We start from the raw sequence: 71,002 nt of genomic DNA, 5'->3' as shown, positions 1-71,002 counted from the left end.
AACAATCTCCAGGGAAGGCATTGTTGTGGACTGGAAAGAATGCTACTTCACATGTGTTTAATTATTGGGGGAAAAAAATGAATCTTGCCTTGCATCACAAAAATCAATCTGCAATAACAGGAAATCCTGAGCCATTTATGTAGAGGTTCTTCTTTCATTGTAACTGGCAATTGGTTCCAGCTTCTAAAACCTGTCTAATTCTTGACAGCTACAATAATACTGCCTCAGCTGGACTGTACACAGAAATGCTGTGATCGTGAGTCTGATTTTATGTCGTAAATCAAAAAAACCCAACCAACAATGGAAATGACTTGTCGGTATGCAGTGATGCACTGTTACTTTTTGGTTATGAACACAGGGGTCAGTAAAAATAGGAAAATGTCCAAAAATAAAAAATCAGCAAGGGGCTGATTATTATCCTTCCTTCCTCAACCTGTGCATGCCTGTGCTTACACAAGCTAAGGAAATAAAAAGGGAGGTCTGGATTGCTATTATTTGGGCTGCCCCAGAGCCCTGCATTCCCAGCCCCAGTGGAGGACAGCATTACATTAGTTACTGCACAAACACAGAGCCGGAGGAACAGCCTCTGTGCCAAAATGTTTGTGTTTTGGGGTCCAGATCAAAAGGCAGCAAAATGCGGACGCAGGACATTGGGGTAGTGCAGGGAAGCCACGCGGTGGTGTTGGTGGCACATCAGCAGCGAACCCCTCCAAAGCCTTTGGTGCACACAACAGCAAAGGAAGCAACCAAGGGGCTACGCAGCAGCGGCTGCTTCCCAAAGGTCAGACACAGGGGCTTAAACCAAGACTGTGCAAGGTCTCCCTGCTAGTGAGTGGCATCACCTCTCTCATCTGTGAGAGTCACTGGGGTCTATATGACACCTTGTTTGATACTAATATATGCAGTGTCTATATGACACCTTTTTTATCATCTCCATAGGTCATTTAACTAGGGAGTAATTTCATAGCTCTCTTGTAGTGTTCAATGTCTCTCCCACATACAATGGAACTGGTCTAACATTGTTGCATGTATCTTGATGTGGATGCTTTCAGTCTTGTCAGTGGATATACTGTGTATTTTTTTGCATTCTGCTTTCTCTTTATGTTCCTTGTTTTTCACTTTCTGATAGTTCTCTATAACATGGTTTTTTTATCCTCCTCTAATGCATTTTTCCACCTGTCACACACACAGTTAGATAGAGTGCTTGCTTAAAAAAATCCCACAAAACTAAGTTATTGCGATCTTGGCATAGGGTAAAACTTGCCCAGGGAATCAAACCTGTCAAACAGGACAGGTAGTTGCTGCCCAGATGGTGACAGGAGGCACCATTGCAGGGGTCCTTGCAGTGGCCTTTCAGTGGGATGAGGCGAGACTCCCCAAACTGCTGTGCTGATCAGTTTGTGCAGTCCTGCTGGCCATGCTCCAGTGCATGTGTGATCCATTGCTACTGATTATCTTAAAACTACATACAAAACATCTCCTACCTGCCTTAAAAATACACAAAAGACTCTCCTTCATGGCCATTTCTGCACCTGCAAGAGCAATTTCTACTGGCCATTTGCAAGTGTCTTTCCTACATTCAGCTTTGGCTGCAGTGGGGAGCCTCTGGGACAACCAGATTCTCCACCCTGATGTTAATCAGCACATTGAAGCACACAAGCAGGGTCTATCAGCTGGCCTGTGCACAGCGGGGACAGCCTAGGGGAATGTCTGGGCTGTCTGAAATCCCCACCTGGAACCCCTCTGCAGCAGAGTCAAATGCTGTGCTGTGAAGCCAGCTAGGAGGTGGGTCAATCCCCAGGTCTCCCTCTGGGCTCTTGCCGCACCATGCAGAGACGTGCTGGGGAAATCCTGGACCACCCAGGAAATTAATGGCTGAGCGCAGTGGGTGTGCACACAGGCACAGCCCCGATCCTCAGCTGCACCACAGCTGCAACTATAAGACAAGCTTGAATTTTATCCTTATATCACAATTATAACTTAAATTCCATAGATCTTACCATGTGCTTTGCAGCCTCTGGATTGAAAGACAAGCTCTGGCTGCTGTCTTCCAGATCCAAGGCAGATGTCCACTTTATCACTGCTTGTTTGCTAGTTGATAATTAGAAGAGAAAGTAAGGTAAGCAGCAGGCTCCTTGTGTCACACCCATTGGTACCTAGAGTGGCTCCAGAAGAGGATGATCTCTTGACTACTTTATTTTCAGATTCATTATGAAAGACTTGCAAACAGCAAGCCATGTCTGCCCTGTTGCGTGCTTTTCCACAGCCTGTAAAGTTCATGCTCTGCATCAGCTGCCATTTAGCTGATCTTGAAGGGTCATTTTCCAGGCTGCGACGTGACTCACATACGATTTCTCTTTCCTTTGCCTGACCCGATTCCTCAAGCTCAGTGTTTGCTATTCATTTCCTCTGATAACGTTGTACTGTGTATTTAGAGAAGAATATGATTGTCTCTTCTCTTCCTGCATGTGGAGGCATTCTCCTCCTGCAGGGGTTTTGTGAGGAGCAATCTTTCGCTTACAGGGGACATCTTCTCTTCCTACACTTTGCCAAGGAGTTTATAGACTGGTGTCCAAACACTGTCCTGCAGCCCCAGCATCAGAAAACACCATGTCTGCAGGCAGGCAAGACTAAGATAACCCTCAGCCTGGATTTCTGCCATGGCTGGGCTGCTCACAGGGACAACAGCACTGATCAGAAGTATGGAGCAGTTTCCATAAGGGGAGGGATTGAACAGCTAAGGATTTATTTGGGTAAAGAAGCAACAGAGGAGGAGTAACAGAGGTCTCTGAAGTCAGGAGTGAATCGTGTGCTGCTTTTCATAATGGAAAATCTAGATGCATTTTATTAGATGTCTAATCAAATAATCGGGTGGTAGGTTCACAGATGATAAAGTATACGTGGCTTCAGAAGAAAATTTAATTCAGGGAAGAAAAGTCCATCCTGAGCTCCTGGGCATCTTGAACATAGAGACACCAGCTCTGCCTTGCCTGCTCTGTTACTTTTATGAATGATAACTGAGGAAAAGATCTAGCTTTTTGGACCCAGATGCTCCTTTTGCAAATAGTGGGTAAAACCTCTGCCATGCAGACTGGAGGCTGTGGTTTATTAATAATAGAAGAAAACAATATAGCGACCCTGGCTGTAGGACACCAAGCTCTGTCTCTCCTAGGGGCGGGCTGGGGACTTGTTACAGGATTTGGGGCACTTGGGACTCCTGTTGTTTCAGAGGGGGCAGGAAGACAACCCCCCTCCCAACATCAGCTGGGTATTTTGGTATTGTCTTATTCAGAAAAGAGATTGTCCACCATCTGATCAAGCCACTGACTGGCGTGGCTTGGAGAGTTAAACTGCAGCTATAACAAGGTCATGGCAGGGCTTGTCAGATGTCTTTATTCAGAGCCCCCTTTCTAATATTTGGATTCTGTGCTTGTTTACCCAGGGATTTATTGGTTTATTTGCGCCGTGAGTCACTGCCCTCTGTTTGGAGAGTGAATGTGCACTGCTCTGCGGTGCGCTCGGAGCTGGACGTGGTTAGATGCTCAGTGATGATGGAGCGGCTCACCACTGAACTGCACCAGCAGCTGGTGGCACTGAGCTGCTTAATGCTTTTTTAATGCAAAAATGTTCACAGAACTACTTAATTTCAGGTCTCAGATTGAACACATGGTGTCTGTCCGTATTACATATTATGTCCGAAAGCATGGGGTGGCCCGAACTATTGCCATATGAGCTTACCAAAATTAAATTGTCCTTTCATAAGCAAGATTGAAAGCTGGAGACATGTTTTCAGTGCTGTCAATTTATCTAGTAGATGTCCGTAATGAGTAGCATTTTTGGTGATTCACTGTTGCTCTTCTGCCACGTTTGAAAAGCAAACCAGAAGTAGGAGCATGGAGAAAAATGGGTGATTGTGGTGTGTAAATGAAGCATCGCTAGGTCAAAAATAACCCATGGAAACAGGACACTTATTTACAGTGTATGCAAAAGTAAATCATAGCAAACTGGCAAAATCGGTGCTGGAGAATGCACGGATGGTTTCTCTGCTGAAATCAGTAGGCGAGCTCACAGCTACATTACAGGCACTGCAAGTAGCAGGAAAAGAGAGTTAAATGGATTGTTTGTAGAAAACAAATGCTTGCTTTATTCAGGTTCTTCTTGCAAGTAGAATGAAAGATACCCATTTTTAAATGGAAAGATTTGACATTCAAGCATAAATTAATCTCTTAACCATTGCCACTGAAGTTACCTGAGATATTTGGGAGCACCACAAGCCTGGCTGCGCTTGGTAGCAGTTCCACATTCTCAGTGCTTTGGAGAGCAAGACTTGTCATTCATCCTGTTGGGAGCAAACCCAAGGGATTTGGGGTTGGTTGTGCACCAAAAGTTAGGAGCAGAGACTAATTATATCAAAGAGTTCATGAACAAATGTGTCAGAAAACAGGAAATAACAATACTTGGGGCATACTGTCTCCTGATTTAAGGTATAAAACAAGTATTTCAAAATATTTTGTTGCCTTAAACATTTCTGTGTAAGAAAACTTGAAATGCTCTTCAAATTACCTGGGATTTTTTCTGTTGAAAATGTCATCAAAATTGACACAGTCAGAGAAAACACTTGAATTATGATTAATCAGCATTTTCCAGTGTCAGATGGGTCTGCCTGGAGTTTTTGACCTGGCCTGTTCAAGTCAGAGAAAAGTCACTTAGCAGGGAGCTCCTGAGAGGTAGTTAAAAAAGTGGAATTTCATTTTCAAATCCCGTAGTTTACATGTGGTGATGCAAAGGCAAAATTCATCTGATGAGTTGTTCATAGTTAATCTTTTAACCATTTCAATGGACGTACGCATACATAGTTATATTTATATGACACTAGGATCAGATTACTTTGAAAATTAATAGACCTGAGTTAATTTGTTTCACAATATAGCACAGCATAAACTCTCTACTTCTTTGTGGAGCACAATTACAGCAAATACTTCAAGCAACCCCATCCTCTCAGTTATTGCCTGTGAGCCCTCCCATGACATGAATAAGTACGCACCAGTCATATTGTGGGGAATAACCGTGTTGGGATCAAGTAAGAGATGGACATGATGGTGAGAGAGGCTTTGCAAGATGGTAGGAGAGACTAGTTTGGAATAAAGCAAGTTGCACAGCATCACTGTAAAGCCGTCGGGGCAGGAGCCTGTGAACGTACCCTGCCTGCCCCACGCAGCATATTCCACGATCTCGGCATCAACAAAGTGCTATTAATAATTTTCCTGGGAGCCTGGAACACACCATTGTTCTACATAATGAAAGGAAAAGTAAATAAAATAACTCCTATTGTAGCTATTTTAAAATACTCAATCTGTGGAATGCTGCTTTTTAAAAATACTCTGATTTGGGTTTTCCCCTCCGTGTGGACTGACTCCAGCACTTTTCTAGTCAGTGCTGTTCAATCAAAAATCTGGTATTGATAATATAGAGGCATTAGGGGTAACCCCTTCCCTGCTGTAATTCCACTGGTAATAATTTAATTACATCAAGGATAGCTGTGGAATTTAACTTTTTGTTTTAATTGTTGCATAGCAAATGAGGCATTAATCAGTCCTTGAACATCCTGCTGGGTTGTGAACTTCCAGAGTGTGTGTAGGGTTTTTTCCCCCTCTTCTAGTGATCATACATGTTTGGAAGCAGTTGTGGTTTTGACACCCGTGTCACGAGTTCTTCAGATGAGATAGGGAGAGGTATTAAAAATGCACCCTACCATCTTTGAAACCAAAGATCGTACACGGCATCATTGGCCTGTATCACACTTCTTAGTCTTTGAGGTGTATATGAAACTTTGGATGGCTGGCAGCTACAGCAGGATGAGAAAGTAGCATTTTGGGCAGTCTCCGACATGATTGAAATAGTCTGTGTGTTCACCAGAAGTCCAGTCCTTTTTTATTTACTATTTTTCCTCTGTTATTTATAAAACATTGCAGCAACATAAATATCCTACATGAAAAGCTTATTGCATCCTGTTTAAAATAGTTGTTTTGTTGTGTACAAGCCATATTTCCTGGATACTTAAAACAGAATTTGCCAGCCAACTTTCCCCAGCGCTTATCGGAATATTTATACTGACGAACGCAGATTAATGTGCATGCACATCTCTTAAGTGCCTGTAGAGCTTGAGCCTGGATAGTAAAGTACCTTTGCTGGGGATTTCTGCAGGGATGCTGCTATATGGGACTTCTGATTGACTTTGCTGGATTTTACAAAAGTAGCTCCATCGTGAACGGTGCAAGAAAGCTGCCACGGAGCACGTGATATTAAATGGATTACCAAAGAGCCTTCCTGCTGGCTGTGGTGCTTGCCTGCCTACCTCCTGGAAAGAAGCACAAGAACATTTTTTTTGCGAGGGGAAAAGAACAGCATGTTTTCAGAGAAGTATCATAATTTGTCCCCTAAGGGTTCATTGAAGAATATTCTTTAGAGTAATTATTTTTCATTGGGATAAAAAAGCCTGTAGGATTTTAGATGTTGTGCCGGTTCTGGAAAAATCCCAGCTAGTGAACAAACTTTCTTTTCTCTTTGTGGTAAATGCTTATTGTTCACAGCAAAGAATTCAGCCTGACAAGAAGCTCAGATCTGGCTTCCATTTTAATAGCCCTCCTCCTCCTCCTCCCCTCTGCTCTCCTCCAGCAGACTTTTGTGTTTCTTGCAAAGTTTTTCATTTTACCACAAGCGTAATTCCAAGATGCAATAACATTGTTCCCTTTATTGGGTTGGTTTTAGTTGTTGCTTAGTTGGTAATGCAGGCTGGTGCTCCCGGTCCATGCTGTGACTCACCTCGGAAGAATGCCCTGAGTGTAGCTTTACCGGCTATGGGCAGTGGCTTTCCAGCCTCGCCAGGGCATTGCAAGGTGTATTTTTATCCCTTGCATCCCCTCTGCTGCCAACACTCTGCAGCTTCTCTGGGGCTTGGGGTTCACTGGGTATATTGATATTTTGGCTTTGATTGATAAAGGACAACAGGAGAAAAATACCTCCAGTGCTAGAGGGACACCTAACCCTTTGGATCAGAAAGTAAGGTAGAAATGAAGACGAAAGGAGATGGCTTTCATCTCGCATTTCCATGGTAGTGATGTAAACCAAGCCAAAGCGGGCAGCCCGGCAGTGCCGGGAACGCCGAGCATCCAAAGGGCGGGTGATTGCCGCTGCCCTCCTGCCAGCCCAGGGCTCCCCTTTGCTCTTCTTCCACGAAGTGGCTGTTGGCTGCCTCCTTCCTTACACAAACACACAATCTCGCTGGCATGTCGTCCTCAATTACAGCCATGCAGCTGATGGTTTGCATTCATTAATCATGACTTGGGAGGAATGCCGGGGAGGGAGTTGTGCAGTTCCCTCTCTCGTGTCCTTGCTGATACAAGGTCTTCTTACGTTCTGGTATTAAAAACATGACTCCCTCTTTATCACTGTCTGCAGACAGGGTACAGCTGCAGTCAGCAGCGCCAGCCGTCCGGAGGTGCAAACAGCCTCAGCCTTTCGCTACCCCCGTTTCTCATTTGTGGGTGCAGAGGACAACCCCATGAGTGGTTCCACAGGTAGAGCCATGTGTCCTACACCAGAGCAGCCATGGGTATCCCAGCCAGTAGGACGGGCGAGGGGAAAGCCGAGGTAAAAGCTTGAAAGAGAAGAGGTGTTAACACTCAGTGTGTCTCTGTAGTGTTGGAGGAGGGAGTTTGCAATGAAGACGCAGGTTTCTGTGACTTAATAAAAACAAGCAGAGGGTGAGCTCTGCGCGGGTCCCCGAAGATGGCTGAGCACCAGCACGTCCCCTCCACCCCACCGGGGCTTGAGACACTCAGCTCCCTGCAAGATCAGGCCCTGCAGTTAGTAAACACAGACAATAAGACTTGGGTTTTTTCCCCCCTCTAGTGTTTTCACTGCCAAAACCAAGCTTTATGTGTAACAGATGGAGCCAGTCTGCAAACTCAAGAGTGCCTGCTCATCTCCCAGGCCTGACCTTCGCATGTAGAAAATAGCAGGGAATTCATACTAGCTATTTTAGCAATCTCTGGCAGTTTGATTGATTTTTAAGTGCTACAAAACATGTTTTGCATTTAAAACAGAGTTCATTAGAATTGTTAGATTTGCTTAGCATTGCGGCGATGTGTTTGAAAACTAAAGAGAAACCTAATAGTATAGCTGGCTTTCTGGCTCCGCCGAAGATTTAAGAAGTATGAAATTAAATAATATTCTAGCACAGAGTCAACTGCTAGGCTTCAAAGCAGGACCTTATTTAAATTCACTTTGGGGGAGTGGCTATTTTATTGAGCTTTTAAAGCAAAAAGAAAAACATAGTCAGCTGTTGCCTTGCAAAACACTCCACTGACATGAGAAGTTACTGTCCCGTGGCTTATGGTTCCCCTATGTCCAACAGCATGAAAAGAACGGAGACGGGGAGCAATGCCTGACAGTCCTCTATATGCAAGTGTGTGAGGAAGAGAGGGAGGAAAAGGCATCCCCGTATCCTCTGCGGTGCACCAGGAGGTACCCGGTGCTGCTGTCCTCACACATGATGGTTGCACAGGAAAGCCCTTTGTGGAAGTGGTGGGCGGATGAGGCCGTGCCGGGGCGTCTCTGCCCCCAGCCAGCATCCCAAGGAGGGGTGTCTGCCCTGGGGAGAAGGTGGAGTGGAAGATGAAATCCTCTTTTATCTGCACCCCCAGCATCCCCCTTCCTCCTTGGCCCCCTCCTTTCCCTTCCCTCCTCTCGAGGACAAGATCGAGAGGTTTTTATCTGTACGACCCTTTGCTTCTGGGAACACTGGAGGAAGACATGTGAAAATGAAGCAAGGGCTGCAGAAAGGGAAGGCTGGGGAGAGCTGGACCTCACCTTCCAGCTCCTTCTGGTGCAGCAAAAATGTTTCGAGCCCTTTTCTCAGGTGATGCCTGGATGGGGACCTTGCTTCACGTTTGCAGCAGTAGTGAGCGCTCACAGCTGCACCCAGAGTCAGTGGGAACCAGGCTTTGAAGAAACACAGAATGGTGCAAAACCCTGAAAACTCAGCCTCTTGTGATCACAAATTGCTCCACAGTAACTGGAAATTTTTTTAATCTTAATCTCCCTGTGTTTCAGCTCCCTACCTGGCAAAAAAAGGAGGAAACTGACCACTAACTTCACAGAAACTGCTTATTTTTCTGTGTATTTAGAAGAGTGAGTACCTAGCTCACTACATAAAATTAGCTATATAAAAATAAATAGCTAGTCGTTAGAAAACAGCTCTTGGACAACTCATGCATCTTTATTTTCCCACTGGTAAAATCCTGATTATGACTGAGTAGTGATGTTTTGTCTTTAGCGCTCAATACAGTGTTTTTAATCCTGTAATCTTTCCTCTTGGCTTCAGTTGCTGATCTCCAATGTGAATCCTGTAAAATGCTTTTTGGAAATATAGGCATGTTGCTGGAAATGTATGCATGCTAGTAAATTTTCTTTATCTCTCATAGCAGTAATACTTTCAAAAAACTCTGTAGCACAGATAAGGACGTGCTGCACATGAATCTGTCCTTAGCTGACATGTTTTGAAGTGTTTTCTTAGCCCATCGGTAAGATCACTTCCAGTGTTTCTTTTGCATCTCTTTGTGCTTGTATTGGTCAAGAATTTATTGCAAAAGGTGAAATGTCTTTTCAAAAAATGCAAAACCACAGATCTCCAGTCAAATGCTACAGAGAAGCCTATAAATACCATGCAGCTCATATAACTGAAAAAGTGAATGAATCATTTGAGCTCAGTGAACACATCGTCTGGTCACTTCTGGGGTCCTTCTCAGCCGTCCACTGTCCTGGACAGGGTTATTTTTTGCAGGCTCTTCCCATCTCCTTTGTGAAGCTGGTTTTGTCACGTAGGTCCAGCAGTGAAGCAGCTGCCTGACCGAGCACCCAGCAGTGACCGGCAGCACTCCTGCCTCCCTCTTTCCTCCTGCAAATCAATCCTGTCTTGTTTGTCCTGCCCCTGTCTGAATTTTGCTTTCATATTGCAGGGCCAATAGCACAATCTTGCAAAATATTTTCAATTTTGATAAAAAAACCAGCAATGCTCCTCTCCCTGTCCCGTGCAGCACTTTCAGCATACATCGTGTTGTGGTGCAGATGTCACTGTGTCTCCTGCAAGCTGCTAGAATTATCTAAAGATGCTCTAAGCCCTTGAAAGAAGAGAAATAATGAACACCACCTGGAATTAGAAATGTGCTAGTCATGGCACGGCTGCTACCTGCAGGGTTAACATTTTTTATCTCTGTTTTTTCATCTGCACGAAGGACAGCCCCAGCCTGTTTTCTTTGGCTGCTGTGCTATCACAGGGCTGTGCTTCTTGCCAGTGTTCTCCCGCGATCCAGCCCTGTTCGTCTTTTGGGTCTAATGCTTTTGTTAAATGGGTCTCCACTGCCCATATTTATGTGGGACAGAGTGTGCTCAGGAGAGGCCCGCAAAGATTTATATCCTGTCATGTAAAGCATGTTTTTGGAAATAATGGCATAATTGACTAAGAAAACAACTCCCTTTTGCAGCAAGCCAGCCTGTCGTGATGGTTAGCACAGTGACCAGCGGCCACTGGTGAAATTTCAGCTCTTGAAAAATGACTGCTGTATTTATGATGTAGGGAAAGCTTGCCACATGCCTCTGTTAAATTAGCAGAAGTATATTGGGGCGTAACCAGCGCTCAGCTAGAAAAGGGTGACAGTACAGCCATTCGTTCCTCTAATGTTTGAATGATTTGCTTTTAGGTGATGCTTTAAATATCGTTCCTTGATTTTGGTTTCTGAGTGTGATGCTGCTAAAAATATCAGCAGTTTTCTTGGAATTTGCAGCGTGTTGCATTCTCAAGCGAAAGCTGAAAGTTGCAAATTATTTGGGAAAAACAGCAGTAGCTTGGGGATCTGAGCTGACTGGGATTTGGGGTTGGGCAAGCACTGATTGCAGTGGTTTTTCAGGCACTTTAATGGGAGCATTTGCCACACAACGTGCTGGTCAGAGAGAGTGCTGTGAATTGCAGGCACTGCTGCCTCTGTCTCCATTGCAGTGCTCAGCAGTGTGTGGTTACTGACTTGCTGTGCTGTTTTGTTTCCCTGGGTACCGAGACTGGTGACCGTGGGTGTCAGGAGGGGATGGCTGTGTTTGAGGGCAAAGACTTCATGCAAGCCCCTGCTTTTTTTGTGTGCGGTGATCTGGAGTACAGGAGGTCCCTGCCGATGTGATTGCTTTGCAGTGAGCCTTTTCATCATGCTCACCTTGTGAAAACCCGTGAGAATTGTGTTGCAGGGCTGTGCAATAGGATGCTTAACCATGTGGGTACAAGAGTCTCCGTCTCCTGAGTTTTCTCAAGGAGAACAAGGACTTGCCTGTTTTCTTATACATTTATCTATGCCGCTGACTTAATGGCCTGTGTTAGTATACACTGCTGCCTGCTTTTGAGAGCTGCTGAGAAAGACCTTCTAACTGGGACTTTGTTTTTGGTCTTGGACCTTTGATGCTGTCTCTTATTCCCTGTTGACATTATGCAGTGCTAGCAAAGCCAATACCCCATATTTTTTGCCAGTTGCATTGCCACCGCTGGCTGGTTTTTAGACTTTCTGCCAGCCCTACGTTTCCACAGGTGCCATGCCAGAGGTAGATGGGGTTTTGGAGGAGGTCAGACCTGCAGTTGGTTCACATTGCAGCAGCCAGAATGGAGGTTCAGAAGCCTCTGGGTGAAATCTCCCTGCTGCAGCTCTAAGGCATTAAAAGCCCTAGTATAAAGGCTTGTTGCTTGTAGAAGTGCCGGTTCATGTATCTATCTGTCCATATGCACATACGTAGGCATATACTGGCCCACTGTGAGCCCCATCTTGCACAGTCATTCAGAGCAAACCCAAACCTAGCCCATTGTTCAGCTGTGATGAAGTACAACCTGTGGTCCAGTCTTTGCATGGAACATCTGCTGGCAAAATAAACACTGCAACAGCCTCCTACATCCACATTTACTTTGCACCTATAGGTTGAATTATGAAATACAGTAAATCCCATCGCATACTTCACACGTTTCCTGTTGACAATGAAGCAGTAGAAGCAGGCTGGTATCCATCCCTGCTGGAAACATTCACGTCAAGGTTTCATTCCAGGAAAATCATTTGGGTTGTTCTGTAAACTAACTGAGCTGATCCATAACCTTTTGTCTGGCTGTGCCAGGGACATGTAACGCAGTAAGGGGGGAGGCCTTTTCCCCTCCCCGTGCTTCAGAGCGCTCGCCAGGTCAGGATCCAGGAATGCAGTTGTAATCCTCGTTTGGTTAGAGGAGACCATTTAGCTTGCCGGGTGACATTAGAATTACTACTCTTTTCACGGGACAGAGATTATGGCCATGTGGTTTTCCTTTCAGATTTGGGTCTTGGTTTCCATTTACAAGCAGTTCTTGTAAACAGAGTCTCTCTGCTTCATTTTTGTTAAAAGGCTTCTTGTCATAACAGTCAGGGGGCTGCTTTATCTTGCCTTCAAATGAGCCCAGGTAGCTGGGCAGGCTGAGAGCAAGCTGCTCTTGCTCGACGTTCCCATTTACAGCAAGAGCTTCGAAGCAAATCAAAGCAGACAGTGCAGCCTTGGGCCACCAGCGTTCAGCTGACAGCAGTTTCTAAGAGGCTAAGATAGTGTGGTGGTGGGTAACTTAGTATGAGCTTAGATAAAATGCTGGCAGATGGCAGCACAAAGCAGTGCTGGGGAGGACTTCTGCTGTGCCTACCTCCCATCTGCAGCCGGCAGCGTCTCTACGCCTGCCTGTGCCGATGGGGACAGGCAGGCTTTTGCCTGTGGTGCCCACCCAGAGCCAGTCCTTGTGAATTTGTCTGAGTCCTGTGTGAACCTCCTTAATCCTCTAGCCTCCACCTCACCCCAAATATTGCAATTTAGTGTTGCAAGAAAAAGTACTTGTTATCTGGTTTATTTAATCTGCTGCCTCATCATTTCCTTGGGTCCTCCCTGGATTTGACAAAGTGAGATACAGCACAGCACTGCTCCTTATCTGCCTGCTCCCCGCTGTTCTTGAGTTTCAGCCCTCTGTTCCAGCTCCTTTTCACTGTCCCTTTTTTTTTTTTCTCTGAAAAGACCTTGCCTTATTTACAAGTTTCCCTTCCAGTACTGTTCCATGCTTTTGAACATCCCTGTCCCTTTTCTCCGGACCTTTTACATCTGAAGATCCCCCCCAGAGTGTGCCTGTACAGGTGTCCTCTTGCAAGCTCCTTGGGAGCTGGGGATGCAATTCGTTTTAGATCTAGAGTTGCCTTCAGAGATTTTGTCCCAAAGCTGTAGATCCTGGGAGCCCCTTTCACCTGCTCGCAAGTTGGTGGGTTACAGACTGGTCAACCCCATAACGTGTTTGGGGGCCGCAGCAGAGGGAGGGCTGCTGGAGCCTGGGGTTCCCAGGTGATGCTGGGTGCTAGGCATGCAGCGTTCAGCTGAGGAATGAGGAAGGGGTACCCAGGCTCTGCCCAGCTCTTTGGGCATCCCTGTACAATGGCCCCCTGTGCTGGCTGGGAGCAGGACTGCTGGCTCCAAACACCTCGGTGGCAGGTGAAGCGGGTCATTGCGACAAGGGAGCAGGTCCGCAGTGTCACCCCAGCCGCAGAGCTGCCTCATTGCTGTCCTGCTTTCGCAAGACAGTGCCATGCATTTCTAGGTCCTTTGGGAATGCTAGAGCAAAGAAAGTAGGTTAGTGCCCTCCAGGACCCTTGTGCGGTCATGCAGCAGGGAGATGCTGAATTTCTGTGGAGATCAAGACCTGCCTTTTCAGCTCATCCTGTGTGTGCTCCCCTGCTTTCAATTAAATAGGAAACTTAAATGTTGCTTTTTTTTAATTATTATTTCCCCCTTCTGTGGGGATGCCATGCCAGACCTTATTTCCTCGCTTTCCTTTCTGCCTGCTGGCCCACAGGGACAAATCCAGGCAGGCTGAGGTGGGGAAGGCAGACAGAACCGTCCAGCACATACTCTGCTTGGTGCAGTTGCCAAGCTCTCCCTCCACGTCCAACACATGTTGGCTAACCCAGGCTCTGCGGATGCGGGGGAAATCTGGATGCGATTCCTCATCTATTTAAAAAGCCCAACTATTTGAACACCCTGCTGAACCCAGGACAGGCAGGTCTCTAGGGCAACGTATATACAGTGCAGTCCAGCACCACAGTGATGGTTTTATTTTTAACCGCATTGATGATCCCGTTGTGTTATATAAGGATTTTGGCCATCTCTCTTGTGTTTTCATGTGAAATGGTGCCATTCTCTTGGCTTCCTACTCTGAACTAGACGTGTCTACATCAAAATCTGTTTGCTGAGTGAGAAGCCATTAGTGTTTCCAGAGATGATCCTCAGTGCATTGCTGGCTGATGCATTTGTACTCTCCTCCTGTGTTTCTAAGTAGCAAAGAATGTATAAGTAAATAATGATTTAGGGGGAGAAATTGGTAATGGAAAAAATAACTTGAACAAGATTTGATAAAAGTGCAGTGTTTTGATTCAGACTTATGGGTTACAAGCATTTCCTGCAGGCCAGTGGGAATTGGAAGACTGTCTTTGTGGGACTTTGAAATCTTAGGCATTGCAAAAGTGAGACAATCTCTGTGCCTATTACAAAACATCAGAAGGCAATCAAGTTGTATCTTAGCAAACAGCTATTTTAGGTAGTACAACCAGCAGAACAAAACTCAACCTCTAGCTTACAGATAGGCCACAGCATGAGTAGCATTTATTTTAACCTGCCATCACTTTGAGTATGTTAATACATTTTTAACTTGTGGATTTTGAACCCATAGAGGGATTACTGTGATCTTTTAATAAGCTATGTTGATGAGAGGAGATTAACCCTTATTATTAGGAGTTGAGCTAAATCTAGGATGAAAGCATTAAGCTGAACCAAAAATCTGTGCCGCTGGCGAAGTCTGTGAGTAACTCCCTGACTGGCAAAATGCTTCATCTTGCTTGGATTTAAAACAGACCTGCTCTGACGAGGGTTGCTTATCAGACCTGTTTTCCCCTCACTGGTTGAATGATGGACTGCAGCCGCTGGGTCCGGGACCCCGTGGTGTGCTGGGAGGAGAAGGACGAGCCAGGCGATGGTGTGTGCAAGTCCCTGGCAGCTGAGCCTAAGCCAAGCTGCAGTGTTGCTCCGGAGCTCTCGGTCTGTGCAGCTGGGGAAGCTGTGAGCATCGCCGGGTGCTCCTGGCTGAGCGGTGCCAGTGACCAGCTCTGAGCTTGCTGAGCCCAGCTGGCCCTGCCGTCATCACGGGGGTGAGGTGGAAGCAGGGATGAACTGAGGTTCAAAGACTGAACTGGAAAAAAATCAAGGAATGCAAGGCCTCTTCCAAAACACCCATGCTTGGGGGTTTGGAGTCTCCTTTTTGCATTCGAGAAGCAGTTGGTCACTTCTGATCTCCAAACACTGCTTCTCAGTGAGGAACTGAAACACTTCGGTGTTCACTTTGGTTCTTCTTATTTTTTCCTTAAAATCAGTCATTTCCTGAAATGGCACTGTTCTTAGGTTTTCTCCCCCCTCCAGTGAACTGTTTTTCACCCCAAAAAAAGAAGAAATTCCCCAGCTCAAAGCCCGAGTGTCCTCGAGGCCGGAGGAAGAGTCACAAGGTTTGCTGTGGGTCTTCAGCCTGGAATATGCACTCACAGATCAGCTGGGTCCAGCCTGGTGCTTCCAGGCTGCCTTGATCAGTCATGCTTAATTGCTAATTAGCTACGTCCAGCCCTTTCTCTGGGAATTATGATAATGAACATAAAGAACTGTTTATTCTAAGTGAGACTTCCCAAGGGTAACAGCCTCCTCAGTGGCTGCAGAAATGGAAAGCAAGCCTGAGGAAACACCAGGGTGCTGTGGGTTTTGGCAACAGATGATAAACATTTCTTTGTGGATGGAGCGGAGCATACAATTTACTGCCCAGCTCTAACAAGAGCAGTCTTGACCATTTTGCTATTCTTTGCCTTCGCTGTCAAAACGCAGCAGCTAAATCCCAGTCAGAAACTGTGCAGTTGACGTTTTTGTAGGTAGCAGCATAAAACTTACTGGACTTTATCTGTGGAAAATGAATTCATCATTTTTATAAGATCTCAGATGTTCTCTTGACTGCGTCATTGCTTGTGGAAGGGCAGACGGGTCCTGCCCATCCTTCTGTAGAGGACAATGGTGGTGGGATCAGGTAGCACCTAGACAGTTGTGCAGATGCGTTCAAGGGTAGGAGGCTTCTGTTGGACTCCTTGCTAGTTTTGCATTGCACAGGTAAAAGGTCATGGTCTAAAGCCACTGAGCTTGCTCCTCATGCACAATCATCAGTCATTTTTATCAGTCCCCAACAGCATTTACTTCAAAGGTCATCCCCTGACAAGAACTGATCACAGTGGCTACTTTACTGCAATTTTGGTGACATCCCAGTGGGCAATAAAAGTCCAGTTGTCCCTGTTTTATCCCCAAAGCCAGGGGAATATATCAACACAGAGTAATGCCTGGGCAGAGCGATGGATACAGGCAGCCATCCCACTGCCAGGCCTACACTAGCACATTCAAAACTGGCTTGGGCATCTTTGAACATTACTGCACGATACCACGTGTGAACAGTGAATTGAATTAATTAAAATTCAGAGATTTGAGTTGTGTGCCAGCGAGGGCACCTGGTAACGAACGTGGGCAGTGCTCGCAGCTTCCTGGCACAAGCTGTCGGAGAAGCATTGGGCAAGTTGGGACCTGTGCTCAGTGGTGGGGCACCCTCAGCTGGTTCCTCAAGGGGGTTAAGTCATGGACCTTGATACAGGTGTATGAACTGCACACTGGGCTAGAAAGGATCCAGACCTAGAGACTGGAGTGCCCATTCTCATGATTTTTCACCCCAGCCTGTGTTTTACAGTTATCCCACCTTAGACACCCACCAGTGCCCCTGGATGGTGCACGGTCCCTGGGCTGGCACTGAGCTGCTGCAGCAACCCGCGGTGTCGCACTGTGATGCTCTGACTGCATCTTCTGCAGGACCGCATTGTTAAAACATTCTGGCAGATATGTTGGACATTAGAAGTAGAAGTTGGACATTAACTGGAAAAGTACAAGGGGACAAACATGGTCTCTGATGGCTTCAAGGAGCGCTGAAAGGGAATTTGGTGTGCTGGAAACAGTGATCAAATCATGTCACCGTTGCACACAACAGTGACCTTGTGAACATGCAAAGGGTTTAGCGCTCACAAATTAAGAAAAGCCAGTGTTAACCACATGCCAGCATAATTTTCACTGGACTTTTGTGGTTCTCTGTTATGATTCAGCATTTAATTACATGATTGTAGTCTGGGTTTTTTTTCTCGTTCCGTTTCTGGAAGGGTTTCCTGAGAGGTCCAAACGCAACGAAGTTTTAGTATTGCAACATCTCCCTGGTTTACAAAACAGCCTAATCCACAGGGAGGGTCAGCAGAGCTGTGCAGCTGAGGGGGCGGCTGCCCTTGTCTGCAGCTCTGCAAACAGAGTTCCCCGAAGAGCTCCCTCAAGGCTGACCTCTCTCTCTAGGAGCTCTCAGTTCACAACACTTGGCTGTCAAACCACAGGCGCACGCCCAGCCTCCCTGCGGGGTGATGCATTTGTGCATGGGGGTGCTCGGGTTGCCTCCTTCGAGGAGGTACCTCCGCAGGGTCTCCCCACCCCATTGCAGGAGGGGCACTGCAGGCTGTGGCTGGAGACCCTCAGCAGAGTGAGCAAGAAGGCAACCTCCTCCTCTCGGTTTTGGTGCAAATTTCCCCATTTCATGTCTTTTGACCACCTCCCATAGCAGTGAAGCTCTGAAAGAGTTTAAAAAAAAACGGATAACCCTGCTGAAAATTGGGACATTAAAGCCCAGGTTTTCTCTACTTACATTTCTCACTTAACCAAGGCACTGGAGTTAGGAGATTTGCCATGCCATTGCCAGGATGAGCCGCTCTCCAGAAGTGTCTGTCCCTCTCTGTTGAATACAGAGGGACCGGTGCTTATCCAGGCCCTTCTCTGTGCACACTGACGTGGTGAATTTGAGATGAAATTCGGCTACGTCACAGAAAATCTCATATAGTTATAACAAGGGATGCGATGGCATTGATTATCCTGCATTCACAATGCGCTAATGTGGGGAACTCTGTCGTGGTCCATGCCTATCTGCCTTCTGCACCCTGTCATAGCTGTGGCTTGAAAATATATTGGGTCAGGGATCACTGTTTTGATCAGGGTTTGCATAAGGACTTGGGATTCTGGTCCATGCCAGGGACACTGTCGTGTCAGTCTAGTATAAATACCGATACTTTTCTTCTGTGAAAGCTAGAGTGGTGTTCATTTGGTAGTAAATCTAAGGAATTATCCAAGTGAGAAGTCTAAGAAATCTAAGTAAGGAACTATCAGTTTTCTTGGAGATCTCTTTATGTTGAACATAGTTTCTATTTGCAGCACTCATACTGTAGTGGTTAACATCATGGAAGTAAAAACATATTATTACTACTACCAGTACTAATTAAGAGTGTGGAAAGGTCCAGAAATCCAAGTCAGAGGAAAACATATAATACGACGCATTTCTAAATGAAGGTGTACTTTATATTTCAAGGAAAAGTGGGAGGCTCTGTGCCAGCAAACACCACATGAGTTCCCAGTAGAAGCTGCAACCTCTACATGCAAGCAGGAGAGCATGGTGGTGTTTTCAGGTTATGGACCCCCCTGCACATGATGACGTTCATTACTGCTGAGCACCAGTGCTGTGGATTTTGCTGGATCCTTCGAAGAATTAACAGACATATGGGCTTGGGGCGACCTACTGCCCTGGCACCGAATTGTTTCTCAGTGTCAGTATATCATGGATTGCTTCAGTATCTCCATCTTACTAAGGGCTGCACATTTCTTCCGCTTGTAGTGCAATCTGCAAACTTAATCTGTAATGAAGTACTCTGCTTAACATCCTGCCTTACCTTTCATTTGATTTTTATTGTTGCACTTTAGGAGACTCATCCACAGAAGTGTCTGTGTGGGCAACAATAAAAAGCCCAAGATAAATTAATTCTGAGTTATTATCTGCAGTTGTGATAGATAATAGATACTGGATTTCTGTTAGTATTGTGATTCATTTAAATAAAAACCATATGCCCAAAGTCAGTGCCTTGGAGATAAGTCAGACATCTGGCTGAGATTCCACATTTGCGAATGTAAATGATGCAGATGGTGAGATTGTAATACACACTGCCCATCGGGTTGTAACAGTGATGAACAAACACTTCATTAGGTAGAAAAGGTGGGAAAAAAATCCAAACTAAGAGGTGAAATTTCTCGAGGAATGCACATGATGTTAATTTCAGTGAGGAGCTTGCACGCATGCGTTTGGGGGTCTGCTTTACACTGCATGCCAAACCTTTATTCCAAATATATTAGAGCGCACCAGATACAATATAGCACTTTCAAACAACTTTGCAGAATCAGGTTGATATCTTGGGCTGTAAAAATGTTGAGTTTTCTTCCTGAGTGTTTTGGGAATAAAAACCAACTTGTAAACAGAGTAGGAAAGAAAACAACTAGTTTCTTTTATTCTGCGTAAAGTATTACCTCCACAAAAGTGTACTGGTGTGAACTGTGGAGTGGCTCAAAGACAACGCACAAGTATTACATGTAGATAAATTGGTGGGAATGTAGAAGCATTCCAAATTGACACAAAATGTATGTTCTGAGAGGAAAAGAGGTATGAATCCTGCAATGCTAATCTTGTCTTTGCTGATACTGATTTAGCCTCAGATCTAACTTTAGCATTGTCTCTACAGGCTAGCACAGACCGATGCCTTGGGTGTACAATGTGTTTACCTGTGATACCACTTTTTGGAGACAACATGCACTTTCCAGGGAGACCTAAAATTAACTTGGGGAGAGCCAAAGCGACTGTCACCCACGGTCACACCAGTCATGATAAGCCAGTTAGAAAAAATACACTACTCCCTTATTTTCTAGACTTCCTTAGCAGTCACTTTATTATACTTATTTAAATACAACATTAACTTGAAAATTTCTGGAAGTTTAGTAATAATGGTCATAGCATGAAACACATTAGAGGGCCATAAGTTAATAGGAAGAAATTACCCAAACTTTCCCTAGTTCTTTGCTTTAGATGAAGGTGACGACTCTTGCCTATGACCAGGGTCGTGGTTTGTCCTGGGCAGTTGATCAGTGTGGCATCTGCCATTGCTTGCCAACACTTCCCAGAGGTGATGAGGCCCCGTCCCGCTGTTGGCCAAGGCCACAGCCGTAACTTCCCTGCTGCAAAAAGCTCTTAGTGCTGTCACTGATTTTATTTGGAAAATAGAAGTTAAGAGCCCAAGGTACATCACATTCAGTTGACACTTCTCCCGTAATTAATCTCAGAGAAAGAGGTTTTTAAAACAGTGGGTGACCAGAGGATGTTGCTGATGCAGTTGCTGTGGCCGAGGCAGATGAGACCATCCGGCAGCCCCTTGCAGTGCACCTTCAATATTCATCTCCTGCCTACCTGCATCAGCCTGTCTTCTCTTCACCTTGCACTGAAGGCAAGAGATCTTTCCTTTTCAAATGATCCAGCCTGCTGCCCCTGGAATGAGAATATGCTCCTTGTACCTGTGAGGACGTCCTGGAGGAAAATGGTCTTCTTTCAGCCACAAGTGCTGGGACATGAAAGTGCTATTTAAATACTGTATAGAGAATAAAGCACTAGCAGAGATGAACGTGCATGTTGTAGCAGTGGTTTAACCTTCATGTTAACAATGCCAAGTTTGTCAGGTTTATGGTACGATTCCAGTGAGGGCTGCGCTGGCAGGCTCAGGTCCCTCCACAAGGATCCAGCCTTCCCCGTATTTCCTAGGTATCAGCAGGCATTACCGTAGTGAGGCATTTATACTGTAATACCTTAAATGTGCTAATGGTAAAGGAAGAACAAGGTAAGTAGCGCTGAGCGTTGTCAAGAAACAGCAGCCTGAGCTGTTCAGAAAAGGGTTTTTGCCTGGACGCACCAAAATTAGCCTACAAAAAAGTGACACTGTGAGAGAAATGCAAAGAGCCCATGGCAGAGCGATGGGGAAAGATGGGTTCCCACAAGCGAACAAGCACATGGCCAGCAGCGAGCGCGTCTTAAAACTGACACCCAGCAGGATGCTTGCCTTCATCACAACTCACGGAAATAAGGCAGACAAAGCAAAATCACCAGAAGAAAACAAACGTTTGCAAGTGAGTTGAAAAGACCCTGTGGCAGCAGATGAAACCACTGAATGCCACAACTGGGCTGGTACACAGGACAGTTGTCCCGGATGATCTGCAGGGAGGGGAAACCTGATGAAATGAGGCAAACTGAGGGACGTTCGTAAAGAAAACCAGTGTCTGATGCAAGGAAAAGCTCTGATCCTGTACAAATGAGCTCTTACAGAGTGCCTTGCAAAGGCAGGCCAGAAAGGTCTGAAGCCAGTAATCCTCCATGCATGCCTTCAAGGAGTGATGTTAGCCCTAGACAACAGCACTACCTGTATATATCCTACCCCGTCTTCTGGGTGAATTGGTCAGTAACCCTGATTCTGATCTCACTCTGGTCTCACTTTTATTTGGCTTCTGAGCCCAAACTTTGAGCCCGTTTGGATGCTTCAAATGCCAGAGTCGCTCCAGTGATTGCAGCTCTGAATTGCTGCCTGTAACTAGAACTGCTCCACCAGCTCCAGCAGAGTCATCCCTGGTTTTCATTGGTTTTAGGAAGGGGTGTAGTAATATAAATTCAATATGTGCCTGCAGGCACTAGTATCTGAAAACACAACCCTGTTTCAGTTGTGATGCATAATTAATACAAGAGTAATTGCACAATACTGCAAACCAACAGGGAAGAAAGAAAAAAAAAAAAGATCTTTGGTTTTGTACCAATAATACCAAAACGGCAGCTAGAAGCATCACTTGCTATTTTGCAAAGGTCTCAATAGAACAGTAAAATTAGACGAATTTTAGGACAAAAACGAGCACCACAGAGGAATGGAACTTCTCTTTTTAGATGAAGTGAAATAGCCCAGAACAAAGCAATTACCCGAGACAAAGCGCACTATAATGCAAAAGGTTTAAATGTGCTTTTGTATGGGCCACCCAACTGTCCGTAAACCCGCCAGTTACATGTTGGTAATAACTTCTGGATGTAAAACACCTTCATCCGAAAGTGCTTTACAAATGGAGATGATGGGTATTTTCTCAGATATTTACTCACTGAGGACATACACCCACTTGTGAGGGTTAGCATGGTGGCGGGTTGGGAGCACACCTCAGCACACCCCGCAGTTCAAACCACAACAAGAATACTGGATCCGTTTTGAACTTTGTGGATAATTTCTTTGCAACTATAAATATTTCCCTCCTATTAAAAAAAAAGTAAAATAGCATTATGCAGTGGGCCAAAAGTCTAAAATCAATATGCTCCATTTCTTTACATTGAAATATTTATTTCTTGATAGGTAAAGTGAGAATAAAGCTTATCAAGCAATAAAAAAATACACTTTTCTGGGTGAAGCACATACCTTCACTACCAGCTGTGCTCCAAGTCAAAGTGATATGGCTTAGTTTCTCTGATTAAGGGGCTAAACCAGCTAAAGCTGGGGTTTTTTTTCCCAGGCAGCATAATCTTGGCAAGGTCGCAGATCCTGATGGTGCAATTTTCCTTTCTCAAGGAGGTTCTGTTTTAGATGAGCAACTTTTTTTAAGGATGGGTAGGATTAGGGCGTTGGTTGTTTTCCAGCATCAAGCAGCGGTGTGAGAAGTTGTGCAAGTTTCCTCCCAGAAGTCATCATGCTTGAGGCTCCCCATATATTCGTCACAAGTAATCCCCACCAGCTCAGGACCTCATCGTCACAGGCCACCTGGGGATGGGAGGGTCCAGGTTTGGGTTTGTGACCTTCCCCCTCAGCTCCCTTGTGCATCCCTGTCGTGATTTAACCCCAGCCAGCAACTAAGTACCACGCAGCTGCTTCCCCCTCCCCCCTCCCAGTGGGATGGGGAGGAGGAAAAAAAGAGTAAAACTCGTGGGTTGAGATAAGAACAGTTTAATAACTAAAGTAAAATAAAATACACTACTAACTAATAATAATCATAATAATATTATAATAATAATTGTAATGAAAAGGAATATAACCAAAAAAAAAGAAGTAACACCCAAGAACGGACAAATGATGCACAATTGCTCACCACCCGCTGACTGATGCCAGAGCAGCGATCCGCCGCCCGTCCCGGCCAACTCCCCCCAGTTTATATACTGGGCATGACGTTCCATGGTATGGAATATCCCTTTGGCTAGTGTGGGTCAGCTGTCCTGGCCATGCTCCCTCCCAGTTTCTTGAACACCTGCTTGCTGGCAGAGCATGGCAAACTGAAAAATCCTTAACTTACTTAAGACAGGTGCCACTTAGCAACAACTAAAACATCAGTGTGTTATCAACATTATTCTCACACTAAATCCAAAACACAGCACTGTACCAGCTACTAAGAAGGAAATTAACTCTTTCCCAGCCAAAACCAGGACAATCCCAAAGGTTTTTGCCTTCAGTTCTCCATCCCAGCAGCAAGGACTGCCCCACAGCGGGTCCACTCTTCCTTTGGCTCATTTCCACCCCTTTGCTCTCAGTGTTTCATAGCTGGCCAAAGCAGAGTGCGTCTTGGTCCTATCTCAGGCTGTCCAGGCATCATGCCTGGTAGCACAGCCTATCCCTAGTGTTGGGGCAGTGGGTTAGAGGGGGGTGGGGGTGGAGGAGAAGCTTTCTTTCAGCTGGAGCGTGGTTGCCAATTGCAAGCACGCAGAGTGAAATGGAAGGTGAGTTGACTTGATGGCATTTCAGCATCTCATAAAAGTCTTGTGTTCAACCTCAGTAGGTTATTCAGAGCTAAAACCATCTTCTAGCAGCAGAGTGGGGAGAGAGGAGCGGCAGCCAGTGCCAGCTCCATTAAATTAGGCAATAGGAAATGGGCTCTCCGCGGGGCTGGGGCTGCGGTTTGCTCGGTTAGGGCACGGCGCAATTGCTCCTGCAATTAGTACTTGGCTAACAGGCAATTGACACCAAGTTCGGGCTCTGTCTGGCTTGAAAGCTGAGCCCTGTGTGGGACACGGCGTGGTGGGGAAATGGAAGGAAGTTTCTGAAAACAGCTTTGCTTCTTATTTTTAAAACTGGCCTCGTGCCGCCCATTTGCTCACAAATTAAAGAGCAGGATGCACTGACTTTGAGAGGGCACCGCTGGTCTGGCACACTCCATGCTAAAATCACCGCAGCCCATTCGTTGGCCGGATGGCGTTCCTGCTCCTGCCATTTTTAACAGAGGAGCTAACTGCCACATCAAAAAGCTGCTTCATGAACTTTCCGTCATCTGCTGACTGCGGTCCAAGCGGAGTAGCATCAGCTACACAGGCAGCGCAGATACCACTGCCGCGTCCCAGATACCAAGCCTTCTAGTGACACCATATAAATAACAGCTCGTTCCAGTAATGCTTGTCTGCTTAACGAATTGTTTCAGGATTTACTCCATCCATGCTACCCTGCAACAAATAACCTGCAGATGTGTGGCTCTAAAAATAATCCTTGACATTGGGGCCATGGTACAGCATCACTACATAATTCAACAAACTTTTGTACTGCATTGTTTTAAAAATGAATCTTTTCTGTATGCTGGAAGCGGTTCATGGAGACAGATTCTGCCCTAACAGGGACTGCTCTGTATATAGAGAGTATTTTGCTCTCATCTCTGTGGAGAATAAACATGGATCTGACTTGTGAACATGTTATGTTAAGAATTATTTTTTTCCTTGTCCAATTCATTAAGTCTGTATACTTAATAAGCAGTTTCAACTTTTACAAGGTCTTCTCTGGGAACAATAAAGCAGAGGGAAAACGGAGAGAAACATCTGGATCAGTGAAACGCTCTTGAAAGAATATCTTTTTTAGTGTCTTTATAGAGATTTCCAAGGGCTTACATTAAGAAGTTAATTCCTTTGCTGCTATTGATGTTGAAAATATATTAGAAGCACAATTTTAACTTGGTCTTGTTGCTTAGATAGCAATCAGAGCTGGCCAACTCTTTTGTTTGAAAATACTGTCATGACAAATAGCATTGTTTGTATTTCATTCAAGATTTACTACTTCTTTTCAGTTTTTCTCCTTTTAAAATTTTACTGTGAAAATGGAGAGAAGAGGGGAGAGAAAACAGTGGGAGGGGACCAAAGCTGCAATTCCATTGTAATTTAGCAAATCACTTTTTTCCCCTGGTTTTTTTTTGTTGTTTGGGGTTTTTTTGTTTGTTTGTTTGTTTCCCATTTCTTTAACATTTTTAAAGAATATCTGCTAGTGATACTTTTTGATTTAGTTACCTACAGTTTTGTACACTTACCAACAAACAGGAGCTAAGATGCTCAGGGGCTGGAGCACATTATATTCAAGAAGAGCCCAAGGGAGCTGTGTTTGCTCCGTCTGGAGAAGAGGGAGCTAAGGGGCAAATTTAATTGGTGTCTCCAGCTACCTAATGAGGACTTAAAGAGAAGACAAAGACATACCTTCATCAGAAGTACACTGCAAAAGGACATGAGACAAGAGCTACTAGTTGCAGCAGGGACATTTTAAGTAGATACAAAGGGGGAAAATGCACAGTGAAGTGGTTAAGCAGTGGAAGAGGGTCCCAGAGAAGTGAGGCAATCTCCATCCCTGAAGACATTCAAAAGTCATCTGGGTGAGTCTCTGAGCAGTTAACCCTGCTGTCAGGTGCTCTTGGATCAGATGATTTCCAAAGGTCCCTTGCAACCAAAATTATGCTGTGAATCTGTTTTTCTAAAATGATGAGGTTTTTTCCCTAGGATTTATTTCTGCTGCTTGTAGGATGGCTGAAATCTTGACTTGAAAAATTCCCTTGGCTGCACTGAAGCAGGGTCGTGCCCCGGTGACTCTAAGCCAGTACTGGAAGGATAAAAATCCTTAGGCGTAAGTGGCTGTTAAGCACCCTTATGTGATTCATAATGTATAAAATTAGATCACTATGCTTTTTGCACTCTTATAAAGCATGTGCTCTGAAGATAGGAGCCATTTCATACCCCTTGTCTGTAAATGGTATACAGAGAGTGCCCAGTTTCCCATTAATCTGGGACAATTCACATAAACCTCCATACCCTGTGTGGTGTCTTGTCCTTCCATATGAGTTTTCCACACCGGAGAGGCAGAGTATCCAAATGCAGACATCTTCCTCACGCTGTCTGTTAGTTTCCAGCTTAGTGCTGGAAACCAAGGTGTCATCTGCACATTGTGGGTGGCCAGCGTAGAGAAAGAGGTGCTTAGAGCTGCATCTTTCTTAAATTATTTTTCCGTGCTCTTTGACTTTCCTAAAAGCTGAGGGCTTTCCGTCCGGCTCTCCCCACTTCTAGACTATTGAAATCGGAAGCGTTAGCCTGGCTGGACTTAGTTGCTTGCTTTCTTCCTGGACTTGAATTTCAAGAACCATCACAAATTAAAATATCTGTCAAGGATCTGGATTAAATATCTGTGTCTGTGCCTAGGATGTAGATGGATGGTCTAGGGTATAGATAGATGGCGTGCCCGTGGCGGGAGTACAGGAGCAGGGGTACGTGTCAAATCCCAAATCCATCAAAACCCAGAAGAGGTTTGCAACAGTTTCCAATGACAAATGTCAGCCAGACTTGATTAAGTTTATGCCATGAGTGATTGTCTGAAACTGTTCTTCCAAGAAGTCCCAATTGTAGCACATCCTCAGAGCTGAGCACGTGCTCGCCCATCATCCTGAGTCTCGGACCGAGCCTGTTCCCAACTTGACACACGTTCATGGCAAAGCTGCCAGGGATTTCTGCAGAATCAGAATCAGGCCCTTACATGGCAGCTCACCCCTAAGTGAACGTAGACTGAGTTACTAGCTTGTCTCTGAAGGTTAATTGGTATTTATGTCCTGTTTGGAGAACTAGCTTTAGAAATCTGACTTCCTTGCATAGTTTCTATGATGTGTTTTTCTGTGCATGCGTGTGTAAAAGGCGCTTGCCTTTTATTGTTTATCGAAAGGAGCGTATTAGACATTGCTTATGCAGCATTTTTGTGATCTTGTTGATGAAAGATGCTATATAAATGGAGTTGGATTGGACTGGATTCAGTAAGTCTAAGAGCTTGCCAGCAATTTATTGCTGTTTGACTCCAGTGACCGAGCACCAGCACAGCAGCCAGCGAGCGAGTGCAGCTCCTTGCAGCACTGCTCTGGCTCTGCCTTCTGTACAGAAATGGAATTTATTACTCTCTATCTCGCATGGATATTTGGTAGGAAATTGGAGCTACAAAATGAAGAGTCATGGAAGTTTAAAAAAATCCAAGAGACAGGACAGATGTGCTGTGATTAGTCCTGTACTCTGGCTCACCTTGGGTTAGATAAATAATTGAATGTGTGCCATCAGCAAGACATACTATTTGCAGACTTGGAAGGAAATTTGGCTTGCAGTCCTCTAATTGGAAGTCAGAGGTGGTGGAAAAAAAGAGCTTTGCTCGCTTTTCGTACTTTAAATCTCAAAGCAGTGAGTTATTTTAAAACACAGGCTCAATCTTGGATCATTTCAGTTGAGATTTAGAAGGCTACTTGTTCTTAGAAATGACAATATATTTATGAGGATGTGTTATACTTTGTCAGTTCATTGGACTATGTGGTAAATGCAAACAGTGCTATCTTTGTATAAAATTAATTTTTTTCTTCCCCTCAAATTTCACACCTGTCCAACATTAATTTGATTCTGCAAAATCCATACCAATTTCACCTGTGAAACTACACAAAATAATTTTCTTGGTACAATGCCAGAAAATAAAAGAAATCTGTAAGAAAAGAGAGCAAGACAAAGCTGACAGCATGTATATAAAGCTGAGTCTAAGCAGATGAGAACAGTCAAAAGTCTTTAATTTAATCGTTCTGCTATTTTTGACATGCTGTCTAGTGATAAACCACATGAGCGTTCCCTTGCATTAAGAAAAAAAACCTCAGTGAAATAACAATCCAAGAAAGAGGGGAAGAAAGTATAGTCCAGCACCGAAGGAATCACATATGTGATTTTGAGGATGATGTTCACATGCATGTAAAATATCCAACAAATGGCTTTTCCAGTGGCAGCAGGGGTAATTACCTTTTTAAAGTTGTGTAATATTTTCCTTCTGAGAGTTTCCTTCTTTGCTTAGAGAATATTCAAAGGCAGATTTTTACTTAGTCATTTTTGGACATTTGTATGCTAAGTGAGATACAAGCACTGATGGTTACCAGTGCTACCAGTTGGTCTGTGCTACAGAAAAAAATGCAGATTAGTCTGTGGTTAGTCGATGTGTTTGCAGTACCAAGGCTCTGGTTGGGCTAGGGACTGACAAGGGCCAGCGTTAGTTCTGGCCCTGTAGCACAGTGTTATGGCTTCCCCGAAAATGTGAAGCCCTAGTCTGTATGGTTCATGTGGAAATCCCAATATGACCTTTTTCTTTCATTACACATCAGAAGGAAAGATCACAGCAAACATTTCTAAAAGGCTGTATTCTGCCCAGAAGAGACCCAAAAAGCTGAGTTTTAGTTGCCACTTCTTCCTGTGGTAAGCAGAATCTCATGAGCTCGTTTTTTCTTGTGGGGCTGCCTGCAGGGCTTTCATACCAACTCCTTTCTCTGCATCCCAAAAGTCCTAAAATAGTCCAAGAGCGATGGTCTCCTGGGACTGCTGATCTGCTGACACAGGGGGATGTGTTGGGGAAGCGGTCTGGCTGCCCAGAGTTTGTTTGAACACCTCCGCTGAGCACCTCATCACATCTCATTTACTTAAATGAAACCACAAACCCCATCATGGCGAGATCTCTTGCACTGTGTCCGTGGAGAACAGAGGCCCAAGGACTGCTACAAAAAGGACAGATGTTTTGGGTGGCTCAATTCCCCAGACCTATGAAGTTTTTCTTTTTGTGTTCTCCAGTTTCGTGCAGGTCAGCGCCTAACTCCAAGCCCCACCAATACCCACGCAGGGTGGAGGGTTTCTTGCACACCTTGAAGTCTTTTTTTGCTCTTTACAGAGGAATGAGCTTCACGCATTCACAAATACCGTGCTCTGCAGGGGCTGCAAACCATCATATCAGTTTGGAAGGTCCCATCTGAGACGAAGGAACCACGGTTTATACTCCAGCGCCATAAAACTCCCTTTGACCATAAAAAGATGACATGAAACAGCACTTCGAGGAGGGGAGGAGTCAGTTAACAATACATTACAGTAAGGAGCAGCCAAGGAGCGTGTCTGAGAGCTTTCAAGAGCATCAGCCAGTGCCTCCCTAAGTAAGCGCTGGCACGGTTCCTCAGAGTCAACAGAGGTATGTGGCTTTTGCCAGGGGAGGATCTCGTCCCTGGCTTGTGTTCACAGAAGGGGAGCCCAGGAACTGTGAATCTTATCAAAACCTTCCCATTAGCAATAACTGGAACGGGATTTCATTTCTGGTATCAGTCTTAATAGCCAGAGCTGAGCAAAAGAGCAGATAGCAGGGCTTTTTTTTCTAAGAAAACCGTTATATGTGGGTAAATTTATTTGACTTAACTAGCTGACAAGAAACATGGCTTACACTCAGGCAACGCATTAATCACTGAAAATCTGACTTTCAGGAAAATCAAGTAATAGGTTGCAGTGATTTGCTGTCAGAGGTCTGAGTTCCAGCTTTGCTCGTGAAGGGTTGTCTCTGTGGTTGCTCAGGCAAATCATGCTTTATTCAGTCAATTAAGAGAAATAAAAAAGCACACATATACATAAAGCGGTCATAAGTGCCGCAGCATTTCCTAGGCAGTGGAAGACATCACCATACTTGTGTTATTCACTCTAAGCTGGGACGGTGACTGGAAGGGCTCAGGCTGGCCTTGGACCTTGTGTTACACCCAATGTGAACATAAATTCTCTCTTTACAAAACTGTGAAAAAGGACTAAGTCTGGAAATTATGGCAAAGTGTATGCTGAGCAAGTGTCTGCAGGGAGGCCATCCTCTCTTACTCAAGATTTCGGTATGTATCCCGTGGAAAGGCAAACAAAAATAAAGTGCATTGCTTCAGTTTTACACCATGTTGCCATAAATCTTCTCTCCATGTGAATTAAGGCAAAACTGTGCACAGCTACTGAGCTGCTTCCTTAATACACTTGCACTGCAGATGGGCTTTGCCTGTGCATGCTTTGGCAGACAGACCTGTCCCTCATTTGGATTTTATATAGAATATGAGAAAAACAAGGGTTGGTTTTTTTTTTTTTTAATGTACCTTGTTGGCTTGCTTTTATAGCTGTCTAATTATTTTTTGTAAGTTAATTGCTGTATTTTGTATTTACATTTTTGCTGCACTGTGTATTTCTCAAAGTCGGGGTGATCAAAAAGAAACACTGGGCAGGCACAATAAGGAGCCAGTCTAACAAAGACCCCTTTGTGCAATTAAACACAGCCGTGCCACGGCCTTTGCTGACTCAGGTCTTCAAGATACAGCACAAGTTCTCATGAGTTTGTGTTTTGTTCAAGTTTGAGTTCATGTTCAGACGTTGTCTGAAGAAATCTGGTTAAAAAAATTCTTTTCTATCTTTTCCCAATAGGAAATTGGGTTTTTGATTAAATACATTTGCTCAATTGTATTATCATTACTTTCTACCAGCACTGACTGGGAGAACAGTGTTGATATATCTAAACCTACATAAGATGTTAAGCAGCTCTTATGCCCCCTAAACTGCGACTCTTCTGACATTCATGGGTCAGAAATAGCGTGTCAGAGAGGAGGGATTTGACCTGCCTGACCACCTGCAGAGCTGCCGCATCTTCCAGTGAAGCGACGTCAGGCATCAGCTGAGGTATAGAAACTGTCCGTGCCTGTGCTCCTAGCCCCGCTGAATGGGAGGTAAAGTGCCTCTGCCTGAATTACCTCTGTCTGGGTGAGCCATCCTGGAGGCTGACTGTCTGTCTGAACCCCAGCGTTGTAGGGATAAAGTAAGGGTAATATTTTATCCTAAGAACTCACTTTCTGACTCAGCATAGGGATTTCTGTGTCTGCTTTGCTCCTAGGAGGCAAATATTTCCTAGAGTAGACTCTTTTGTTTCTACTTTTGACATCTTTAGCAAGAGTTTCCTTAACATATTATGTTCGTCTGAAACCAGTATAAAACTTTTCTTTTTCCGTTCCCTTCGCATTTCCCCTTTGCTTTCCCTTTTTTCAATCACTAAATGGCCATCATGTACCTTTTTCAACATAATTGTCACGATAGAGTTTTAGAGTTGCATTTGCTGAAGTTAACCAGAACCTCAGTAATGCATCAAGCAGCTCTGAGCCAGCCGTTGTCACAGCCCAAGTCACTGCCATGTTCCTGCAGGCGGGTACAGGTTAATTATCACTTTAAATGTTTATCCTGTTATTGTTTGCATTTCCAAAGCATTTCAGCTGCTGTAGGACCCTGAATCACTCCCTTCCCTCTCACACAGAAGTGTTTTCTCCGTTCAGCACAGCCCGGTCTCTCCGGCACCGCCACCGGCTGCGGTGTCCCGGTGCAGAGAAGGAGGTAGGCTGGGGGCGATGGCAGCTCTGCACCAGGTGGAAACAATTATGGGAAAAAAATGTGGTCAGCACTGGATGAGTTACTGCTGATAGCTGCCAGATAAGCTAACTTAATAAAGTGGTGGCTTAATGAAGCCACATTCCATGCATCTTGCCTTTCGTCCTGCCTGTCTGGGGCGATGCTATCAAGCAGCTACCGCTTTGCAAGATAGGGCACGGGGTGCTGTGCTGGTGCACCGCTGTGCGTCAGGCACTGGGGGGACCTGCGGGCGATGGGACATGGGGTTGCTCCTGGAAAGCTCAGCTCCCCTCTCAGTCTGCAAGGTGTTGGGCCACAAAAGGCTGCAACAAAGGCAGATACGCTGCTTGCCTAGTCACAGATGTGTTTATTGGTATCAAAGGTTTGACCCTAAATCCCATCTTCTGACATTCAGTGATCCAGGAGCACCTTGACCTCCAGAGCAGAGGGGAGTAATTCAACATCTCCCTGCTTCTCCTGCAGCTACCGTTCAGAAAAAAAGGGTGACTTTGCTTTGAGAGAGTCCCTATCGCTATGGATTTTCTTACAGGCAACACAAAAGCTAGACGTTCCAGTGATTGAATTCATGGTGCTCAAAACGCTCTGCGAATTTGGGCTTGTGCATGTTCCTGAGTGAAGACTGCATGAGAATCAGAAGTTGCTATATTTTTAATAGCTGAAGCACCCCATTAAAAGCTGTAACAGATAAGTCTGCCAGAAGTTTCTCCTTTTGGAAACCAGATTTCAAGTTAACGAATCAACTGGATTCCCCTGTAGATCCAAATTTTAGTGGTTGAGCTTCTTACACAGCTCTGTATTAGTTTGTGTTTGATGCATGCTCACATGTACAGCTGCGTAGCAACCGCCTCACTGAAAGTTATTCAGCAGCTAAAATTATCAGTGGGGACCCCCTCTTACCTCTCATTATGTATAACAAGATCGCTGCTGTGCAATGTTGATTAGACATGTCAACCTGGAGCTGGATGTCTGAAAATGAGTATTGCTATTAAAATGCCTTTGCTAATGATCAACTCATGTGTCCATCATTTTGACAGATTTCTCTTTAAGAATGTAAAAAGCTAAAGCATGCAGGAATCCCAGGATTGCAATGTAATGTTCAGAGAAATGGGTATTGTCGTATTGTATTTCCTGTGCATTAACCCTAAAGTAGCAGTTTCCCTGGCAAAATCATGCTGATGGCTGAAGCTTGCTGTTGAGTACGGGCTGCGCTAATGCAGACATCTGTAATCTTGAACTGGGAACTGATTATCATGGGGAATTGGTTTCTGAAGTGTGATCCTGAAAGCAGGGTATCCCTCCTCTAAACAACTTCTTTAGGTGTAATTTAAAGCTTTCATGATGTGGAAAAATCTTCAGGTATTTAGAGAAAATATTTCCAAAACTCCTTACTGGTAAAACCTGGGAAGATTCAACAAAAATTGAAAGTGAGACTGAAAACAAGGAAATGATTTCTCAAAAACATCTCATCCCCCTGTGGAAGTCGTTGAAGAGATGGATTTCAGCAGGGGCTTGGATATCTATCAGGGCAGCACGATTTTCTGGTTGCTTTAACTGGAGCAACCCCTGGTGAGGCTATGCAAGGCTGTGCTTGCTTCAGGGTGCCGGGGCAGTATTTAATGGCTGTAACTCAGTGTGTGGTGGGTTCTCAGTGTGTGGCTGTGGGAGAGGAGCTTGATCAGGGCAAGCGGTTTGGCTATCAGGAGAATCCAGGAAGGCAGATAAAACCACAGTTTAGCCACAAGAAAGCCAACAAGTCCAGCCAAAAGCCACTGCCAGCCAAGTTGAGAGGAGAGAGGCTGCTCCTGCAAGGTTCCCAGCAGGCGAGCCCTTACCCAGGAGCAGGCTGTGCCAGCTGAGGTTTGCATCTGTTGCCACAAGCCACTCCAAGGGTGGGAGTCCTATGGGTCCTAAGCCTGAAAATCAAGTGGGAATTCCAAGGGAGAAGGGTAGAAATGATGAAAGCTGCTGCTCCCTCTTTCTGGTTAGTTCTAGCTGGCACAACCCTGCAGGTCAGCATCTCATGGCAGGGATGCCCTCCTCTCCTTTCCCATCTCCCAGCCCTCTCTCAAGCCAGGCTGTATCTTCCTCTGAAGAGCAGCTACAAGCAAGCCTTTATCAGCCTCCCTTCTTCCGCAGACAGGAGGAGATGAGTGTGCACTTGGAAAGCCATCGGCATGGCTTGCAGCATAGGAACAGCCTCCCCAATGCACCTTTGAACTCATTCCTCCTGCATTTGTTTGTCTTGCAGATAACACTTCACAGCAGTGTTTGGAGAAAAGTCTAATGAGGGACCACTGTTTGCATAACAAAGCAAGGCTTCCTCTTCAGATGTTCAACCTTCATTAAGCATAATTTATATTCCAGCTATTCTTTGGAAGAGGGTAAAATATGGAGCCAAAGTTTGTTTTTACATAGTTTGGAGTAATGCATTGTTTGTTTTAAGTGGTCAGTTGCAAATGAGAGTTGATTTAAATTCAACGTAATGATGATTTGTGATGGCTGTGTGTTGTCTAGGGGAGTGTTGTGTCATTGACTGCCATGGCTTTAGCACTCTTCTGCGTCAGTTATTGAATTAAAAGATAAGACCAAATGGATGGTTTCCCAGTTTTGCAGATATTTCAGCATGTCCACAAGGCATGAAAAACTGTGAATTTGTAAAATACAGAGTTTTTCCCCCCTCAGACTCACATAGACTTGATAAAATAGCGCACTGAACAGCAGTTTGCTTCTCCTGCGGCAGTCCTGGTAGCCACCAACATGGGACCCTTTGAAGGTTACCAGGTTCCTGCAGCGAGTAGCTCTCAGGGTGATGAGGGACACAGCCATTTGTAAAGGCTCCTCAGCACTGCTGGGAGTCCTGGTGACTTCTTGTGATTTGCTGCCTAGAGAGCAAACAGGCAGGTATAGCTGAATGCCTAAATGTCGTTACAGGCCAGTGTGTAAGAAACATTAATTTCTCAGCACTCAGACTTTGTTCATGTCATAGGCACATAAAAAGTATCGGATCCTATTGACTCTTCACTACAGTTTTGTCCCCCTGCCTATGTAAGATACTCTCCCTTGCTCCAGTTGAAATACCCAATATATTTCACTTATCACATTGCAGGTTTATTAAAAGATGAGAAATGACTGATAACATTTGTCTTGTGTGTACTCCTCGCTGCGACTTACCCCTTTCTGCATGTTTACATTGTAATGGCAGATGTTTGAAAACACCCTTCACTATATCATGAAAATTATGACCTGAGTTGTGCATATGGACAGCACCGAGGTGTGCTGCATCCTTTCAACACAAGGGAGCAGGGTTCTCAGAAACTACTTGGGATGTTGAGTGGGTCAGTGTTGGGGTACCCAGCTCCAGGCTCCTGAGGCGGCTGGCCATGCTGTCATTTAGAATGCCTCAGGGACTGAGCGCTGGGTTTCCATGTTGCGTTCTGTAATGCTGAGATACCTCCAACTGCAAAGCTCAGGATCCTCATCTTGTTTGGTTCATCACATCCATGATCTACCCATGACTGTTTTTAAAGGCAGCACCAACCTTTAGAGAATATATTTATTTATTCATTTATTTATTTTATTGTTTTTCAGGAAAAAATGCTGTAAGGGTTATAAGTTTGTTCTTGGACAGTGCATCCCTGAAGGTATGTGATTTCACTGTTCTTACCCCTTGTGTCCCCGTGGATTTGTCTTTCCCCATTTGCCCTGTTCTCCACACTGCTGGTTTGGAAGAGCATCCTGGTATAAGCACAGGCTCAGCCATATCTCGTGTGTCAGTGAGGGAACTGTTTCCAAGAAATTGTTGGGAAAATAAAAAGATCAGCGTCTTCCAAAAGTTTCGCTTAGCGTGCCAAGCTTTGATCCTCCCCTAAGTATACATGGCTGCACAGATCTTGTACCACAACCTGCTGCAAACAGAGGGACACGTTCTGCTCTTGGCTAGGTACACGGGAGCGCTCTGTGCACTCAGGAGCACACCTTTCCTGGCTGATGGCTTTCCCCATGTACCCCTTGGATCTGGCACAGCCGATTTGGCTTGTAAGTGCACGGGGAGTGGGTGACTAGGTGAGCTAGTCCTGCCTTTAGTTACCTATTTCCCAAAGACGTCAGCGAGGGGAGAGCATCACCAAACAGCATCTCTCTTCCACTGCCTCTCCTGGTCATGGGCACGGCATCCTTGTCACCAGGGACAGAAGGAGACGGAGAATTACTCGGGGTAGTTCATGCAGTAGTGAAAAGGGAACAATCCCCTCCTGGCAGAGAGGAGCTGCCCGTATGCTTTGCAAAGGCAGTACCAGGGTCCCAATGCTCAGAGGTTGCTGCAATGGGATCTCATTTAGGAAAAGGCTGAGCTCTGCCTGCCTTAACCCTGGGGGATGCCTCTGTTGGGTGTACCCAGCCGACGGCGTCACGTGAGCAGTAGCAAGGTGACTTCTTCAATCACTCCCACCGCTTTGCCCAATTTGGATGAAATTGGCTCTGAAGTTACAGGAGCAGAACTGTCAGGCAGAAGCAAACAGCCGGAGACAACAAGCCAATAATCCTTGTTTTCTCCAGAAAGCAGGTTAAAAAGTTGGTTTATGGTAACACATCCTTCTATTTGATGACATATGGAAAGCCTCGAGTTGACCTGAGAGTTTTCCCAGTTTGGGATGGTAATGTTTTGAAAAGAAAAGTGACAAATTAACATACTGGAGAGAGTCAGCTGGTTTTTGAGTTACAATCTCCAGCCAACAGGGATTATAACCCAAACTCTGATCCTGCTGCTTTTTTTTTTTAATTTGTATCTTCTTTGCTGCTGGCTGGAAACACTAGAACACTGGTTGCAAAAAAAGAAAAAACGAAAAAAAAAAAACCCCACATCTTCTCAAAACAGGAATTGTGCATTTGCTGCTTCCTTGCAAAGAAACAGCTCACGGTGCCACCCTGAGCCCCGGGGAGCTCGGTAGGGTTTGGGTGAAACTGATGCTCACAAGGAGTTCCTCGTCCTGCAGTTTTGTAGTGAGTCTTGTCTCAGTGTGTGTGACATGAGATGACAGCTCCAGTGCAAGACGGACACTTGGAGGAGGCAATTGTGCTGTGTTGTGCAAGGCGGTTGTGTGCAGGGTGGAAAGAAGCCAGGACTTTACAGTCTGGCCTCCAGTTTTCCTATGGATTGTAACAATTTTATATGCTGGTTATTCACTAAATATAATGGATACAGCAGGAGAAGTAATAGGAGCAAAAACAAAATGAGAGCCATGGCAATATATTATTTTAGGTTTCTAATTTTCATCTCTTGAGGTTTTAGGTGATTATGAAAGCAGCTTTTATTATGTACCCACTGACTTCGCTTAATCCTGTCTATTAACTGCATCTCAGTAACCTGACAGTTTCTGCCACTAATTGAATTTCTCTGCTGGCTGTGGCTTCTCTCCTTTTGTGTCTCCATTCCCCCTTTTTCTGCTCAATCTGTATTTTGCCTTGAACTTCAAAGGCCACAGCAATTGCTATAACATCTGAGACGACCTTAGGCTGTTGGTATAGGGACGAGAAACATGATTCAGTGAAGCACTAGTTTCACTTACTCTGTTACAAGACGTCACTTGGCTCTTCACACATTGTTTTGGCATAATCTTGACAGAGTAGCTGTATGAAATGTATCTCGACACAGGCACATAAATACATTACAGATGTGAGTTTATTAGAGCACATCTGCACCTTTTAATCCAGTACTGGCAAGTCAAAGCCTTGAGAAGTAGTTCCAGCCCTGTCTTCTCCGTGATTTCGCAGTGGCTGCAGGGAGGAGGGTTGGGAGAGGGATCGACACTCCCTTGTCCACCCTCTTACGGCTGCCTTGGGAAGACACCAATCTCTTTCTTGACAACTGTTATTTAAACAGACTCTTTTCCAAAGGGTTGTGTCTTTGTCCATGTCCATCTTTGGTTTCTGTCCTGTTATTTCTCGTCTGCCCTTGAAAAGCAACAGAAATCAGTGCAGTCCAGTATGAGTCCATGCCCCCAGGTTCTGCACTTCATTTGCTTTGGACTCACCTTCTTGCTCTGGGTTTCAGCTGCAGGAGCAGGGAGCAATGATCCTCAGATCACATCAAGAGGAGTTTGCTTTGTGTGCCTGATTTCCCCTGTAGCATCTCTTCCTGCTCCACCTGACCAGCGAAGCAGGTCAAAAAAGAGCTCCTCACCCTTTTCTCCTGAATGATCTCCTCCTTCTTTGCTTTGGAGACTCACAGCTCCAACCAAGCCCTGTCTCATGGCATCACCAAGAGTAAAGCAGGGACAGATGTGGTCTGAAACAGCTTCTTTTGGAGAGCACCCTCCCTGCCACTGGTTTGTTACTTGAGTTTCTTGGCTGTGGATTAATTCAGAGCAAAATACTCTATGACAGGCAAACACTAATCAGATCTGCTCTTTCCTCACTAATGCTATTTCAGAAGTTTCCGTGGTGCAACCTTCCATGCTGCGTTGTCATTCCTGAGTTCACTGAAATATACGTAGGGACATTTGTTATTCTGCTTCGGGTTTTTGTATTTTCCTAAAGTTTGGAACAACCTGATCCTCACCGTGTGGCTTTGATTCATCCTGAAACGACATTTCTTAGGCTGGACTGGCAGACAAGGGGCTTGAACGTGGGAGGGCGTGTGCATCCTCGGTTCTGCAGAGCACACAGAGATGGTGCAGCAGCTTTTGCTCGATTTCATCCCAGTTGTGAGGACTGTTCCTGAGGGAGTCGTGCTACCTGGCACAAAGCCCTGGGGACGCACAGCTCTGTGACATGGGACCTGCCCACAGCCATTGTGTGATTTGGGTTGACTGGGTGGCAACCACCAGCAGGGAGATTTCCTCCTCCTGGACCCTTCCCTAGCTTTCTGTGAAAGTAAATGGAGCAATGGTCTTGATGGAGCTCTGCTAAGGTGGATGTGAAAACCATATTTAAAGACTAGTTACATGAAATATGGCAAAAGAGAGACGATTAAAAAGAACTGGCATTGTTTAGTCTAGAGAAAAGGAGGCTGAGGGGAGACGTGATAACAGTTTTTAGGTATGTGAAAACTTGCAGCAAGGGGGAAGGTAAACTGTTCTTCACGGCCAAGAGGCAGAGGACACAAATAATGGGCTTAAATGGCTATAAGGAGAGTTTGGATTAGATATGAGTAAAAAGCTTTCTATCTGCAAGGATATTTAATCTTGGGAATAGACTGCATGGTGGGGCATCTCCATCCCTCAGGGATTTCTAGGTACAGGTTAGATGAATGTCTATTAGGAAAGGTTTACGCATAGCTAATCCTGGTTGTGGTGGGAGATGGTCCCTTCCCACGCCAGTTTTTATGATATTATTAGGGCACATCTATTCATGGAAGAGCAGGGAGCACAGAGCTCGTTTTGCCTCCACTCTGAATAGACTGAACATGGCACAGGCCAAATCCAGCATCTGTGTGGGCACGCTGGCTAAGGAGCAGGCATGTTCACCTCAGTACTGGGCATACTAGCCTGTTCTCCATCTGATTTTATTCCAGTGGAAAATGAAAATTGCAGCCGTGCCCAGGAAAAACACCACTAATGCTTTATATTTGGGACTATTTAGTAGTGCCAAATGTAACAGGAGTTTACAGCCCCAGCATCACCTAAAACGCCCAAACTAGCCCCAAGGCTGACCATGTTTGAAGGCAAGGGGCATGTTTTTCTTCCATGCTTGTGCAAGGCTCTGCGCTGTTCAACTGCTGGGGGTCGTGGCACTGCCATTCACCACCACAGCACTGCAGGCAGACTTCAAGAGTTAAAATCAACACAGTTGTGAAGTAAGAAGGAAAGAAAGGGTGCCTGCTATTCAAAAGGTGACAAGCACAAGAGAGGAAATGCTTGGCACCATTACAATAGTATTTTTTGGTCTAAGGGGCTCTGGTGTGACATACAGCAGCTTGTTAAGTCTCATTTGGTGCTTTTCTGTACCTTGGCACACTGTCACTTTTGCCCCCAGTGCTACACATGTGCTCTATATACTTTGTACAGCAAATGTGGTTTCACTTGCTTTACGATCTATTATTTCATTTTAATTGTTTGGAAGAATCATTGTACCCAGAGATGTCTGCTAGTCATTAGTGTGAGTCAATAATGAGTTTGGGTTTTAATTATTTTATACTGTATATATGGAAACACAGTGTGTTGCTGGGAGCTCGGTTGAAATACTTAGGTTTGGTTTAGATGTATTTGGTCTGGGGCAGGGACAGGATATTTCTGCTGTGGCCCCCCAGTACCCAGTCACTGGAGGGTCACAGTGACAACCATGTGGGTGCTGCGTGCAGGATGATGTTCCTCTGAAATGATCACAGAAACTGCCACTTGCTTTGGCATAAAACCCGACCTTCAGCAGGGTTTGCCTGAGCTGGTTTTGAGACTAGATCCTGCTTCAGCTCCTGTCTTCTCTTGGCAAATGTTCCCCATGGCGCTCAGAAGCCCTTGCACCCACAGCCGGGGGCTGCCCATCTCCCCCCACCCCTGACGCCAGGGGCCAAATCCAGGCCCTGGCAAGGCAGGGATGCGGGCCAGACCCTCTTTTGCTCTGGTGTCCATTCCCTGGACTTCAGCTCTGCTGTTACATAGCAGTGAAATCAGAAACAGATTGACTCTCCTTTGGGTTTCAAACGGGTACTTCAGCCTTTTGGGGACTTCACTGACAAGGCCAGCCAGTGACTTACCATACCCTAATCTGCACATTGCTATTATTAAGAGTGATGATGGTTTTGTAACAATGTGTTCTTTGCTAGAAGGGTTATATCTGGCTTTGAACAATTACTGTGTGATTTTAATTAACTTTACCTTATGATACAATTTCTGCCTGGTTTGGCAGTTAGCCTCACAGTGTTTCACAGTATTCTGCATCGGAAATGTTGCTATCAGCACTTAAAAATTTGTGGAAGAAAACAGCAAAAAACTTTTAGGTAATTTAATATTTCTGTGAGAAGAATTCTTAAGTTCTGCAAACTGGGAAAGTGGCCCTTGCTTAAAATCCAACTTTAAGAAATAGTCAAACTACTGTACAGCTGTGATTAGCAATTACAATTTTACTATAATTCTTTGCTTATGTCTCATGAATGTTTTATTTCTAGGTTCCTTCAGTCCTTAAAAACAATGTAACTCAACTTTATGAATTAGCAGAGAGGTAAAACATTTGCTGTCAAAGTATCATCCAGCTACTGCCATTGGTATTTTTCCTAATCACATTTTTCTCTCTCTAGACTATGATGTCTGTGCCGAAGCTCCCTGCGAACAGCAGTGCACGGATAACTTTGGGCGAGTCTTATGCACTTGCTATCCTGGGTACCGCTATGATCGGGAGAGGCACAGGAACAGAGAGAAGCCTTACTGCCTGGGTAGGTAGAAGTGCATGTTGAGCTCATCTCTGGTTAATGATACATCCTGCTCCCTCAGGTCTTTTAGGAGTCAGTTTAGATCTGAAACCTTTCTTATTCTCGTTGCTATTACAGAAGAAATGTGGTTTTTAACTATGTTAAGGATTGGTTCCCAGAACTAAGAGATCTAAATCCCCCTGGAATTATTAGGAGGTAGTACCTAAAATGAGACATATGCACCCAAACACTTTGAAGTGTTGGGCTGATGTAATTTTCCCTTTATTAATTCTTCCTGCAGCTTTTGAGCCATATTTGGGGTTTTGGCCTGAGACAAGGGACATGATTCTAACAGTAACCCTCAAAGCACTATAATTGGGCCTAATTATGAGAATAAATCCTTGGGGTTTGGTTCAGATGGCCAGTATCTAATTCAGGACTGATCATTTACATGCGGTCCTTGTGTGGCTAGTCCTGCCCTGCCCTGGGTGGTTTGCTGTGCCAAGGAGCCAAGGTTTGCAGGATGGATCTTTGCTTGTGAGCTTTTCAATGCAAAGAAATGGTCAAGCAACGTTTACCGATAAAATGCCAGGTGTGTTAATAATAATAGTGCAGTTTGCGCAGAGCTCCAGCCCAAAGCACCAGTGGTGCTGCAATTACTCTATTTAACCACAAAATCTCCTGATACCTTTAAAGGAAGTCTTTTATTGTATTTGAGGTCTGAAGCCTCCAGCTTTAGGACATTTTGAACTCTTGCTCCTCTCCAGATATCGACGAGTGTGCCATGAGCAATGGGACGCTGTGCTCTCAGATCTGTGTCAACACCATGGGCAGCTACAGGTGCGAGTGTCATGAAGGCTATATCCGGGAGGAGGATGGCAAGACATGCACCAAAGGAGATAAAGGTATATGCTAGTGGGGGTTAAAGGTCCTGGGCCAAAGGGCTGTCTAAAAGGTTGATCTGTCGTGAAGAGGAACTGCTCCCTACACTACACTTGGAGCAGGGGTCTGAAGCTGGGATGTAGCTGATGCTCCTGGAGGGCCCGCGTTATTCACTGGGCACTCAAGCGCCTGTGGAGCCATCCTGCCACACACTGTCCTCCTCCCCGGTTTATGAGCTGCACACACAGAGCAGTAAATCAGTAGTCACATTGTCCTGGTTTCGGCTGGGACAGAGTTAATTTTCTTCGTAGTAGCTGGTACAGTGCTGTGTTTTGGATTTAATGTGAGAATACTGTTGATAACACGCTGATGTTTTAGTTGTTGCTAAGTAGCGCTTATCTTAAGCCAAGGACTTTTCAGTTTCCCATGCTCTGCCAGCAAGCAGGTGTGCAAGAAGCTGAGAGGGAGCATGGCCAGGGCAGCTGACCTGCACTAGCCAAAGGGCTATTCCATACCATGGAACGTCATGCCCTGTATATAAACTGGGGGGAGTTGGCCGGGAGGGGCAGATTGCTGCTCGGGCATCAGTCAGCGGGTGGTGAGCAATTGCATTGTGCATCACTGGGGTTCCCCGCCCCCCCCCCTTTTTTTTTGTTATATTCCTTTTCATTACTATTAATTAGTAGTATTATTATATTTCATTATTATTATTGTTAGTATTATATTTTATTTTACTTTAGTTATTAAATCATTCTTATGTCAACCCACGAGTTTTACCTTCTTTCCTGATTCTCCTCCCCATCCCACTGGGAGCAGGGAGGGGAGTGAGGGAGCAGCTGCGTGGTGCTTAGCTGCTGGCTGGGGTTAAACCACAACACACATTATAAAGAAAGACCACAAGTACATTGAAGGATATGGAAAGCATCTTCCCCTGGAGAGGAAGAGTGGCTGAACAGTGAAACTTGCCGTTACGGCTTCAGTTAGACCATTTCTGCTGGATCCATCTGCTAAAAGCCATATTTTGCTCATATACCAACCTGGATTATACCTAGTTTGCAGTCCAGAGCTCAGGAGACATAGGAAAAAAAAATTGCCAGATGCTAACCCTCATAAGCCTTCATTAATTTCATCTGTTAATTAAATTAATTTCAGTGACTTGAATTTGTGTTTACATGCCTACATCTGAGATTAGCAAATGGCCCTGGGTTGGGTGGTTAGTGCCCCTGGGCACTCAGAGGCTCAGAGAAGGTGTGCCTGGGAATTCCACGCACTTTTTAAGCATTGCTTAAATCAATTGCTAAATTACATTGAGTAACACTGAATTCTGCTGACCTGCAATTAGTTTGTGTGTCTTGTGACTACAGTCAGATTTTTTATTTTTTTAATGAAAATAATATGTGATGGGAAAGGGCTTGCTCTTGCTTTTTGTTGTTGGTTTCAAAGTATATATGTGTGCTGTGTATAAATGATTTTAAAGTTTTTGACCTCATCCCAGTTATTAAATTACAGCATTTAGGGTACTGCAGATTAAATACTGATATGACAATTTAAAAAGAAAGGAGGAAGAGAACAACCTGTGCTCTGGGAAAAAAAACCCCTCTTTTGATGAATGGTGACTTACCATAGGTTCATCAACTAATGCCTGAACACACGTATCACTGGGTGCTCCAAATCCTGCTGGATGGCCAGAGCAATTTATAATTTTGATTTTCCTCTGAAAATGTGTAACTGGAGCCACTCCATTAACTTTAATTGTTCTTTGTAGTTTTCAAATTTTTTTTCCTTATAAATGTGGGGAGGGGGGTCATAAAGGAAAGAGATATAACCTATATAATCCCCTTGCAAATAGTCTTTTTAGTTAACTTTTCCTCTGGCTAGTTCAAATTTCCTGACAGAGTAATGTCCAAAGCATTCAGGATAACCAAACATTCAAAATATTCAAGGCTGTGCAAATAATTCTAATATTTGAAAAACACCAATTTTACACTGAATGTACATGGCATGTAAAAACGTCAGTTCCAGTAGTTAATCTGGAATGAAATACCCACCATCTCTCAAGACATTTCCCAAATTAGCTGTGCAAAGCAGAGAAGGACACTTTCTGCTGTACTCCCAAGTTAATGTTACTAGTTGCCAGACCTCTGGTGCAAATGAAAGAGGAATTGGCCGTCGCTATTTCAGAGGGCTTGTGTCCATAACTCATCGCAAAGAAAATCCAGGTTTTCGGCAGCTGTGAGGAACCGGCAGTAGCGACGCACCACCCCGTGGTCAGCCCCAGCCCTGCACCGCCCCGGAGAGCACCGCATCCGCGCTGGAATGACTTCCTAATAAACAGATGATTGGCTTTTCATGGTAGCTGGAACACTTAAATTTTATTTTAAAATTTAGTGTGAGAGACATGAAAACACATGTATCCCTCTCCCGCTCTAACCATGTTGCACGTTTTCATCGTGCCATGCCTGAAGGCTGCAATCCAGGCACGTTTTTGGCTCCGTAAGTCGGCTTGAACGAGAGCTTTGGGTTTGTTAGTGGGCACAAGAACAGGGAGCATTTTTCCCGCATCCACAGTCATGTTGCATTTGACGGAGACAATACAGCTACCCGCACAGAAGTAGGCAAATGAAACCATCTCAGCAGGCTGAGCCCAGATGATAGAACACAGATGATCAACTCAACAGCCTCCATGCGAAGACCGCCCACGGCACAGCTCCCCGCAGAGCTCTCCCCCGCCAGCATCTCCTTCTCTTCCAGCATCAGCAAGACAGAGTCTTCGAGCACATGCAAAGAAAACACATTGCTCCCCTGAGCAGATCTCTTATCGATAGGCGCCATGGGGCTCACCGATGTCTTGCCGAGATGAAAGGACCCCCATCAAGACAGCAACGTCACACGTGAGCTGGACTTCATGCTTTGGAAAGCCTTCATAAAATGGGGCTGGTTTAAGCCTTCTCCAAAATAATTTTAGTTTCCTGGTGTAGGTCTGTGCAATGGAAACAGGCTGTATAAGTGCCTTGCTCAGTGCTGGCCAAACTGACCCTGGTAGGTGACCTCTGTTTCTGCACTGTGCGTGAGTGGCTCCATTTAATTGCTTCCTGCCCCCTCTGGCCTGTCCTAGGTGGCTTCTGGCTTTATCCATGCTTTATTCTGGCTGTATTCGTAGTTTGGTCCTGATACAGGATCAGATGGGGGTAGAACGAATGTTTGATGGATGACTCCTTCACTGGGCAAATCATCACCTCTGTCTGGTATGAGTTAGGGGGATTCCACCTCTCTCCTGGGACGCAGCTCACGCTTGCTTATATGACACTGTTGGACTTCTTCCTCTGACAAGTCAATCCAACTGGATTTGCAGAAATCCCACTGGTATGATATTTCCCAAATATTAGCTGACACCCCCCCCGCATTCATCTCTATGGATTGTCACAGCCCTGTTTTATCTATACTTGTCAGCCCTGTGTGCCACATCCTTCTGGAAGATAAACTGGGTTTTATAATGAAACATGAGGCCAAATTCACCGCTTCTTAATCTGCACATAATTCCACTGATTCTAGTGGGATTGCAATAGGTTTCAAATAGCAGAGGCTCTGGCAGTTTCTCCCTATGACTGTATGTTGCTTTCAGCAACATTTCTTAACACAATATGAGGGAACTAATTTGGTAAGATAGCTATTAAAAGAAATTTTGCTTAAGACTAGTACCATACCTGAACTTTATTGGAGTTTGGAAAAAAAAAAGGCATTTTTTCTAATGGCTCTATATATGTGCATCTGTAAATACTATGCAGGTCCAAAAATGGATATATCAAAACATTGGTTTTTTTAAAGGAAGCTGAAAAATTGGAGAGGGAGGAAGAACTCCATGAGGGAGCCACAATACTGACTTGTGGTCAAGAGAAAACTTACCTTATAGAAATATCAAGAGGTGTCTTGATTACAGCAGATCAATTCCTTGTTAAGGGAAAAAACTCCTGCGTGGTGCAGATTCTTTAATCTATCAGAGAAAGGCTTATGGGCAAAGAGGCTTTGGAAGGAGTCAAAGGCAAAATGGTTAGCATTAGAAATACAGCAGTGAGGAATTCCTACAGTGAGGAAGGAAACCAGTGGATGCTGTGTATTCAGGTATCTTCACACAAAGGCTGGAGTCCCTCTGGGAGGTGTTGTGGCCAAATAGTCTTGGAGCCAGCATAGCTGCGATTTGGTGAAATTCTATCACATGTCATGTAGAGTTCATCGGAAAATCCCAGGTAGTACCTTTTGGCCTTAAATCTTGGAGCTGTCTGAACACTGTACAGAAAGCTGTTCAGGTATTACCAAGCCATGTGCTATCAGGAAGGGCTGGGAAGCTCAAATAGCAGTGTGCTTACTGCCATAAAAATGTTAAATAAATTGTGTATTATTGTAATGCCATTGGACTGCAGCTGTGGGAGCCAGCAGTTGATGAGTGGGGAAAACCCCAAAGCCTTTGCCTCCTAATCTTCTGATCAGTTCAGTGCTAATAGCAGTCTTAACGCTGCCAGTCATTCCAGCGTCTTGCCCTTACAGCCCTCTCCTACCTGATTAAGAGATAAAAGAAATAAATCTTTGTCTTCTCAAATCAGGCATACCTGACATGGCATTATATCCAATGGACTAAACGTACCGAAAATCAGTTTTTCCTAAATTTGTGCATCGGTGGTCCATAGATGGCTATCTGTCGGATGCAATAGTCCTTATTGGACCCTGCAAACATTTAAAGTCACGTAATGTCTTTAGTATTAGAAAATTCTGGTTTTATTTAAAATGATGCAGATCTTTTCAAAATCAATACACATTTCTGAAACGATGAAGGACATTAAAGTGTGTGTCCAAGTGAGAAGTATAACACAACAGCTAAGCGCATTGTAGTTGATCCTTCTTGAAGATTTTGAAGATTTGCTGGCTTTACCCAGGAGCACCTGCAGATTTTTTCCATTACAGGGCATGCTCTGAAAGGTCAGCATTCAAAGGTGTCCAATAACCCTTCAAGGTAGCATTGTACAAGGCCACACATCATATGCAGAGACTCAATACACTTGATGCTTCTCAACGCCTATATGTGGAAGGAAAAAAGCTCACCTAGAGTTTGCCCGTATGTGTCACCCTGTGTTTTGGAAACCACATTTCTCTTTAAGTGGACATCTGTTAAAACAATGCTTGTTTGTTTGTGATGCAGAAGTGCTTCACTGTGTATGGCACTGGGAAAAGGATAAAAATAACATTTGCGATATGTCTTACAGTTTGAATCATTTAATGGATTCGTGAAAAGATCCCATTCATGCGTAGTATCAACAGGTGTGACCCTTTCTCTTGTGTGGATTTAAATCCCTGTCATTAATCTCAATCCCCATCTCTGCTCAGGCTGATTCCATCGCAGGGAGGAATAACCGGCGATGATAAAGAGCAGTTTGTGCAAAGTGAATGACATGACCATATTGTGAGGGATTTTACTGTAATTTATAGCATATGAAAATTTGCCCTTCAGGGGACTGTAAATCAGTTCAGATCTATAGGGTTAGTCTACTCTAAACACAAAGATAAAAGAAGGGGTGTAAACTTTTCCAGGTATTAAACAAAGAAAATCTTGGGGGACTGTTAACTGGAAACAGCTGCTTTAAAAGTGAGCTCAGAGCTGTCCCTGCGAAGTTTCTCAGCCTTACATAGCAATTCACAGTCAAAGCATTAATAATGGCAAGATTCTCTCCTCTTTTCACAGTCTAGGGAAATGTAACAACCTTCAAGTTGCTTTTGCAATCACTTTATGAATTTCTTTCCTTTGGATCTTTATATTTGTATTGGAAACTGCTTTCTTTCAGCTGGGCTTCCTGAGAAATCTGAAAATGTGGCGAAACCAGGGACATGCTGTGCCTCTTGTAAGGAATTTCATCAAATAAAGCAGACGGTTTTACAACTGAAGCAAAAGGTATGAACACTGATCAGCTATGTCTTTGCCAGACCTGCATGTTTTATGACAACTGAGGTTAAATTTAAGTGTTTGGAGCTGTCACTGCCATGTGGCTCTTGTGCTCATAAAGATGAGGGCAATATATTTTAAAATCATGTAGGAATGGCATCTCTTCCTTATGCTTCTGTATTGCTTGTAAGCAGATTGCTAACCAAGCTTGTGGAGCTGTCACCAAGCTCGTGGTAACAGAGCCTGGCAAACACCCATCCCACTCTGAGCCCAGGTTTCTTGGCAATCTGCGCTGGCCTCAGCTTTTCATTCATTCTGAATGCACAGGATTTTGGACTTGATCCACCTTTAGTATAAGCAAGTGCAAGACATTCTGCAGATGCGGGAACATGGGAGAACATGATTTTGCATTAATAGGGTGCTGATACAGGATTCTTGCCAAATAGGAGGTGTGTGGCTAAACAAAAACATCACTAGCTTTGATTTTTTTAAAAAGAAAAACCCTCAGCCACAACCTTTTTTGTTTTCACCTATGTCCTTACAAGTAGAGAGTAATGCACTTTAAAACTTCCCCTGGCCTTTAACTGCTCCTATATGTGGCCTCCTTTTGCACTTGAGTAGGATTGAAATAACCCAGAGACCCAGCCTAGAATTTGGAGAGCCAAGTGCAGGGATGCAGGTGCAATGTCTTTTCTGGTGACATCTCCTTTGAACATTCAGGTTCTCTCAAATTGAAATGTTCTGCAGGAGTATTCTCAGCAATTCATGTTGACAGGCCATAATTATTGCACCCAGGGTGCTCATTTAAATTCATTGTGTCAAAACACAATATTTGGTGTATTCACTTGTTGCATTTAATGTTATTCATTCAATGTAATTTATATTAGGAAGAAAGAAATCTGCTTCACTAAAATGAAATACACTGAGATTAGAGATACTCTTTATCTCAAAAATCTCAAAATGTCATGTTTTCCTTCTGAATCGGCATGAAGACAAGTGTGGAAGTATGATGGAAATTCTGTTTTTCAAACAAATGGTAGCAGACAGGTTAAAAAAGGATCCGTGCTTTTGAGTGGCTGTTTGTCCAGCCGCAGTCCGTGATGCTGAGCAGGCTCACACTGACCTCCAGGGAGGGATCTGGGGTCACACTGTTGGCCAAGTTCTTTGCTGCAAGAATTGATGGAAACCAATGGCCTGAATTAATGGAAAGTTTTCTGTGTCTAACTTCCACTGTTAGGGGCCTGTGTTCAAAGCTCACTCCTACAAAAATAAGACCATCGATACGTGTCACTGCAGGCGCTGGTACAGTAGCTGTGGCCAAACTAAGCAGCTCACTCTTGTCTCATAGCTAAGTCCTGTCATGGTCCATAGCCTAAATTTTCCCCAGGTATCTTCCTAGTGGGACTTGATCTATTTGGCATCTTCAGAGGGAGCCCACTGGGTTGTGCCTCACACAGACAGAGCTGGAAGAGATGGTCCCCTGATACCCTCAGCATTTTTTACCCCACAGAGAGGAGAGCTTTTATCCACGCTGAGAGGAGATCTGGCCTCGTGCTGCTTCTCTGCCCAGGGATACATGAACCCTCATGTTTCACCAGCCGCTCGCCATGGCCAAGTTCTTCTGGGGAGGACGTCTCTCAATATCTGTGGTTGAAGCTGTTCTGTTTTGCACAGAAAAAATCATTTCTGTCTGCCAGAGAGACAGTTTATGGGAATGAGTCTTCAGTCTTGTGGTTAAGGCTTTCAGATTTTATGAACTTTATGCAAAATTATTTTAGCAGAAGAGCCTGTGAAGGATCCAATCCAGCAAACCCTACAACTGGGAATTGGGGTATGCTTCTGAAAGTGGGAGGTATGGTTTTGTGTCTCCTTAGGAAAGGACAGGGGTGAACTCAAGTCCTGCTACCTCCGGTAATGGCACCAATACCTTTTTGGAGGATTGCAACATCCATTCCATATCCAGGACAGAGTAGTTCTAGGATCAGGAACAGAAAGTCACCGTGTGTGGTTATCCAGTGGGATTCACTGTCCCGATATACCACGGGGCTGTGGGCAGTCCTAGGTTGATCTCAGACCTTGCTGGAAGGAAGAAGAGTGGAAAGCTGAAAAACTGGGGGAAAGATACCTGACATGCTGACACACAGCCAAGAATTTTTAAAAAATAAAGTAAGCTGAATCGTACTGCACAGATGTGTTTAAACATCTTAATTAGAAAGCCATGTTCCACATCACTCCTGTCAAGCACTGCCAAAGTTGTCTAAACCACGGATCTCCTAGAAACTACACAAAAGTTCAGATGCAGCATGCAACACAGCATATGGGAGTCTTGTTTCTGGTACTGTCTTTCTTTAAAGTTTACCTTCACTAATATTTGCACGCACATGGAAAAAAAATTATTTTCCAAGGGCCATTAAGGTTTGGAGCTGTGGATGGAGAAAGCCAAGGTCACCCTGGACCAGGATCCTGGTTCAGTTAAAAGGTGAAATAGTAATTAGGCCAGTGAGCGTAGCCAATCCCTAAGAGGATGTGAGTCAACATCAAAAACACATGGTTTGGCCCCAGTGTATGTAACAACCATTTTCTGGCCAGAAGATATCAAAGAGCAGTGAGCTAGACCAGAGCCTGGGTTATTTTGGCACTCCTAGTGTATGCCTCAAGTCCAGCTGACTCAGTGGGGAAGCATGTGTAGATGCTTTCACAGCAGCTATGTGATTTTTTTAACTTACTAAGTTGTTACAACAGCCTTGCTGGCAGGAACCAGTCAATATTTAAGCAACAGAAAAGAATAGACTTCCAAATCCTCTTCATGATGAGTCTTTGCCACTAAGTGCACCATTTTACTCCAGCCTAGCCATTTGCAATATAACCTGAAAAGTATTAATGGCAGGTACTATATACTAAGTGATGTCTATTTATCAGCTGGGATAGCAATAAATCCCCAAAATAGGATCTGGTCAGAAATTTAAGCTCTAAAGAGGACATCAATTAATCTGTCACTCAACTGTGGCCACCCCTAAGGAGAAACACTCACTGATGACACTGAAAATATTATCACAAAAACTGCCCGAAAGATATAATGCTCTCAGGTAGTCACAGGATTTAACTCTGAGTCTCAGTTTTAGCATGGCAGCGTTGGCACTGCAGACCCCTTGGTTGATTTGTGTCACGTAGTGGAAGTTTTGCAGCATGATGGTCCTTGCAACCTTCCATTCGTATCCAGCCAGGACCCTGCCCTGGTCAGGGTGGATGCACCTCCGGGAAACAAAACTTTGCAGTGTGCTGACCCGCACAGGAGGTCCCTGGCCAATGTGGCTATGAGAGCCTCCAGCTACTGAATTTTCCTCTTCAGCCCCAGGTGTAAGGTGCTGTGACCCATGGAGCAGCCCTTTATCTTCAGCAGTCCTACCCTTTGGTCTGTGCTGCAATGGCTGGGATGTTGTGCTGCAATGGCTGGGATGTTGGCTGAGAAAGCTGAACGGTCATTGGTAAACAAAGCAGATGTTTTTCTTTGGAAAACCAAAGATGACAGCCCACCCCAGAGCAGTAGGTGTGCTGGATCCCCATTTGCAATGTGAGCGGATTCGTAGGACTAAGCACACAAGAAACACCCTGTGGGGCTTCTATAAAGTGCTGAGCTCATCCATCCACTGATTTCTGTGGGAGCGGAGTGAATCTACCAAATTCTTGTAAGACTTACATCATGTCACTTAATTTGCCTTTAGTGCAGTCATTTTGTCTTTGGAACAGCAATGCTCTCCAAAAACTGAGTCACAAATGGCTGATAAATCCTTGTATTCCTGTCACTGCATTTTGAATTCCAGTCTGAAAATCAAACTGGTGTTTCGGAAATGCCACCAGGAACTGTCTCAGCATTTCTAACTTTTTTTTTCTCACTTTTGCTTGCTTCAGAACTGTTCTGTGCATCCAACCCCAAACTGCTAGCACCACTGGTTGCCCTTAAAGTGCATTCCTTAAGTAATAACTTGTTTGCCAAAAGAACTTTGCCCAGTTATAGTATGCACTGCAAGTGCATAGGATTTTTTTTTTTCTGTGCATTACAAACATTAGGTTTGCAATAAGGGCAGGAGGGTGTATATCAAGTAAATTACAGAAACAAGTAGGAGTCTTGAGAACAGTCCAGTGCAGGGGATTCCAAATAGCTGATTAAAAGCATTGTCAGATAGCAGGAGTCATCATGTATTTTATTTAATGCAGCTCTCCCACGCAAGTGTTGCAGAATCCAGCATCAAATTATCCAGTGAGCCAAATTCATTCAGGGAGCAACAAAGCTGACCCAGGGATAGATCTGCCCTGGTGTTGCTGAAACAGCTCTTCAGTTCCATTTGGCAGAGCAAAATTCCCAACTCTACATGCAGCCACTCACCACTAATAAACTTCTTTCCTTGCTGCAGACCAGTCTTCTGGCTTGTCATCTCCCTTCAGCTGCCTCTGAAGAGACTAAACATTTGCAGAATATTTCTAAATATGTTTAATTATTAAATATATTCAATCTGGGCAGATTAATGTTTCATGGATAATTAAACCTCTGATGTAACGGACAATGACATTTTAAACTGTAGTGTGCAATTCTCCTTATATTTTCACTTACTTTAGCCTTGTGTCTCTATGCAGAGCAGATCCAGACATCTATCGGGTTAAATAGTGTGGTTACAGGGCCAGATCCACAAAGGATTTGGGGCTCTCATTGAAACCTATGAAAAGTTAGCGGCTTGTGCCGCAATTGAGAACTTAAATATCTAAGCAAATGCTGCCCTGAGAAAGGGCAGTAAATGAATAGAGAAAACTTCAATAAGGAAAACAAGGTTTCCTGAGAAGATCCAAGCAGTTATGAGACTTCAGTTTTTGACAACTTGTTGCTGTATCTCTCCTGAATTTCTCCTGCCCTCCATTTGGATTGTCTTGCAGTATTTCCATGGTGACTTGAAAAGTGAACAGCCTCACAGAGTAACATTTTTTTCTGATCATTTCAATGAAGGCTATGATTAAACATTTTATATTTTACTGAAGTATTTAAATATGCTGTTTGTCCACATGAAAGCTTAACCAAGAATGTAATTTATCCAGCTGAATGATGAAGGGCTTACAGTGATTTTTGGTTTTGGCAGGTTGCTTTGCTACCAAATAATGCTGCTGATCTTAACAAGCAAATCACTGGTGAAAAAGTGCTTGCATCTAATGCATATATCCCTGGCCCCCCAGGCCAGCCTGGCCAACAAGGCCCTCCAGGTAAGATACAGACCAGAGGGATGTGAATGTGCAATAGTGCTATGAATAAAAATAATAAGCTTCAATCTTTCAGTGTGATAGGATTTCGTGTGTTTCATATTTTGATTGTCATTATTATATTTGCGTTTGTGCTACATTTAAAAAGAAAAACTTTCTGGTCATTATGGTCAGCCTCTGCCAACTGTCTAACATCATCCATTGTGTCTTAGTCTCCATGTGTTTCTTGGCATGCAAGCTGTGTTTGTCCAGTATGTGTTAAATTTCTCCCTCTCTCTGGGATGCCTCACCTGCTTCAGTTGTCATTTCCTGTATTTTAACTCTGTCTTAAAACACTCTCCATTTCATTTCAGGAACACCTATTGCTTTGGCTCACTGTCATTAGTAGAGCAGAAAATGTGCTTTCAGTTTGCGGGGGTTTGTGCCAACTGTTTTCTTTTTCCTTGTCTGGTTTTGCAAGGATTCATTTGTTGGGTTTATGTTGTGTTCCAGATTCAGAGGAATCTGAAAAGAAAAGTAAAACTCCACTCACACCTTCTTTGCTAAGGTATAGCTTGAAACAATGAGAAAAGCAGAGAGTTCCTAAAGGTCTAACTTAAGCCAGACACCTTGCAACCGGCAGCCAGTTATGCTAAAAATTTTGCAAACTCATGCAATCTATGAATCTTTGAATGCAGATTATGAATCTTTGAATGCAGAATCTGCAATCTTTGAATGCAGAATCTGCAATCTTTGAATGCAGATCTAATTTTGTGTTAGCGATAAATCCAAGGAATTTTAGCATTGTGCTGGGTTTCAGGAAGATTCTTACAGAGGACTAGCAGATATTCCTTATGAGGCTTGATTTACTCCCTACTGAACTGCCCCCCCCCCCCCCCCCCCCCCCCCCCATTTATCCCCACTTTTGCAGTCTTGCTTTGGCTTTTGAGTCTTTATCTCATTTTCTTGGAGGATGAGTATCTTCAGTCTTCAGTATATCATAAGTGCAAGGACAATATGGTTAGAGATCTGCGTCAGACTCGGAACTGTACAGTGCATCGCCTTGCAATCTCTCTAACGTAGGCCTGACTGCAGGTCTTCCATCTGGTTTCCCCATGACCGAGCTGTCCAAGGTACTGTAGAATTATCTGTTCCGCTTGGAAACCATCCCTGCTCACCCCCTCCCGTGCCCTGCCGTTAGCAACAGTGCGGCTGGGTCGTCAGGAGGAGTCCGAGAGGTTCATCACTGAACTTGATTTTACTCCCTTTGAAAGCCCTAACTGTACATATTCTGTCCTGCTGAACCCTTTTTACTCTCTGCCTTTCATTTTCTGTCTTTCACATGCCTTCAGTATGCAGAAAAGTGCTTTCCCCTCTAATTATAAAGCAATTCAGCTAGTGACACTTTAACAGTCTTTATTTTGGGCAAATGTTGTTTCAGGTGCCTGATTTTCTGTTTTGCTTTTCATATTGTTTCTCTTGAGCTAAACATATGTTCTGTTGCCTGTGTGCTTCCTAAAAACGAACATTCTCTGCCGAAACAGCAGAAGCTGAAAAGGATATAAAGCAAAATGGAAGAACAGAGCCTTTTTTGCCCTTGACACATCGGCTTCCCTACTGGGCAAAAGAGAGGTGCAACCCACCACTGAAAAGGGCTTGCTTCTGTGCCAGTCATGTAGATGCCTTCGACCCAACATTCCCATGAGTTTTCTGAGGTTTTCTTTCTATGAGGTGTTCCTCAAATGTGACTTGTTCTTTTCTTCTTTGTGTGAAAATGAGGCATTTCTGCTTTTCTTATGATTCCCTGTCTGTGTCCCTAACCACCTGGCAGTGGCAGTCTTGGCTTCTTTGTAGACACAAGGTTTAATGGTTTTGTGAACATCTCTTGTAGCTACTGTGACAAGGAGTAATGTTGTCCCAGATGACTGCTGTGTTAGTTGTGTTGTTGTGGATGTGGGTGTGTGAAGGCAACCAGTCCATTGAGTGGTTCAAAAAATGGTCACTCCCCGCTGCTGGCACTGATGAAGTGTCCTGAAGGCTTTCCCTAGCAGGTAATCTTTGCTGTCGATTGCAGGGGCTCCAGGACCAAAAGGGAGTCAAGGAGTTCCTGGGTCACCTGGACCTCCCGGACAGCCAGGCCCTCGTGGATCAATGGGACCTATGGGCCCATCTCCAGACATATCACATATTAAGCAGGGCAGACGGGGCCCCGTGGTCAGTATTCTCATCTCCTGTCGTGCATTGCACAATTGGCCTTAGCTCCACAACTTCTCACGTCCTTGTGAACACTTTCTTTTCTCTTGCAGGGCCCACCAGGAGCCCCAGGGAGAGATGGTAGCAAGGTGAGGAGAGGTACTGTTTTCCATAACGTGGGCACATGCACATGTGAAGTGCAGGCTTGCTAGAGAGACCCTCTACTCACTTGTAGTCACACCCGTTTACCACCTCATTTCCTTCGCTAAGCTGAAAACATCCTGTTGTCCCATCCCTTCATGTCCTCCTTCTGCTATTTTGTGCTTGCCATTCCTTAGGTCTTGCAAATAGCCCTGGCAGGCTATCTGTCAAGCAGCCTCCTTTCCTTTCTCTGCAGCTCTTCTGGCTTTTCCATGATGAAACACTGATGCTTTAGCCCATTTCATTAGACTGCTCTTTTGTGAATTTCTCCTGTTAACTGGTTTGCTTGTTACTGTCTAGGAGAAATATCAGAAGTGCCCAGCTCTGCTCCCACTAGAATCAGCGGCAATTTCCTTGCGTTCCTCCTTCACTTTCTTTTCTTTTCCGAGCAAGTGTAAGCTGATGATTCTTGATCTGGGGACAGTAAGTAAGGGAGTCTGCAGAGGCAAACTGTGATTTTTTTGGTCTCCTTTAGTCACAGCAAACTAACTGAGGTGGTATTGATTACAGGGGGAGCGAGGCGCACCAGGACCAAAGGGGATACCTGTAAGTATTGCTCACAGGAGGAATTTCCACAACAGAGTGATGTTGACTACTAACAACAGGTCAGCCAAAAGGAAATAAAAAACAAACCAAACCTCTCCTGTGTCAAGAGCACAGTGAAAGATACTTGACATGCACAGAAAATGTTATTGGAAAGAAAGTAATGACCTGTTTTCATCCAAATGTTTTTGCCTACACACCTCTTCCCTTGCTGGGTGCGACACTGAAGGCAGTAAGTGCACCTCTGCCGTGCAACAGTGGTGGGACATCCTCAGAAGGCAGTAGGATGAGACCCCATGCAGAGTGCTAGTTACTACAGTTCAGGCACTGCTCCTAATGGGAGTTTGATCCCTGGAACCTTTTAAAATCCTGCCCCTCGTCTCTCTCTGGGATTTTGGGAAGCTATAGGCTTTGAGCAAGTCATCAGGAGAAGGATGAGTATTTACAATCTGTTTCCAGGTGAAATTGTTTAAAAATTTGTTTTTTATGGTGTTTTCTCATTGGTGGAATGGATTTTTAAGAGTGTGTCCAGCAGGGTGTCCTTGGTATTAGTGTGTGAAGTCAGCCGAAAAGAAGTGATGATTTTCTAAAATCAGATAAAACCAGATGGATACTCTCCGCATTGTAATTACCAGTATGTTTAGTAAGTGATGGACAGCAGTGAGGTTACCATATTGAAAAGACACCTTCCAAATACCAGCATTCTTGAGAAAATTTTTTAAATAAATAATAATTATTGATTGATTAGTCATTCTAAGAACGTAATTTCTATCAGTTTAATAAGAATGAACAGAGGGAACCAAGATTTATGTCCTCTGTTCCCATGAGGTGTCAAGATACTCTTAGGAAGGAGCTATAGCAAAGGAATTGTTAAGTAACAAAAGGGCTGAGCATCGTGTAAATGTAGGCCCTGTCTGCAAAAACATTTGCCTTCTTTTGGAAATTGTTTCCTGAGCAAGTTGATTCAAAAACAGGCCGTTAACTTTCGGCAATTGATATGAAGCAGTATTTTACTGAGTTACCCCTGCAAGAGTAATTATATCAACCTGTTTGAAAACTGTAAGAGCGAAGTGGGTTATTATTAATGATCGTGCCTTGTGACTGCAGGGCCCACCAGGCTCATTTGATTTCCTATTGCTGATGATGGCAGACATCAGAAATGACATCGCTGAGCTGCAAGAGAGAGTGTTTGGACACAGGACTCATTCATCAACAGAGGAGTTTCCATTACCTCAGGAATTTACAAACTATCATGACACAGTAGATTTTGGATCTGGAGAAGACTACAAGCCACGGGCAGCACCCAGAGACTCCAGGATACAGAAGGCAGCCCATCCTTAGCTACGCCTACTGAAAAATAGAGCCCCTTTAGAGTTCTTCAATATAAAAATGCACTGACAATGTAAAATATATATATATATATAATTTCCCACTTTTCTCTCTGCTTTTCCCCAATCGTGCTGCCTGTACTGTAGCTTTCCTGGTTCATGGTAGCCTCCTTGCAGTAATTCCATACCGTCAAGCCTGCACTGTGCGTTGTACCTAGATTATCAAGAAAACTTTCTTAGTATATAATATGATTAAGGCACGCTCTAGCTAATGGCGCAGACCACAGCATTTCATCTGCCTGCCTTGCATTCTATGTCGAAATGACCCAGTACCCAAATTTTGCCAGGGGTGGGGGGGTAGCTGAACATCATCCCTGAATGATGTCAATCATGAAAACTTTGGTCCACAATTACTTTACACATGTAAATATAATATACCACTGAACTCAAGTCTTCAGCTACTGTCCCCAGGCTTAGGAGAGTGTGAAAAGTGGATCCCTATTTCACGGCAGAGGCTAGCTGTAAGTGAAATGTCGTCTTCTATTATGCCCCACCATGGCAGAAAAAGGCAAAAAAACATGGTGAAGCAGTGATAAAAGGGCGCTGCTTCTTGATCTGGAAATTATTTGGCTTTGTGTTGCTAGAGTATCGTTCAAAGAGAGTCAAAAAGATGTGTTTGTCCTAAACTAACACGACTTTTCCCTTACCATTCTCCCGCTGGTCAGTGTGAAGGCCAGTTCCCTTCCTCAACAGATTCATGCTGGATAAATTACACAAAGATGAGCAAGAGAACAGGGGATATATAAAGCAGGAAAACCAAGCATAAGTGAATCAAGTAGTCTTATTGGCAAGCACAAAATCAATCCCAGCCTTGCAGAAAGAGTTGGATTCTGACCTGCTGTAGGTGCATGTCTTCCTTGGTGAATTGCTGAAGTCCAAGTGAAATCGAGACCAGAGAGAGGCCTCATGTTTGCAAAGAGCTTCCGTCTGGTTTGTTCCTCTGCTGCATGAGCGCGACCTAAATGGCATTCGTGGAATTGGAACACAGAGTTGCAGTGTATTTGGCTGGGTATATGAGGAGTATGAGCAGGTGCAGGAGTGCACATGACAAAACATTTCAACGGGTACGAGCATGGCTAAGGTGAGGTACTGCACATGGAATCCTGTATGATGAAAGGGAGTGCCCTTTTTTTACACTGGAAAATTGGATGCACAGGTTAGACCATACGTCATGGATGATGTATGTTACCATTTCTTTTGGATTACCACAGCTGCTGAGGACTTTGCCATGCTTAGAAGATAAAGGAGTATATTAAGCACAAAACTTTAATGTTGTATCTGTGTAGCTGCTACTTCTACAGTATGTTTAATGCTGGGTCATGTCCATGTTACAAATGCAAAGAAAAACTTCTTATTTTGCCGTGTTTTTCAGGGCTTGCATGTTCTAATAGAATAAATACAGGTAAAAATATAAGCAGGCCCTTTTCAGATAACCCATAAAGCTTTGGATTCCCTTCCATATTCTCTGGGCCAAAAGATAGTTGGTGCAATCCCTACACCACCGGTACAGGTCACATTGTATAAACACCTGGCTGTCTAGACCTTTTGTATCTTTTGTATATCATCTTAAGAGGATGTGTTCATTCCTGTAATTGTTTCCCAGCTCCTCGCTATCACTATGCCACAAGCAAGGGCATTAGCTTTAAGAACATTAACATTCTGTATTCCTCTTCGCGTTATATGTATACCAATATTTACAAAGCAATGACTAAGTCACTGGGATAGCTTAGAAAAAATGATAGTGCTCTCACCCTGTGGTCTTTGGGCTTCTCCTCTGGGAGGAGCTCTGCCAGCAGCTGCAGATCCAAGTAGTCTTGTGAACCAGGTAGTAAGGAAATCAGTGGGACTTGGGGAAGGAAGTTGTGGCCAAAAGAGGGGTGGTCTTACATGCAGCAGGCTGAAAGAAACCTCTAAGACAGCATGAACTGAGGCATTTATGTCTTCTTTTCTTAATTTCAAGCAGGCAACTAGGTATAAATAACATCATTCATGAATATGCAATTTTAAGTAAATTTGTTAAATGTCAAATGTTATATTTGTAACTCTTGCAAATTATGTAACTCTTGCATATGTTTACCACCACACCCCATCACCTGCTGGATCAGGTTGATTCCCACAATAGAATTGGTAGCTGCAGTTTTTCTGACCATCAGATACTGAATAATGAGTTAGATGAGTCATTTCCTACATACTAACTAAATTCTATTGCCCCCCGCCCACAAGATGTGTTCTAAAAAAGGGACTTATTTTAGTTCTAAGCTCTGCTTTTCCAAATACAGACAAATACCAAATGAGAAGTTCCTACAGTTTGACCATCAAATTCAGGGGTAGGTGACAATTGCCCTGCTGTGCCTAAGTATCCAAGGAAGGGAAATTCTGAGACTGGACCAGAAGAGTAGGTAAAATACATGCTTCACTGTATGTGCAGAAAGCTGTCCTACAGACTCATGAACATAAAATATAGCACATTTACATGCCTTTCTGAATGGAAACCTCAATAACTTCCCTTCCTGGAGTCTGCATCATTGGTTTTCACAGCCTAGAGCTGGGTTTCCAACAGACATGCTTACTCCATAAAAAACAGGTGAAGGAAAGTGCTCCTCGGGTTGGTCCGTGTGCTTCACCCTCCTCTTTCCAGACTCCCTGCCCCAAAGCTGTTGGCCGACTCTTAGCAGCAAGGACAGGACACTATGGTAAAGACAGGTACACCCAACACGACACAGAATTCCTCCAGCAGGGAGAGCCCCTCTGAGCACAGCTGGCTGGGAAGGTTCAGCCTTCTGTCTGTGTCCAGCTAAGATCTTTGCATAGACCTTTCTCATTTTATTTCTGAGTAATTGTACGATAACTTTCATAACACATTGTATATCAGAAACATTTCATTAAGATTTCTGTATAAACACATAAAGACACTCAGATAGAAACGTGGTATTTTCTTCAGCATACCCAAAGTTTTATAAAGCCAGAGCAGAGGAAGTATTTCCAATCTTAAGCTTCGTTACCGGGTAGCCGGGGAAGTCATTACCTTGTAAATTATTTATTACTCTGTTGCTCCCAAAATAACAAACTCCCCCAAGAATCCAAAATAAGAATGTAGAAACATGTACACTCATGCCTAGTTTCATTACTAGGCTCATGCACATGACAATTTTGTTTCATATAAATACTATGTATAATTTTATTAGAAAGAAATATTATTTTGATGTTCAGACATCAAGTTATAAGCAGAAGAATAATAAAGAGTTTGTTATTTTATTAATATTAGAAATATATTTAATGGAAACATTTGCAAGACTGTGTAATGATGGGAAAATGCTGATTGTTAATGGGGTTAACAAAATCGTAAAGCTTGGAAAATGTTTTCTTTCAACAGTGTGCCAAGTACATACAGGATTAGTCTTCCTTGCAAAGCTGGAATACTCACACAGAAGAATCCCTATGTAGTCAGGCTAAATCAGGAAAAGGGGAAGAAAATTGATTGTAAATGGAATTAAGGTAATGCTTGGAGTTGTTGTTGGCATCACAGCTTGAGTAACCGTCTTCCTAGAAGTATTTCAGACTGAATACGCTAAGCCCCAGAGAAGCAACAAAAGATGGGGGTGGGGCCCAAGAATTTGTTAATTTCACATTAAAATCCGTATGTTTGCTCCTGTTACACATTCCAATAACTATACTGTTCACTTTATTTATATAAGTATATGAAATACTAAAATGTGTATAAAATGACTGTGATTTTACGATGTATTCATAACAACAAAGATATTTTTTCTTACGCTGTTGGTAGCTGCTTTTATTACACATCCTTTCTCTGAAATACAGAAATGTTGGCTGGAAGAAACAAGTAGCAGGAAACGTCCTTACGCTGCCTTTTAGCATTTTTCTTGGAGCTGAACTATACGCACTGCCAGGAAGACTATGGGCACATCAGCTCTTGCAGAATAGGGCAGGTTTCTGTCTTTGTGGAAATAAGGCACACACACACACCCCTCCGCTATCATCAGGGTGGTGGCTCCTGCGCCCCGCGGGGGCCACACGAGGCTGGATCCAGCAGCCTTACCCCCACGCTGCTGGCGTACGCAGCCTCTGCATAGCTCGGGGATGCAATACGGAGGTCCGAAGCTCCTCTAGCATCCCGCCACCGGTACTGGGGAGAAAGGGGGAATAAGACAAAGGCTCTGGCAGGCCTCGCCTACCCTTCGCGCCTGGCTGAGCCCCTTCCCGCAGCCCCAGGAGCGAGCATCCTGTGAGGGCAGGGTCCCACGCCCCGTCCCAGCTGCAGCGAGGGGCCGCAGGGAGGCCGGCTGCTCGCCTTCCTCCTTTCAGAGCCCACCCTGCCTGCCCGCCGCCACGGCCTCGCCCCGGGGACGCCCCGATGCCGCAGAGACAGCAGCAGGGCTGTTACACCGCCGGGCTGGCTGCGGCGGGATAAGGCCCCGCTGCGGCGGGAGATGGCGGCCGGCCCCGGCTCTACAGCTCCCGGCATGCCGCGCGGCCCGTCCTCGCCCAGGATGCCCCGCGCAGGCGAGCCAACTCCTATGCGCCTGCGCACTGTGAAGTCACTGACGTGCGGCGAACAGCCCCAGCCCCCCCCCGGAGGCCGGGGTCCCGCTCGCCCCTTTCTGCCGGGCCGGCCCCGGCTTCCCTGCCCCGTTCAGACCTCTCGGTACGCGGCTCCGGCGTCCACTTCCCGCCGAGCCCGGCGGCGGCCCTCTGAGCCGCCTCACGCAGCAGCTGTGCGTCGTGCCCGCGGGTAGGCGCGAACTACAACTCCCGGCGTGCTGCGCGGCGCGCGGGTGCTGCCGGGGGGTGCCTCCCGCGATGCCCCGCGGCGGCGGCGGCAGCGGGGGCGGGAGGGCGGCGAGATGCGGCTGTCGGTGGCGGCTGCCATCTCGCACGGGCGCGTGTACCGGCGGTTGGGGCTGGGCCCGCGCTCGCGCCTCGACCTGCTGCGCAACCTGGTGACGGCGCTGGTGCGGCATGAGCGCATCGAGGCGCCCTGGGCGCGGGCCGACGAGATGCGGGGCTACGCCGAGCGGGTGAGCAGCCGGGCCTGAGCAGGAGCGGGGGGGCCGGCGGGCAGCCGCTGAGGGACCCTAACGGCTGTGCCTCCTTCCTCCCCGCAGCTCATCGAGTACGCCAAGCTGGGGGACACCAACGAGCGTGCCATGCGCATGGCGAATTTCTGGCTGACAGTAAGTAACTACCCCCCCCCCAAATCCCTCCTTGCCCCCCACAGCCGCAGTGCTGGAGCTGAGCGTGCCATCCCGCAGGAGAAGGACCTCATCCACAAGCTGTTCAAGGTGCTGGCACCCCGGTTCCAGCCCCACCCCGGCAGCTACACCCGCCTGCTGCAGATCCCCAACCGGGATGGCCTTGACCGCGCCAAGATGGCGGTCATTGAGCTCAAGGGGAACCCTTTCCCACCGCTCATCCGCTCACACCGCGACACCGAGAAGACGCTGCTCAACCAGCTCTTGAAGGGCTACCGGGAGGACGTGCAGCAGGCAGCAGCCCCGCAGGCCCCCAAGGGCACCCCTGTCTAGGCATCCCTCTCTGCCCTGAGGGAGGCCCCGTGCGTGCACAGGGATGGGGCTTGGCCTGAGCTGCCCATGCACCGGCCAGTTTGTTGCTGTCCTGGAGCACAGGAATGGAAGATGACCCAGGAGGTCTGAAAGTTGGTTACTAACCTTGAGTTGCCACGACAGGGGCACAAGCTCAAGGTTTTCTTGTTTATTCCTGTGGTTTGAATAGAGACTCAGCAAGAGAAGGAAATCAAGCTGGGAGCCCTAATGGTTGATACTCTCTGTGTAAATAAACTCTGTTCAGAAAGTAAGTTTGCTTCTATTTGGATTCTGTTCCTGTGCACGAGTTAGTAACTTACGCCAGCAAAGCCTGGGTTTGTTACAGCTTCTGGTCCAACAGCCCTAGTCTCTGGGGCAGCTTCTCCACTTCACTGTGACACAGCTACAGTGTTTTCTAAAAGCCGGTGTATGGCCTTTCAGGGCAGGAAATTCAGTGAAAAATCAAGTTAGTTTTGCTGTTTCAGAAGCACTGAATGCGAATAGGATGGTGGCACTGAGATAAGTCTTAAAAGAGGCAGTACCAAAGGGACTTGTGTTATAATAAGGAGGCAATGTGGGCAGGAATAATAGTCATCTCCACCAAGAGCTTGGTAGACATCTCAGCCTCAGGTGTAAGGTTGCAAAAATCTGTATTACCCTATTAGAACAAAAAGGGATAGTAGCAGCACTTTTTCAGAGAGTGATATAACTACTGGGAGATAAGAAACTTAAATTGCTAGCTTTGCCTTTGATTTCAAGTACAGCTAGTGCTTCAAAGTCCTAGCTGTAGCTTGAGTGAAAAAAAAAAAAAAAAAAAACCACCAGGCCAAACATGTTGGGTTCCTTCCTCCTTCCTAAGTTTCACAAACTTAAGACAAACGAATGATCCTATGTAGTGAGTTAGCTGTATGGAAAGACCAAAAAAAAAAAAAACCCAACCAAAAAACCCAAGTGATGTTAAAGAACTTAAAATTTGGTAATTCTCTCTTCAGGACACTTACCTCAAACAGTACCACTTCTGTTTTAATTAATTCCAGTGAGAAATTAAAGATGTGTGATACTGTTTAAGGAAGAAGAAAAAACAGTCAAACTACTAAAAAGTCAGCGTTCAGACAGACCTTAATCTTTATGTTTTTAATGACCTTGAAATTTCCTTCTTTGCAGTTGATCTAGCATCTTGTTCAAAACAGATGTTTTCCCCCTCAATAGAAGAGATGAACCAAACTGCTGTTGCTGCAGAGCTTCCACATTAAAGCCTCAACATGGACTTTTAATAATGAGATGCTCAAGAATAATACCTTATCTATATTTCTTCCTTAAACAGCTCTTTCATCCTAGTAAACTGAACCCTAGCACATTACCACCAATCGATGACCCAGAAGGCTGACTGTAGCCCTCCGGAGATCTTCCCTGTGCTCCAGGAGCAGAGGTGCTGCCCAGGCTTTTTGCTGTAGCATTTCAAAGCAGTAAGGCTACTGCATAGCTTGAAGGCAAAGGCGAGTGCTGTTTCATCTGCATAATCGCTTAGGATTCAGATTAGAAATGTGAATTCTGTTAGATAAGCGTAAGTCTATGTTACCAGTTTATTTCAGGTAGTTCAGCAGATGATTAACTTTTCTGTGGGATTGATGAGAAACTGAGAGGTAGGATTTTAACCCCGAGTCATTTTGCCTTGATCTGCCCACTTGTCACTTTCTTAGAGGAGGAGGGACAATAACTGACAAACTATTTTGGTAGAAGACTCAAGGATATGAATGATAAAAATATGTCAAGGAAGGAAGATGACTGTGGTCCTGTAGCCCTAGCTGAAAAGACAGTGTTATGCCCATGTTACTGTTATCCAAAACATCCGTTTTGATCAAAGGACCCAGAAGCAAAAGCAGGTAGACATATATGTAGAATGTGAATATTAGTCACAAATAAATGTGAAAACACTGATTTAGAAAGACAGTTGGATAAAAACATTTAATGAGGGAAAGCAAGTCAGGCTCTCTTCTGTTTGTCCTTAATAATCTGAGGAAAAAAGTGTAGAAAAGCTAGAAGCTTCTAAGCTAAGTTGGGGAAGAGTCTTGATAAAGATTTTCTGGATACACATCCTTAGTGTGCATGCCTATTTTTTGCAATATCTGTATTAAGATTAGGACAGCTGACAAAGCATTCATAATCTCACAAGCAGAGTGTGTAGTCCCTCTAAATTCAATTCCCCTATTATATGTCCTCAAACATTTCCTAAGATTGTGTAGGCTTCTACCAAGAGGGGCGGTTGTCCTGCCAGTCTGTCTTGTACTCAGGTGGGTCAGGCTTTCAGCTGCCTGTAGAGGAAAACAAAGGGCAAGTTCACTGTTAATACATGAAATCCGTTCTTACTATTCCCTTGTATCTGGCTGCCAGAGTCAGGTCTTCTCTATCAGCCTTATAACCACATAATACATGCAAATACACAGGTCCATATGATCGTTTTTATGTTCTGCCCCCTTCCTTCAGCCCCTTCCACCTCTGGAAAATAGATGCCTACCTCACTGCAGCTGTGAGACTCCAATACCAGTCATTAATATCTTGTTGGTCGCTGGACATCAACAACAGTGTCTTGTGTGGAAAGGAAAGCTGAAAGGCAAACAGAATCTGGTGCCACTCTGTGGCATTCCTTGCCAAGGCAGCAACTCTGATAAAAGGAGAGCCATCACCACTGAACTCAACTCAGCCCTGCATGCCGATTTCCACCATTTTCTTTCCCAGATAGAAAAATTTAGTGTTGGTACTGGGAGAAGCCAGAGGCTGGACAGTACAGAGCAAGTGCCAGTCTTGTCCATTCCTTCCAGCCACAGATGACAGCTCACTTTGACTTAATAGGGTGTTTAGAAGTGGGCAATTACAGTTCTCAGCAGCTCTTCATCCAGTTTTCTCCCCTATTCCAAGCTGACCCTAGGGGTCCTGCCACTACCACCATCTACAGATCACAGCTTGCCCAAAGCATCTTTCTTGTCATAGCTCACACTGAATGAGCTAACACAGCCCCCAGGTGCTGCAACCTAGGAAGACCTGAACTTGAAAACCCTACCTAAGGCATCAGTACCAGTCAAAGACCCTGCAGCCCTCAGGGAGTTAGATGCACAAATAATATCTGTTGTGACAATACCCACATCTTTTTGCATTCTCTGTTTTTCACGGTTTTCTGTAAGCTCAGTCCACAGTTAATGTAATGCTACGTATTCATTGTCACATGACTGTGGGGCTGTCCGTTCCCCCCCAGACATGTGGGTCTGATGAGGGCATGTCAGAGTCTTATCGGACCCTCCTCCTCTGAGCTAAGTGAAGCAACCAGCAACCCGTACCCCAGAGTGCTCAGGAGGGCCTACACCATGAAAGAAAAAGGACCTGCATCACTCAAGAAGGGTTGCCCTAACTCAGACTAGTTCATTGCATTTACCGTTGTCACCACTCTCATCATCTCAGTCCTGCTGCTGCTGAGACAGCTAGAGACCTGCTTCGCAAGTCTGACCCCACTGATGCTTCTGCCAGCCAGAAGCGGGAAGACTTACACTGAGGAGCCCTCCCTGGCTCTGCGTGTGGCCGAACACTTTATCCACTACGCACTGGTGAAGCGGGTAGACAGCCTGGCATGCCAATTTGTTCGAGTTCAGTGGGTGCAGTGGGTGGCAGGGCTTTGTTGCAATAAAGATATCAGAAAAAAGGAAGAACATCCTGCGCTTCAGTTCTTCTCCCTTTGAAGGCACCACCAAAAGCCAGCCTTCCCGGATATACCAGCGCCCTAGGCATGCAAGGGAAATAAAGACAGTTGTCAGATCATCACTAGCAAACAAAAAAAAAAAGGATGTAATGAGACAAACAGGAATACAGTGAGCTACCCTTGTAGGTTACCAGGTTCTACATCAATTCCAGCCACTAGAAGGCACTGAGTATCAACTGGAGCCAGCTCGCCAGTACTGACAGCATCCATGCAGAAGCAGTAATCAGCCCAAAACTTTCAGTATATGAGCAGCAGACTGAATTTGTTATAAATCTACTATGTTAATTAAGATATTATTATACAGAAGTCTGTTCAAAGCGACCAGAACAAAAACCATACCAGAAAATGGTATGCATACCTTTAAATTAACATAAGCCTTCAGAAAACATACCATGAATTATCTTAAATTGTGTTGCCCAATTGTTTGTCATTAGTGGTGAAACAAGTTAGGCTGAACTTTGAACATTTATTATTTTTCCCCGGCTTTGTTTGCTTGATGGTGCCAATTAAAAAAAAATTTCACAGGTCATCTAACTATATACGGACCTCCAGTAGTTAACAGATTACAGAATGCAGAGTACTGCTCTAATGAAAAGACAGCAAAGGGGATACAAAACATTAAAAGGAAGGTCTGAATAGGCAACCTTATCAACATTCTCTTACAAAATAGGGTCCAGTGTCATCTACCCATGAAATGAATTGCAATAAAATAAAAGGCAGAGAAATCAGCAGGAAAAAATAAAAACAATTTGATAAGCCTAGCTGTAAGCAGCAATTAAAAAATGACATCTACACAAAATGGAATAATTAAAGCAGTGCCTCTAACTAGAAGGATTATTATACAAGATAGCCATCAGCTCATGGGAATTATGAAGACACCTGCCAGTAAGATTATTTATAAAAATTTAAAGCCATAATAAGGTATTGCCATCTGGCCTGGTCTGGGAAATACCCGCCAGAGAATTTCAGCCACTGTTTTTTGTGCCATAGCTTCTGGCTAAGCTAGTAAGTACTCTCTCGAAAACAACACAATTTTGTTTTAATTATGGATTGTGTCTTTCTTAGTGTGCTGCACTCACAAAACAAAGAGGCAAGTGAATTCCTGCTTAGCTGTCTCCACAGAAACCACTCTGAGTAAGAAACTGAGAAAGAGGTGGGTGAGGTGCAGGAATCAGTCTGAGTTTAAAAAACAAATGGAAGGAAGGTGCCAGCAGCACCTTCCCTAGGGAAGCTAGGGATGACAGAACAGTGTGCTATGTTAAGGAGCCAGTTCTGGCTAAGATGGTATTTGTCCTATACATGGAAGGCAGCAAGGAAAGCAGGGTCTCTTTTCATTGGGAGCAGTACATCTCAGAGACACTGCCAAATGTGAGATACCCAACTCCAAAGCTACCCCTTTTCTCCGAATCTATAGCATTATGTTTTCTCACCTCTTCCCTCCTAGTAACAGGATGCAATCTTAACAGTTCTGCAGAAGTTAGCTTGTTTCTGGAAAGCTGGCCCAAAACTAGCAAGCCCCAGCTGCCTCTTACTTTTCTGCTTCTCACATCCAATAGCACCAATTTTACTCCAGCTAACGGAAAACATGACCATCACAATTCTCTGACCTAGATAATGCAAAGGTGTCTATAGACCCTCAACACTTGTCCTACTACATGTCTCAGAATATTCGGAGACAAAAGAAAAAGTGGACCCAACGCTTTCAAACAATGGCCATCTCTGGTCTAGCTATACTGTTTTGGGGTTGGTTTTTTTTATTTGTCATGGGGTTATCTTATGAGTTCTGTCATTCAGGATAACTGATTTACCTTTTTACTTACACACTACCCCAATGTGCCCAGGCACCTCCACACATGCTCATGCTCCCTATAAGCAGAGCACACCTGTGTTAGCTCCCTTTCAGCTAGCATCACCAAAAGGATTCTAAGAAGAATGGGAAAGAGAATTGTAAATTAATCTGCCCATTGACTGAGGATCTTTGAGAATGATAACCTTTGATAACCTCTTTTTCTACCTGTGCTGGTTTGGCTGGGATAGAGTTAATTTTCTTCGTAGTAGCTGGTATAGGGCTACGTTTTGGATTTATGCTGAAAACAGCGTTGACAATACAGGGATGTTTTTGTTATTGCTGAGCAGTGCTTACACAGAGTCATGGCCTTTTCTGCTCCTCGCAGCACCCCACCAGTGAGGAGGCTGGGGGTGCACAAGAAGTTGGGAGGGGACACAGCCAGGACAGCTGACCCCAGCTGACCAAAGGGATATCCCATACCATATGACGTCATGCTCAGCATATAAAGCTGGGGGAAGAAGGAGGAAGGGGGGGACGTTCGGAGTGATGGCGTTTGTCCTTCCAAGTAACCATTACGTGTGATGGAGCCCTGCTTCCCTGGAGATGGCTGAACACCTGCCTGCCGATGGCAAGTGGTGAATAAATTCCTTGTTTTGCTTTGCTTGCGCATGCGGCTTTTGCTTTACCTGTTAAACTGTTTTTATCTCAGCCCGTGAGGTTTCTCAGTTTTACCTTTCCGATTCTTTCCCCCATCCCACTGGGGAATGGTTTTTTTCACCCAAAAATCCACATGTATGAATTACAGCAACATTCACAAGTACCTAGAGGTGCGTCTTAGAGTCCTTTACACACAGTGACTTTAACACTCCTCTCCAGCTGCAGCACTGTTTCTAGATGACCTCTGCAATAGCAGTGTTTAGTGAGGGCACAAGTGAAGCCCCAAGTGACCACTTCATAATTGTGCAGACTGGACACATTTCTTACAATATTCCATACATAGCTTGGAGTGTGCTCTGGGCCTGGAGAGCACCCAGTCACACAAGAGGTCATAAAGATCCAATTAGATGATCTTACATGCCAGTGACTGTGACTTTATATATCTCAGCTATTGACACAAATACTCTGATTTCTGGCACAGGTTAACCATGCAGATAAAAGAAGATTCCTCATGTATAGGGTGTAAGCAGAAGTCCACGAAGGTTGTAGCTTAAAGTAAAAAACAATACAGTCCTTGGACCCTTGACACTCAGAAATCTATAGTTCCTGCAATGGAATAGGGACAACACCATTACTTACACTCTTCCAAAATTATTTAATGTCTGTCTTTTGTTCTCACCCAGGACTTATACTCCTGACCTCCTTGGGTTCCTGTGACTAACTTTATAACTACATGTCATCAGCTCCTCCTATCCGAATGTCAGGCAATTAAGCTGCTCTTTATCCTTACTAAAACATTCTTAATTAAAAAAAAAAAAAAAGGCACCTGAATTACTTACTAGTTATATTCCTTCAACACCTATCTATGGAATCTGGGCCAGAAGGGGGAAAATGGTTAATATAAGTACGGTCAGAGATGAAGGCAAGCATACCTCTAGTTATCTCAGCTTGGCAGAAGAAAAACAGAACTGTCAATAAGACCCACCTGGAGTCAACACCTGGGTCTTCTGTCCTTTGAGCAGTTTCTGAACCCGAAGTAGCTGCAATGAGTTCTCTCTCTTATGAACGGTGTCTTGGACCCACTGAGATACCTCAGAAATGGATTTCACAGCCTCTGAAATTATAGCAGCATATTCTGAGGTTATCATGAATGAATATGTATTATCTTGCTGTGAAAAGATAAGATGAAATTAAGAAGCAAATGTTTTAAACCAAGTATAAACAACAGATTTATTCAGTAATTTCAGCAGGAGATTGGACTAGATGACCTCCAGAGGCCTCTCTCCAACCAACACTTCTGAGGTTCTAGAAAACATTTATTTGCCAATGAAACATTAGACAGAGGAATAATTTCCTGGATTTGGAAGTAAAAACAGGAACAATGCCCCACAAGTGGTGTTAACTGCTAGTAAATATGGCATGAAGGACATGAATTATCCTAGAAAATTGAGGCACATGACCAATAGAGTCATAGAATGGTTTGGGTTGGAAGGAACCTTTAAAGATCATCTAGTCCAACTCCCCTGCCATGGGCAGAAACATTTTTCGCTAGATCAGGTTGCTCAAAGCCCTGTCCAACCTGACCTTGAACATTTCCAGTGCTGGGGCATCAACAGCTTCCCTGGGCAACCTGTTCCAGTGACTCACTACTGCTATCGTAAAAAACAGAGCTGCCATTTCTCTGACCTAATCCCTAGGCCACTTTCCTAGTCAGTTACTCTACATTTTTATTCCCAATGTGTTCTCAGGGACATCTTGATCAAGATGGAGAAGGGAAATAGTAATCCACTAGAACCCCAGAGAGAGGAGGACTTTTCTTCCTGTGGAAGTAGACAGAAGATGAGAATCCAAATATTATTAGCAAGGAGGCTAACACTGATCAAAGTGCCAACATCTACAGGTGGAATCATACTTGCAAGTGTCTGGTAGTCAGCACTGTCTGGGCTGG

At 44.6% G+C, this 71,002-nt stretch overlaps 3 protein-coding genes across 3 annotated transcripts in view; 2 read left to right on the top strand and 1 right to left on the bottom strand.

Annotated features, from left to right (window-relative positions):
- The first annotated feature begins 31,839 nt into the window (after positions 1-31,839).
- CCBE1 (collagen and calcium binding EGF domains 1) lies at positions 31,840-57,450 on the top strand. The gene is given in 10 exon segments (XM_050912986.1): positions 31,840-32,025; positions 35,187-35,241; positions 40,830-40,964; positions 41,708-41,845; positions 47,654-47,760; positions 52,878-52,998; positions 55,049-55,188; positions 55,281-55,316; positions 55,879-55,914; positions 57,019-57,450. Coding segments are annotated over 10 exon segments (1,188 nt in total). The 3' UTR covers positions 57,253-57,450.
- A 4,711-nt stretch (positions 57,451-62,161) lies between these two features.
- On the top strand, positions 62,162-63,132 carry MRPL17 (mitochondrial ribosomal protein L17). The gene is made up of 3 exons (XM_050913099.1): positions 62,162-62,335; positions 62,423-62,491; positions 62,570-63,132. Exons 1-3 carry the CDS (start codon positions 62,162-62,164, stop codon positions 62,840-62,842), a joined length of 516 nt encoding a protein of 171 aa, XP_050769056.1. The 3' UTR covers positions 62,843-63,132.
- A 1,510-nt stretch (positions 63,133-64,642) lies between these two features.
- ARHGEF39 (Rho guanine nucleotide exchange factor 39) overlaps positions 64,643-71,002 on the bottom strand; it is a 12,918-nt gene continuing 6,558 nt past the window's right edge. Inside the window, exons 7-11 of the mRNA XM_050913098.1 lie at positions 70,967-71,002; positions 70,040-70,168; positions 66,400-66,629; positions 65,376-65,464; positions 64,643-65,172 (exon numbers count right to left, since the gene is read on the bottom strand). The exon at positions 70,967-71,002 is cut by the window's right edge and continues 35 nt beyond it. Of these exons, the coding sequence (XP_050769055.1) occupies positions 65,157-65,172; positions 65,376-65,464; positions 66,400-66,629; positions 70,040-70,168; positions 70,967-71,002 (500 nt within the window). The 3' untranslated portion in view covers positions 64,643-65,156. The remainder of the gene's footprint in view (positions 65,173-65,375; positions 65,465-66,399; positions 66,630-70,039; positions 70,169-70,966) is intronic.

Source organism: Gymnogyps californianus, chromosome Z (genome assembly GCF_018139145.2).
Source record: "Gymnogyps californianus isolate 813 chromosome Z, ASM1813914v2, whole genome shotgun sequence".
Classification (NCBI taxonomy): domain Eukaryota; kingdom Metazoa; phylum Chordata; class Aves; order Accipitriformes; family Cathartidae; genus Gymnogyps; species Gymnogyps californianus.
This window is presented reverse-complemented; position numbering and strand designations above follow the sequence as displayed.

What these genes read in the sequence shown, in the direction of transcription:
- MRPL17 (XM_050913099.1), top strand. Translation starts at nt 62,162, where the DNA reads ATGCGGCTGTCGGTGGCGGCTGCCATCTCGCACGGGCGCGTGTACCGG. An exon ending in TGCGGGGCTACGCCGAGCGG is followed by an intron (nt 62,336 to 62,422) that starts GTGAGCAGCCGG and finishes TCCTCCCCGCAG; the next exon opens with CTCATCGAGTACGCCAAGCT. An exon ending in TGGCGAATTTCTGGCTGACA is followed by an intron (nt 62,492 to 62,569) that starts GTAAGTAACTAC and finishes GCCATCCCGCAG; the next exon opens with GAGAAGGACCTCATCCACAA.